General features: G+C 36.6%; 3 protein-coding genes and 2 non-coding genes across 5 annotated transcripts; 1 reads left to right on the forward strand and 4 right to left on the reverse strand.

Annotated features, from left to right (window-relative positions):
• Nucleotides 1-23,432: 23,432 nt before the first annotated feature.
• LOC127126967 (probable protein phosphatase 2C 33) lies at nucleotides 23,433-27,822 on the reverse strand. The gene is made up of 5 exons (XM_051056040.1): nucleotides 26,766-27,822; nucleotides 25,612-26,001; nucleotides 25,233-25,350; nucleotides 24,752-24,975; nucleotides 23,433-24,212 (listed from the first exon to the last, which is right to left on the reverse strand). The coding sequence occupies exons 1-5, from the start codon at nucleotides 27,015-27,017 to the stop codon at nucleotides 23,721-23,723; spliced, it is 1,476 nt and encodes a 491-aa protein (XP_050911997.1). The 5' UTR covers nucleotides 27,018-27,822; the 3' UTR covers nucleotides 23,433-23,720.
• Nucleotides 27,823-45,569: 17,747 nt separating this feature from the next.
• On the reverse strand, nucleotides 45,570-45,676 carry LOC127132916 (small nucleolar RNA R71). The gene has a single exon (XR_007806920.1). It is a non-coding gene; the product is annotated as a small nucleolar RNA R71 (small nucleolar RNA).
• A 785-nt stretch (nucleotides 45,677-46,461) lies between these two features.
• On the forward strand, nucleotides 46,462-51,284 carry LOC127130825 (uncharacterized). Its single transcript, XM_051059787.1, has 2 exons — nucleotides 46,462-46,624; nucleotides 50,890-51,284. The coding sequence occupies exons 1-2, from the start codon at nucleotides 46,462-46,464 to the stop codon at nucleotides 51,282-51,284; spliced, it is 558 nt and encodes a 185-aa protein (XP_050915744.1).
• Nucleotides 51,285-54,353: 3,069 nt separating this feature from the next.
• Nucleotides 54,354-54,460, reverse strand: LOC127133645 (small nucleolar RNA R71). The gene has a single exon (XR_007807597.1). It is a non-coding gene; the product is annotated as a small nucleolar RNA R71 (small nucleolar RNA).
• A 9,142-nt stretch (nucleotides 54,461-63,602) lies between these two features.
• On the reverse strand, nucleotides 63,603-64,181 carry LOC127130826 (proline-rich receptor-like protein kinase PERK8). The gene has a single exon (XM_051059788.1). It carries the CDS (start codon nucleotides 64,179-64,181, stop codon nucleotides 63,603-63,605), a length of 579 nt encoding a protein of 192 aa, XP_050915745.1.
• Between the last annotated feature and the right edge of the window lie 7,908 nt (nucleotides 64,182-72,089).

Below are 72,089 nucleotides of genomic sequence, written 5' to 3' on the forward strand. Positions count from 1 at the left end.
ACCTCCAGTATATCCTGCTTCTGACTCCTCTTCAGTATTTGATACAAAAGCTACGCTTTTGTTCTTCTTTTCAACATTCTCACACAAGCCCATTTCAAAGGTTTGGAGAGAACCAATGAGCTCATCCACCTTCATATTGCAGATCTTCTGAGCCTCTTCTATTGCAGTGACCTTCATGGCAAATCTCTTAGGTAAAGACCTGAGAATCTTTCTTACAAGTTTCTCTTCAGCCATTTTCTCACCTAAGCCACCAGAGGTGTTGGCAATTTCAAGAATATTCATGTGAAAGTCATGAATAGTCTCATCCTCTTTCATCCTCAGATTTTCAAACTTGGTGGTCAGCATCTGAAGTTTAGACATCTTCACCTTGGAGGTACCTTCATGAGTTATCTTGAGGGTATCCCAAACTTCCTTAGCCAGCTCACAGTGGTGCACCAGTCTGAAGATGTTCTTACTGATTCCATTGAACAATGCATTCAAGGCCTTATAATTTCCAAGGGCTAATGCCTCTTGCTCCTTGTCCCACTCTTCTTCAAGAATTTGCATACTGACTCCATCTTCACCTGTCTTCGTTGGATGTTCCCATCCTTTGTTGACAGCTCTCCAGACTTTGCTATCTAGAGACCTTAAGAAGGTTATCATATGAGGCTTCCAGTCATAATAGTTAGAACCATCCAGCATGGATGGTCTATTTGAGTGTCCTACGGGTTGGGTGCCTGCTCTGATGCCAATTGAAATTCTAGTTATCAGACTTTCGATGTCACACGGGTTGTTATGACATCCAATTCTGCGCAGACAAGAATTATGCAGAACTTAAAAGTAAGTGCAGTAAATAACACAAGTAATTGTTTACCCAGTTCGGTCCAACATGACCTACGTCTGGGGGCTACCAAGCCAGGGAGGAAATCCACTATTAGTAGTATTAATTCAGACCTTAAACCAACTGTTTAACCCTATCACTTAATACCTACCCAATGCAATTTCAATCTTACATTAAGATCAGAGTTCCTACTCACTCCCCCTCAATCACCTCAGTGATTACAACCTTTAATTAAGATTAAAGACAATTGTGAAGTCACATTTCAAACAACTCTTGATTGTGCTTAACAGCTTTAATCAAGATACACAACACTCACGCTTAAAAGCTTAGAGTGACACAACACTTACAACTCAATGAACACCTTATACCAATGCAATCATCTCAGTGATAATAGCTTGGCTTACAAATTACGTCTAATACAGCAGTGAAGTATGATGGACACACAAAATCTTCACGCCTAAAATCCCCGAGTTCTGAAAGAAGGATTGTCATCCTTTTATATTGCAGCACTTGGGCCTTGTACTTGTATTTCCTGAATTTAAGGTCAAGCGAGTTAACCTAAATTCCACAACTAGGTTACTAACAAATAGGCTATTTGTTAGGTTCATTTATTGTAGCTTAGTTGTTGGTTTCCTGGATTTTAGCTCAGCTCTTGACTTCCTGAAGAATAGCCTGAGAAAAATGTTGAAACAGAAAAACTAAACAACCTACAATTTAGCATATGCTGTCTGGAGTGAATGTCACAACATTTAGTTTGACATCCAAAGCATAGACCATATGCTAAGTCTGTTATCTTCCTGAAAACAGACTGTACAAATTTAATGTACTGTACAGAACCAATCTGTTCATACTTCAGTATCAGCGTACATTAATAAATGTCAAAGCATCCAATTTGACATTCACACATAGAGCCTTACATCAGGTCTGTTATCCTCTTGATAAGCAGACTGAGCTGCATACTAAAATGTAGCAGAAAACCAATCTGCCTATTGTTCAGTATATGCTGTCAATGATGAATGTCATAACATCCAGTTTGACATTCAGACAGTAGGCCTTATGCCAGGTCTGTTATTTCCTTGATAAACAGACTGAAAATAAATACTGAGTTATAGCAGAACACCAACTGTTCTATTCCTCAGTATCTGCTGACAGGGATGAATGTCCTAACATCCAGTTTGACATTCAATAAATCCTGTATTAGCTAAACCTGCAGTATACTACTCAGAATGTCATGACATCAGCCAAGACATCAGAGTACAGCTAGATATTCTAACATACAATGCAGTCAAGCAAACATCTCCACAGCATGTCATGACATCAGTCAACACATTAGAATCCAGCTAGTGTTTTACCATACAATTCAGCCAATTAAACATCTACACTTATCCTTTCAGGTTTTTGAATCTTAGGACCCTTGCCCTATCACTTCTCCTCAACTCCAATTTTCTTGCAACTTTTGGTTTGTATGTCTTCTTTTTCTGTAAAATATAGAATATTAGAGGTGTAAGACATCAATATAATAATCATTATGAAATGGTATATTAAACTCAATTGGTTTAAGAACTCTTGGGATGGCAGAAACAGGTGCAGCAGGTACATCATCAGTTGTTGGAATAGGTGCACTCAAAATATAGTCAGGTACATTATCAATTTGTGAAGATGTAACAATTTCACCATGAGCTGATGTAACTGGTGCACTATGATTTGGTTGACTTGGTGAAGATGAAACTGGTCCATTAATAACAAGATTTGGTTGAGCTTGAGTTGTCGTAAATGGTGCTGCAAGATTTGCAGCAAGCATTTCAAACTCAGGGTCAACATCAATTTTAGTTTCATTAGGTTCTGGTTGTTCATGTGTTGTAGTTTGAGCTTCAGTAGGTTGAGTTTGTTCTTGTGTTAGTTTGAGCTTTAGTAGGTTGAGTTTGTTCCTCTGTTGCAGTTTGAGTTTGTCCTTGTCCTTTTGTTGTTTTCTTTGGCTTTCTCTGGACAAACAAGTCAGAACATTAGTAACATATCAATGGCATTAATAACATATGTAAAGTTACAAGGAGTTTAGTACCTTTCTTTTTTTAGCTTCAGGGTCAACTACTTGACTTGTACAACTTCTTGCATTATAGCCATGCACACCATAACTTGTTTGTGTTCTTACCTTATTAGGGTCCTCATCAGGTTCCCTCCTCCTCAGCTTCTTTGATTGTCTAGGTACTCTTTTATATGACGGAGGCAATATCTTTTCCATGTCAACCTTCAGCCACATGTCTTGTCCATTAATATGACTTACATTATAACCATAACATTTCTCACAAGTATCTTTGGAATAATAGTCATCAACAAAATCTTCGAGGGATTGGTTCCTAAAACCTAATGCAGCGACTGCATGTCTACAAGGAATGCCCACTAGTTCCCAAAAGTTACTTGTGCATGTTTTCTTTGAAGTGTCCACAATGAAACTATTCCTATTATGGGTATGTTCAACTTGCCATAATGTGTCACTAGACCAATTAGGAATCCAATTCCATGCATGTTTCACTTCCTTATCCAACCTAAGTCTAGATTTAGGCATTATCATATGATTCCATCTATCAATCCTTTCTCTTAAGTTGGCATTCTTATTCATGAGATAGTTTCTTATCCATTCACACATAGTTAATCTTGGTTTATCTCTTGCCACTAATATAGTGATATTAAATACCTCAAATACATTATTCATAAGAACATCACATCTAGGATAAAAATATAATGCAACCTTACATCATGCTTTGGTAGGTATGCATGATAGCCACTCTCAAGATTTCACATTGAGCTCCTTCTTTTATCTTAGCATCCCAGGCTTGGATATATGTGAATTTTGTAGCAACCATCATTAAGTATCTAATATGTGTCCCTCCACCAAATTTCTTTGATGAAATTGGCATATAAATGCTTAAGATAAAGTATGTGTTCTACCCTCTCAAACAATTCTTCAAAGACAAGGATCAAACCCTTCAAAGTTAGCGATGAAAACCAAAAGCAATTAACATAGTTAGGGATGAAAACCAAAACATATTATATAGTTAGGGATGAGGTCCCCAAAACATTACAGTTATGAAAGTACCTTTTATTGGTCAGAGATGAAAATCCACCTCTGTTTTTGACCAATGTCCTCCAAAAGCAAGGTAAGAAACCACATCCATGACTCATTCGTTTCAATTTCACATACACCAAAAGTTATGGGATAATATTTGTCATTTGGATCTCTACCAACTGCAATAAGAAGAGTCCCTCTATACTTAGCCTTGGTATGACATTCATCAATTCCAATGAATGACCTACAAGATGTTGTGAAGCCCTTTTTAAGCCCATCTAAGCAAAAATAAAAGTTGTTAAACCTTGGGTGTATTGTTGGTCCAACCCTTGTCAGATTAATTTTACAAGTGTTCCCAGAATTGACTCTCCTTAACTCTGCAGGGTATATCCACAAAAGGTTGTATTGTTTTACTACATCGTCTCCAATAAGAGCTTTAGACATTTGTTTGGCCTTCCATTTCCTACTCATAGTTATACCAACAAAGAAGAAGAAGAAGAAATCGAAGCATACAAGAATTGAAGGAGGCGAAGCAATTACCTAGTTATTACTCCTTGGATCGTCAACATCTTCTTAGTCATCTTCAAGCTTTCCACCGCTCTGCAAGTAAGTGTGTGTGCTTCCATTTGTCTTCTTTTTGGCTCAACTTCGTTACCAAGATGTAGAGTGAGTAAAGAGGAAGCAAAGCCCTAAATAATTATGCTTTAATTCCTCTCCAAGTTGATTTAATTTAGGTTTAGATTTTTAGGGTTCTTGGCTGAGTTTCGGGAATTTGTTGGATTCGTTGAGAATTAGTGGGAGCCTAGGTCAAGATCAGGACGAGGAAGAAAAGAGGACTCTGGTGGTGGCATTTTCGTGGTGTTTGGCCATACTCCACCGTCTCAGGTGTGGTGGAGCGATTTTTGGCGTAGGCGAATTAGAGAAGGGATAAGGTATTCAGAGGGGAAAATGGAAATGAGGAGAGTTTTTGAACTCCTTCCCCTTTGCTTGCTGAGTTTGGGCATGGCCCACCTTGTCACACGCCCTAAAGCATGTTGCACCCCCTTCTAATTGCAAGCAATACATCAATTTGGGCTTTCCATGCTAAAAGCCCAACAATGCCCATTACTAAGTGTCGCATCCGCGAAAAACAACCGGCGGGCTGAAACAAAAACAACACAAAGCCGCCACTGCGCGTTATTTATCCCAAAATAGGGAAAGGAAACACTCAGAGAAACCTGGACAAAGCATGGTCTCGCGACCAAAGAGAAAGGGTAAGGGAGTCGGTTACGCAAGGGGAAGGTATTAGCACCCCTCACGTCCGTCGTACTCGACGGGATCCACGCTCTAAGAAAAGAAAAGGTTGCTAAAACACCACACACACACACGCACCGAAGACAACACAGGTGGGGTTAAGAGGAAGGGAGCTCGATAGGACGTCGCATCCTATGCCTACGTATCTCGTCTGGAACGAGAATCAGAGCTGCCGTAGTTCGGCTCACGCACGCCAAACAAGCAAACACAAACACAGGCAAACAAAGAGCCTGAATGCCAATCACTGGACTTACATCAGCATCCGAACCAAACAAGCACAATCAGGATACGTACAGCCAATCGCTGGGCTTACGTCCATATCCTGACACACAAGAAGATAACAAGCAAACGCACACAAAAAGAAAAAAAGTGCCCGGAGAGACCTCGCACGGTCTCCTGCCTACATACCTCGTCTGGAACGAGGATCAGGGCGATGTAGTTCCCCTGAAAGGGAAAGAAATTCTAGCCAGAAACCAAGGGAAGACACACTACCAGGGAGCTGTACTCGAGCCTAGTGTTGTCATGCATCATTGACCTACGTTGAGGTTTCTACCTACTTGCACAACTGCAAGCTAATCCTATCCAGGAAGAAAGCAAGCATACAAGCATACAAGCAAACAGAGCAAACAAATATTCACAAAGCACACACTATAACCAGTCAAGTGAGGCTCAAACAATGGGTTTGACTGCCGAAGCAAGTCATCTGTACATGGGTAGTATTCGCTCTTAACCTTGCCATTGCGAGGCTAAGGTGAAGCAAATGAAAGGTGAGTGAAGATTAGACTTCACAGCTCTTATCCCTGACCAGGGAGAGCTTCAGACAAAGGAGCGTGGGTCCAGAATGGAGGGACCCTTCTACGCTCAAGACTCTGACCCGATTGTGCAACAGCACAAGATCTTGGGTTTGTGTCCCAATGCATCAACACAGTAGTGTGAGCAGGGGGACGACTCAACAGAATAGCGGGGGATAGATTGCATATCCCTTGGGTTCCGCCAATTGCCTCATAGAGGTCTTCACCTGCTTGGCACAAAATTAAACAATCAAAGACATCGCCTCTTAAAGAGAACTTCAGACAGTTGCCTGGCTAAATAACAAGCCAGGTCTTCCAGACTACATGAAGACAAGAGAGTCTACCTCAACTGGTTTAAAAACCAAGCAGCAGCAAGCAAGTTCTTAAAGAACTGTAAGCGACTAAATGTACCTGAAATCAATCAAGTATCATCAGTACTCAGACAAACCAACAATAAACAGCAAAAGTCAATCTATACAGACAACACAAGTTAATGCACATAAGTGCAAGCCGTGAGCTCAAGCTCAAGCACCAAACCTACAACACAAAGCCAATGTTAGTTCACAACATCAAACAAAACTCAATTTAATCAACTTGCACTTTTTCCCTTAAGCCTTTTGCATTTCAACCTGAAAATCCAAACCAAATGTGAGAAACTAGACCACTAGGCCAAGCCTAGGGTCCAAAAGGGATAAAAAATTCTAAACAGCAAGTGCAATTCAACCAAAATCATATTCAAACAAATTAAAAGCAAATGCAATTGGTCCCATGCTCATATCCATCACCATTATCATTTCATGCACAATTTAACATCAATCATGTAATTTGCAACTTCAAATGACCAAACAGAACTATCTCAATCAAATCCATATCAAAACAATTCAATTAATTCCACAAAAATTCACACCTAAACAGGACCCATTCAATGTACAGCATGTCAATTTTCAGCTCAATTGGACAAAAGAAAGTAGGTCAATGAAAATCAAGAAATCCAGACACATTTATACAAGCCAATTCAAGGCATCAACACAAGCATCAAATTCCCTAAATCATAAAACAGTGACAACAATTAAGAAATGAATGGGATCAAAACAATAATGTCCTATAATGTGTCTACAATGCTCACACCAAATTTCATCTTCATCCAATACACCATGAGGATTTCACAAATGAATTACCAACATGTGTCACACAATGTCACAAAATGAGTACACAGAGAAGCAAATTATCAATCAATTAGAAAACTCCATCAAAAATTCCAGAAAAAATCACATGTAATCTTGACATATCAATGATCATTCATGCAAAAAATTAGAGCAATTCAACATTTTTAGGCCAGGCAAAAAAAATAAGAAAGTTGACCTAGCTAGGTGTGACACAAATTGTCACACCTCTATTCAAAAAATCATATCTACATCACCAAGTATCCAAAAATCACAAACTCTACATGAAAATCACCATCAACATGTCCAGAACAAGCACAAAAATTTTCATTCATTTCTTTAAAGGTATGAGCATTTCATGATGATTTTGGCAAAACATACAAAAATGTACACATGAACAAGATCAATAGGCAAAGTCAAAAAAATCTCCATGCACAACTTGAGTTATCATACCTATAAAATTCTAGACAAAATTATGAATCTAACAAAAAAAATCTCATTAAATTTGGATTAGAAATGAATTTTTTATGATTTTTGTAAATTGGGTTAAATAATGAAATAATTATTAATGAATTAAGTGGATTAATTAAGCTGCAGTGGCATAACCGTAATTCTCGCTGCCAGGCTTAAAACGGTACCGTGTTCATTTATTTGGTGTCGCGCGCTGATTGGCCGGTGTTGGGAGGGAAACACATTTTCGAATTGGCACGCGAAGGCTCAGGATCAAACGCAGAAAATGTCCAGAAAATTGGTTGTTCATCGCGTGTTCTTATGCTCTTCACTTCCAAAATCGGTTTCACTCAAATCTCAACCAAATCTCACAAACGACATATGTATGGAAAGGTCTAAGCACGTACAACACGAATATCACTACGAAATCATCCAGAAGTTCATGTACAACAAGAATCGAACTAAATAAGTTTGCTCATCAAAGTTTCAAATCCAGATTTCTCTCTCAATAATCAACCAAATCAAAAACTAAGCCTAGCATGTTAACCTATGTTCAAAGACCTTTAAAACGCATAGCATAGTTTACGCAATAATGAGTTTCGAATTTTGCACCTTATGATGGAGCAGTGATGAATTTGGATGTTTCTTCAAGCCAAAACCAAAAACAGATGAAGGAGAAGGTTGAGGAAGTTGAATGCCACGCTTAGCTTGATCCAAAACAGCTCCACGTGTGAGAAATCTCAAAACGCCATAGTCGAGCTCATGATGAACAGTTGCGAATCCGAAAGTTTCTTGCACAAATTCCTCAAAACAGTTGGAAAGGAAGATTCAAGGAACACGAATCAACAAGAATTATGCAAATTGATGGAGAATTCGTGGAGTTTTGATCAAAAAAAGTTTGATGAAGATTGATGAATTTTGGAGAAAAATGGAGGGAAAGTTAGTTAGGTTCTTGTAAATTGTGATTGTGATTAACATTCTGTTATGATTAATCATTTATACTCCAACTTAATCACTTTGTTAATCTCAAATTAGCACAAATGAGTGAAATTAGCATAATGTGAAACTTTAAGTGCAAGGGCAAAAATGACTTTCCACATTAGGCCATATGACAGCAAGGTGACAGCTCAAACATCTTCTAAATGCCATTTGGAGTGTGTTGGCTTTGGTCTCATGTCAATTGGCCTTGTATTTCTCATTTTCACTATGCCATGCCAAAAATGCACTTTAAGTGAAAGTTCAAAAATAGCCTAGCCAAATATTGATCCTTGACAGCTCATGACAGTTGGAACAACTTCTATTTAGCCTTTGTGGTGTGTTGCAAAAACTCCCATTCCAAAATTCCAAGTATTTTGCAAGTTGGACCATTTTGCCCTTGGATTTTAATTAGTGCACTTGAAAATTGACCTTTTGCATTGACCATTTTTGATGAATTTTAATTATGCACCATGAAAGTACATGTGAAATGGAGTTTGCTCATAAAAAGATCACTCATTTTGGACACTCCATGTGAAAGTTATGCCACTTTGATTATAGGCATTTTTTGAAAATGAATGGACCATAACTTGTCAACCATACATGAGAATTTCAAGTTCTTGGACTTTTTTGGAAAGGTAAGACCAAGATCTACAACTTTCATGTTGAACAAATTTTCATTTGAAGCTTTTTTGGACATGTAATTTTGTGGTGAAAAACTTTCCATTTTTGGAAACTTCCATTACAAGTCACTTTCCATTTTTGGCAATTTTTTGTCTGACTTTATTTTCTTCATTCTTGAGCTTTGCAATGTCAAATAACACTTGTTCCCACATGAATGAAGTGTATCCAACTCTCTCCCACCTCCAAATCCATAAAATCAAGCACAGTTGACCACAGTTGACTTTTTCAACTGATAGATGAATTTGGCCATGCACTGATCAATCTGAGCCCCAATCCTCGGATGAAATGGCTCAAGGGTGAAACCCTAGCCTTAATAATCTCAATAAAATCATGGAATGATCCTCATATCCAACATAGACCCCATCTCCTAGCCATGCCCTGATTGGCCCAATGCAATTGATTAGGGTTGACCAGTGGTCAAAACCCTAATCTCAAGGTATCTGATCAATCTTCTGAATCCTCTAGATGATATCAAGACCATGATGATGATGATGTATCCTTGCAAACAAGATCAAGACCAATCCCCTTGAGAAATCAAAAAACCCTAATTTATAGCCCAATCCTCAGATGGCTAATGATCAGTCAATAAAACCCTAGGCTTGCATCTCCACCTCTTATCTGCTGACCAAGACTTAGGAGGATAACTTGCACAATGTAACCACATGATATGCAATATGCAATGCCTAATGACCTAAAAATGATATGCAATATGTTATGCTAGTCCCAAGAGAGGAGGGCAAATTTTGAGGTGTTACAGCTGCCCCTATTCAATCCACTGTGAACCTGTCGATATGAATAGCCTCGGTTTTCAGATGATCAGGATAAAGAGTGATTGAATACCAAGAACAGACGAACAATTTGCACTCTGATGGGAAAATAATTAACAACGCCTGTCAGAATCGGCGAAGAACACAATCTTGAAACAAAAATCCGTCCGGAACGGAGAAAGTCGGCCTGATCACCGAAAAACGTCGACCTGGATACCAAAATAAATGGTAACACAGGGATAACCATGGCCTGAACACCACTCATCCGCTCGGGATTATTATTTTTTTGCTTTTTCTTGAACCCCGAAACTTTCTTTCGCGCAAATGATCCCGGATCACTGCATTTGAACCCCGACATCTTGTTTCCTTGTGATAATTCCGCTGGCAACGTCGGAAATAACACTAATCACCACTCTAAGGGCGACATGTCAGAGGGTACACCTTCCACCAGACACTGAATGATGACTGGGAAGAAACTCGACGTTTACGTGACATCGAACGATGATGTTTACAGGCACCAAAGAAAACTCGACCAGACACTAACTGATGACTGGGAAATAACTCGACGTTTACTGGACATCGAATGATGATGTTTACAGGAATCCAAACAATGATGTTGACAGGCATCAAACAATGATGTTGACAGGCATCAAACAATGATGTTGACAGGACATCGAACAATGATGTTGACAGGACATCGAACAATGATGTTGACAGGCATCAAACAATGATGTTGACAGGCATCAAACAATGATGTTTACAGGCATCAAACAATGATGTTTACAGGCATCAAACAATGATGTTTACAGGCATCAAACAATGATGTTGACAGGCATCAAACAAGGATGTTGACATGACATCAAACAAGGATGTTGACAGGACATCGAACAATGATGTTTACAGGCATCAAACAAGGATGTTTACAGGCATCAAACAATGATGTTTACAGGCATCAAACAATGATGTTGACAGGACATCGAACAATGATGTTTACAGGCATCAAACAATGATGTTGACAGGACATCGAACAATGATGTTGACAGGACATCAAACAAGGATGTTGACATGACATCAAACAAAGATGTTGACAGGACATCAAACAATGATCGACCAGACATTAAACAATGACTGGGAAATAACTCGACGTTTACTGGACATCGAATGATGATGTTTACTGACACCAAAGAAAACTCGACCAGACACTTACTGATGACTGGGAAAAAACTCGACGTTTACTGGACATCGAATGATGATGTTTACTGACACCAAACAAAACTCGACCAGACACTTACTGATGACTGGGAAATACTGTTGCTCCAAACTCACAATGCTGAACTCCTCGGAGTATCGTCTTCACTGTCCGGCAAAACCAAATCTCAAGCGGTAACCACGGCTCGAGTCGCGCTGATCGCGTAACATTTCTATCTCTGTCCGACGGAAAAGTTTCCTCCAGCATCGCACTACTGGGGAATATTGCTGGTCCGACGTCGTGATGCTACACCCATCAAAGTAACGTCCTCACCGACTGGCAAAACCCATTTTCAGATGGTAACCAACCCAAGTCGCGCTGATCGCGTAACATTTCCATCTCTGTCCGACGGAAAAGCTTCCTCCAGTATCGCACTACTGGGGTACATATCTGATTCAATCATGAGGCTAAACTCTTCGGAGTAACATCTTCACCTCTGGGCAAAACCACTTCTCAAACAATAACCACGGCTTGAGACTAGCTTTATGCTTGCAATATGATGCATGACTTTTTCTGCGTAATGCTCCATAATTATGGAAATGCTACGCGATTTATTTTTTCTATGCAATATGCTATGCTTACTCTATATGATGCATGCATAAAAAGCATCCCTCTCAAGGGACTCTGCTGAGGAGCTCGAGACACTCTGCCGAAAGGAACTCGTCAATACTCCGATCTCCACCCCGCTGGGGAATAACACTGCTGCTGTTGGGAAAAGGTAACCCTTGCTGGGGAAGAACCTCCTTTGCACCCAATCCGCTCGGGAAATTGTTGGGGATAAGAACCACCAACACTCTGTGGGGATACAACAATCTTCGACTTGCTGAGGATATCAATCCCAACTCTGCTTGGAGAACCCTCACAGATACCTGACGACTTCATTGGGAAAATGCTCACAGATACTATGTCGGGAAACAGCCACCTTCAGGCCTGGCGCCTGGGGAAGCATCGATCTGAAACCTGCTGGGGATAACCATCCTGACCCTGCTAGGGAAGCGAATGCCACTCCGCTGGGGACAATCCCATGCAATCCATAGGTAGAATCAACCCAGCTGGGGATGCAGATATCGGTCTGCTACGGAAACTCATCCAATCCACTGGTAGGATGAACACTGCTGGAGATATATTTCATTGAAACCCGCTCCACTCGGGGAATAGCAACCTTCGGGCCTGGCTGCTAAGGAAACACCGTTTTCAACCTGTCGGGGATAACCATCCTGACTCAGCTAGGGGAACCATAGACCTTGGATCTGCTGGGGAGTTAGTCCTCACAACTCTGCTTGGGGACCTAGCTGGGGAAATAAGAACAGTTGGTACAGAACACCCGTCGACTCGTCGAACCATGGTATCCACCTCCCAATCTCGTATCGGCTTTCCACTTTTGAGAACTCCCAGACTCGTCTGGACCTTTTCTGCTCCATCATCTTGTATTCCCAACCGCTCCGTGCTCGACGGAGAGCGAACTCCTGGGGACTATACAGACTTTTCAATTTTCCGACTTTGAAGAGTCTTCTTGATTAATTCCAAGGGTCGTCAGACGTCTCAACGTCTCTTCGTCGCTTCTCTACCCATCATTCATTCCTGATCGGACTCCATGGGAATTTCTACAGACTTTCCAATCTTCCGATTTTGAAGAGTCTTCTTGATTAAAATCAAAGGATCGTCGTACGCCTCAACATCTCTTCGTCATCCCTTCATATTCATTCGTCCCTGGTTGGACTCCCTGGGGATTTGTTTTTTGTCGACAAGCTTCCACATCACAACCTGCAAGTGAGTGAAAATAACTAACAGCACCTGCAAAACAGATCGTTAGATAAAACCGTGCCCCAGGCGTGTCAAGATTTCAACACTTGGGTCACCCAACCTTCCGAATAAGATTTCAAGCTTTCAATCTTATAAACATGCATTGGAAGGGACCTGTATGTCTTAAAATGCAAGATTCTTTATCAAAAATATTTGGATGTTTTTGCAATCAAAGCGGTAATGAAAAACAAAAACCAAATTATTTGACTGAATATGCATTTTATTGATTGAAAAAAAGTGTGGCTCAAATGAGCAATACAAAGGAAGCAATTCCTGAAAAGAGGTAATTGCGCACAAAAGGAAAAATCTATCCTAATGGCAATGTGAAACCCGTGATCTCATCGAGTTCCAACTCGGTTACACCCCATATGTCCTCAGACTCTCCGTGCTTTCTGCCTTCTGAACAAGACAATTCCAACTGATCCCTACCGGGGATTATCCATGATGCTTAACCAAAGCACAAACGATCATGTCAGACGCAGTTGTTCGTTTCAATCCCTCTTTTGCCTGGACCGCCCTTTCGGGTTTTCAGTCCACCGGGATACCCTTTTTTGCCCAAGTCGCCTTTTCAGGTTTTCGACTTGCCGGGTGTACATTTTTCCTTTTATCCCTAATTTCTGCCCGAACCTTTCTTTCTGTTTTTTGGTTCGCCGGGATGCCCATTTTTGCCTGGACTATTTTATTCTTTTCGTCCAGCGGGTCTCTTTACACGAAGTATTTTTTAACTGCGTCCGCATTCACAGGGGATGGAAAATCCTCGCCGTCCATGGTCGTCAACAACAAGGCTCCGCCAGAGAAAACCTTCTTGACCACGAACGGACCTTCATAATTCGGTGTCCATTTGCCCCTTCGATCGTTTTGAGGAGGAAGGATCCTTTTCAGCACCATATCACCTACGTGATATACCCGAGGTCGCACCTTCTTGTCAAAAGCACGCTTCATCCTTTGCTGGTATAGCTGCCCACGACAGATGGCCGCTAGCCTTTGTTCCTCTATCAGGCTCAACTCTTCATACCGGGTCCTTACCCATTCAGCCTCTTGCAACTTCACGTCCATCAGGACTCTCAAAGAGGGAATCTGAACCTCAACCGGTAGCACGGCTTCCATCCCATACCAATGAGAAAGGAGTTGCCCCAGTAGGCGCACCGAGGTACAATACCCAGGATACAAGCTTCGTATTCAGCCACCCTTGCTGGTGCATTCAAATGCTAACCTGGAAACGAAGGGAACATGGGATCCCTTCGGCGTAACCAAAGCACTAACTTGTCCACATTAACCCCATCAGACATCAGAATCCGTTCGGATTCAGGGTCAGGCCCCTCCTCCGGGATCGGCTACTCTCAATCCTTCGATTAGAGCACCTCGAGATGTCCTCATCAGGGAATTCAAACCTCATCGGTTGATAATCCTCAACGGGTTGCGGAGCGATGTAATCAGACAATACACCCCTTTTGATTGCTTTCTGAGAGTATCCCAAATCAGTCAACATTCTTTTGCTCTTTCGCAACCCGTCCGGTTAATGTTGGCTTCTCAGATATGTACTTAATCAGATCCATATTGAAATCCACAAAGTGATATGAACCAGCACATACTGTCTTAGTCGGCGAGCAGCCTATGCCAAAGTACATCAAGTTTTCTCGAACAGTGAATGTACTGTTTCACAGTCAGTAAACTTTTTGCTTAGGTAAATTGCATGCTCTTTTCAACAAGACTAGTCATGCTGCCCCAATACACCTCACAGACCCCTCGAAGGCTGTCAAGTACAGATTAACAGTCTCTCTCCATAGGGAGGCATCCGAATCGGAGGTTCCTGCAACTTTTTCTTTTATTCTTTCAATGCCCCTTGGCAATCATTATTTCACCTGACCGTTTGATTTTTTTTCCACAGCTTGAACATTGGTTCACACGTGGCTGTTTAGAGGAGATGTGAACCATGACATGGGGTTCAACCTACCTAATAGACCACGAACCTCTTTTTTGTTCTCGGTCGCATCCGCGAAAAACAATCGGCGGGCTGAAACAAAAACAACACAGAGCCGCCACTGCGCGTTATTTATCCCAAAATAGGGAAAGGAAACACTCAGAGAAACCTGGACAAAGCATGGTCTCGCGACCAAAGAGAAAGGGTAAGGGAGTCGGTTACGCAAGGGGAAGGTATTAGCACCCCTCACGTCCGTCGTACTCGACGGGATCCACGCTCTAAGAAAAGAAAAGGTTGCTAAAACACCACACACACACACGCACCGAAGACAACACAGGTGGGGTTAAGAGGAAGGGAGCTCGATAGGACGTCGCATCCTATGCCTACGTATCTCGTCTGGAACGAGAATCAGAGCTGCCGTAGTTCGGCTCACGCACGCCAAACAAGCAAACACAAACACAGGCAAACATGGAGCCTGAATGCCAATCACTGGACTTACATCAGCATCCGAACCAAACAAGCACAATCAGGATACGTACAGCCAATCGCTGGGCTTACGTCCATATCCTGACACACAAGAAGATAACAAGCAAACGCACACAAAAAGAAAAAAAGTGCCCGGAGAGACCTCGCACGGTCTCCTGCCTACATACCTCGTCTGGAACGAGGATCAGGGCGATGTAGTTCCCCTGAAAGGGAAAGAAATTCTAGCCAGAAACCAAGGGAAGACACACTACCAGGGAGCTGTACTCGAGCCTAGTGTTGTCATGCATCATTGCCCTACGTTGAGGTTTTTACCTACTTGCACAACTGCAAGCTAATCCTATCCAGGAAGAAAGCAAGCATACAAGCATACAAGCAAACAGAGCAAACAAATATTCACAAAGCACACACTATAACCAGTCAAGTGAGGCTCAAACAATGGGTTTGACTGCCGAAGCAAGTCATCTGTACATGGGTAGTATTCGCTCTTAACCTTGCCATTGCGAGGCTAAGGTGAAGCAAATGAAAGGTGAGTGAAGATTAGACTTCACAGCTCTTATCCCTGACCAGGGAGAGCTTCAGACAAAGGAGCGTGGGTCCAGAATGGAGGGACCCTTCTACGCTCAAGACTCTGACCCGATTGTGCAACAGCACAAGATCTTGGGTTTGTGTCCCAATGCATCAACACAGTAGTGTGAGCAGGGGGACGACTCAACAGAATAGCGGGGGATAGATTGCATATCCCTTGGGTTCCGCCAATTGCCTCATAGAGGTCTTCACCTGCTTGGCACAAAAGTAAACAATCACAGACATCGCCTCTTAAGGAGGACTTCAGACAGTTGCCTGGCTAAATAACAAGCCAGGTCTTCCAGACTACATGAAGACAAGAGAGTCTACCTCAACTGGTTTAAAAACCAAGCAGCAGCAAGCAAGTTCTTAAAGAACTGTAAGCGACTAAATGTACCTGAAATCAATCAAGTATCATCAGTACTCAGACAAACCAACAATAAACAGCAAAAGTCAATCTATACAGACAACACAAGTTAATGCACATAAGTGCAAGCCGTGAGCTCAAGCTCAAGCACCAAACCTACAACACAAAGCCAATGTTAGTTCACAACATCAAACAAAACTCAATTTAATCAACTTGCACTTTTTCCCTTAAGCCTTTTGCATTTCAACCTGAAAATCCAAACCAAATGTGAGAAACTAGACCACTAGGCCAAGCCTAGGGTCCAAAAGGGATAAAAAATTCTAAACAGCAAGTGCAATTCAACCAAAATCATATTCAAACAAATTAAAAGCAAATGCAATTGGTCCCATGCTCATATCCATCACCATTATCATTTCATGCACAATTTAACATCAATCATGTAATTTGCAACTTCAAATGACCAAACAGAACTATCTCAATCAAATCCATATCAAAACAATTCAATTAATTCCACAAAAATTCACACCTAAACAGGACCCATTCAATGTACAGCATGTCAATTTTCAGCTCAATTGGACAAAAGAAAGTAGGTCAATGAAAATCAAGAAATCCAGACACATTTATACAAGCCAATTCAAGGCATCAACACAAGCATCAAATTCCCTAAATCATAAAACAGTGACAACAATTAAGAAATGAATGGGATCAAAACAATAATGTCCTATAATGTGTCTACAATGCTCACACCAAATTTCATCTTCATCCAATACACCATGAGGATTTCACAAATGAATTACCAACATGTGTCACACAATGTCACAAAATGAGTACACAGAGAAGCAAATTATCAATCAATTAGAAAACTCCATCAAAAATTCCAGAAAAAATCACATGTAATCTTGACATATCAATGATCATTCATGCAAAAAATTAGAGCAATTCAACATTTTTAGGCCAGGCAAAAAAAATAAGAAAGTTGACCTAGCTAGGTGTGACACAAATTGTCACACCTCTATTCAAAAAATCATATCTACATCACCAAGTATCCAAAAATCACAAACTCTACATGAAAATCACCATCAACATGTCCAGAACAAGCACAAAAATTTTCATTCATTTCTTTAAAGGTATGAGCATTTCATGATGATTTTGGCAAAACATACAAAAATGTACACATGAACAAGATCAATAGGCAAAGTCAAAAAAATCTCCATGCACAACTTGAGTTATCATACCTATAAAATTCTAGACAAAATTATGAATCTAACAAAAAAAATCTCATTAAATTTGGATTAGAAATGAATTTTTTATGATTTTTGTAAATTGGGTTAAATAATGAAATAATTATTAATGAATTAAGTGGATTAATTAAGCTGCAGTGGCATAACCGTAATTCTCGCTGCCAGGCTTAAAACGGTACCGTGTTCATTTATTTGGTGTCGCGCGCTGATTGGCCGGTGTTGGGAGGGAAACACATTTTCGAATTGGCACGCGAAGGCTCAGGATCAAACGCAGAAAATGTCCAGAAAATTGGTTGTTCATCGCGTGTTCTTATGCTCTTCACTTCCAAAATCGGTTTCACTCAAATCTCAACCAAATCTCACAAACGACATATGTATGGAAAGGTCTAAGCACGTACAACACGAATATCACTACGAAATCATCCAGAAGTTCATGTACAACAAGAATCGAACTAAATAAGTTTGCTCATCAAAGTTTCAAATCCAGATTTCTCTCTCAATAATCAACCAAATCAAAAACTAAGCCTAGCATGTTAACCTATGTTCAAAGACCTTTAAAACGCATAGCATAGTTTACGCAATAATGAGTTTCGAATTTTGCACCTTATGATGGAGCAGTGATGAATTTGGATGTTTCTTCAAGCCAAAACCAAAAACAGATGAAGGAGAAGGTTGAGGAAGTTGAATGCCACGCTTAGCTTGATCCAAAACAGCTCCACGTGTGAGAAATCTCAAAACGCCATAGTCGAGCTCATGATGAACAGTTGCGAATCCGAAAGTTTCTTGCACAAATTCCTCAAAACAGTTGGAAAGGAAGATTCAAGGAACACGAATCAACAAGAATTATGCAAATTGATGGAGAATTCGTGGAGTTTTGATCAAAAAAAGTTTGATGAAGATTGATGAATTTTGGAGAAAAATGGAGGGAAAGTTAGTTAGGTTCTTGTGAATTGTGATTGTGATTAACATTCTGTTATGATTAATCATTTATACTCCAACTTAATCACTTTGTTAATCTCAAATTAGCACAAATGAGTGAAATTAGCATAATGTGAAACTTTAAGTGCAAGGGCAAAAATGACTTTCCACATTAGGCCATATGACAGCAAGGTGACAGCTCAAACATCTTCTAAATGCCATTTGGAGTGTGTTGGCTTTGGTCTCATGTCAATTGGCCTTGTATTTCTCATTTTCACTATGCCATGCCAAAAATGCACTTTAAGTGAAAGTTCAAAAATAGCCTAGCCAAATATTGATCCTTGACAGCTCATGACAGTTGGAACAACTTCTATTTAGCCTTTGTGGTGTGTTGCAAAAACTCCCATTCCAAAATTCCAAGTATTTTGCAAGTTGGACCATTTTGCCCTTGGATTTTAATTAGTGCACTTGAAAATTGACCTTTTGCATTGACCATTTTTGATGAATTTTAATTATGCACCATGAAAGTACATGTGAAATGGAGTTTGCTCATAAAAAGATCACTCATTTTGGACACTCCATGTGAAAGTTATGCCACTTTGATTATAGGCATTTTTTGAAAATGAATGGACCATAACTTGTCAACCATACATGAGAATTTCAAGTTCTTGGACTTTTTTGGAAAGGTAAGACCAATATCTACAACTTTCATGTTGAACAAATTTTCATTTGAAGCTTTTTTGGACATGTAATTTTGTGGTGAAAAACTTTCCATTTTTGGAAACTTCCATTACAAGTCACTTTCCATTTTTGGCAATTTTTTGTCTGACTTTATTTTCTTCATTCTTGAGCTTTGCAATGTCAAATAACACTTGTTCCAACATGAATGAAGTGTATCCAACTCTCTCCCACCTCCAAATCCATAAAATCAAGCACAGTTGACCACAGTTGACTTTTTCAACTGATAGATGAATTTGGCCATGCACTGATCAATCTGAGCCCCAATCCTCGGATGAAATGGCTCAAGGGTGAAACCCTAGCCTTAATAATCTCAATAAAATCATGGAATGATCCTCATATCCAACATAGACCCCATCTCCTAGCCATGCCCTGATTGGCCCAATGCAATTGATTAGGGTTGACCAGTGGTCAAAACCCTAATCTCAAGGTATCTGATCAATCTTCTGAATCCTCTGGATGATATCAAGACCATGATGATGATGATGTATCCTTGCAAACAAGATCAAGACCAATCCCCTTGAGAAATCAAAAAACCCTAATTTATAGCCCAATCCTCAGATGGCTAATGATCAGTCAATAAAACCCTAGGCTTGCATCTCCACCTCTTATTTGCTGACCAAGACTTAGGAGGATAACTTGCACAATGTAACCACATGATATGCAATATGCAATGCCTAATGACCTAAAAATGATATGCAATATGTTATGCTAGTCCCAAGAGAGGAGGGCAAATTTTGAGGTGTTACACTAAGCCATACACACCTATAATCAGCATACACCCCCATGGCTCTCTTTTATTTATTTTTCATGATTTCTTCTTTTTTTCTTTTATTTTCCTTTAATGGTTTTAATTCCATTTGTTAATTACAATTTTTAGATGCTTTGTAATGCATTTTTAATGAGAAATACTAGAAAAGGATAAATATGATATCATTGATTTAGTTGGTTTTAATTCATAGTTTGGTAAAAATAATCGAATTAATGCATTGTTTAGATTTTAATCACTAAATTTTAGGATTAATTTTCTAAGTATGTTTCAGAAAACATTAACCGTATCCCTCTTAGTTCTAGGTTATTTTAGAATTATAGGCATATCACTTTGATTCTTCATGTTTTAGGCTTAGAAATCTTTGTGCCTGATTTACAATTGAAATTTTATCCTAATTGATTAAGTTGATCAAAGTCTTATTTGATCAAGTAAATCCTTTGACATGTGTTTGTCCTCTCTATCTATTCAAGTGATCAAAAGTCTCTTGATCATTTGATAACATCAGTCCCCTATATTGGAGCTACATTGGATCCTTCAAGATAAACAAGTCGAGACTTCACATTCAAGTCAATACAAGTCAGATAAAACATTGCAGACAAATTGGACCTAAGATCACTGTTCAAGCACAACAAATGTTCTTCTTCAACACTTATCAGTTCTGACGTGAATTGTGCGCCACGAGCCTTAAGCAACAAAGAATGATGAAATGGATCATTCATATCCTTATCTGGAGTACCTTTGAGTACGGGGCATAGGCCCTAGCTATTCAAAGTATTCACATTCGTTCCTAGACTTTAGTGCAATTCAACTTCAATAATTGATAAGTCTTCTTCCACATAGACATTACATACAGACTGGATATCAAGGCATTGACAATTGTTGGATCCTTTGGGACTTCTTCCTTATCTTTTCTTTTCTACTAAGACTAAAACCACTTTTGTAAATAAACTCGAAAATACTTAAAAATGCGATTTGAATTGTGCACCACGAGTCTTAAGCAATGGAGAATGATGAGATGAATTATTCATATCCTTGTCTAGAGTACCTTTGAGTACGGGGAGTAGATCCTAGTTGCTCAAAGTATTCGCCTTTTATCATAGACTTTAGTGCAATTCAAATCAAGACAATCTTTTTCCAATCTAAAATCAATCTCAACTCATCAAATTCAAGTTTTCGCCTTAGGGCATTTCAAAACCTTTTCACAAAGGACATGTTACTCTCGTTCTACCGCAATACAAACAACGCTTAAGTCTCATATGCGTGAGCATACAAGCAACACTTAACTGCTAGAATGCGATCCAAATGCATATATTCTACTGCAAATAAATAAACACTTAAGTTTCTCACGCGCGAGCATATAAGCAACGTTTAACTGCTAGAACGCGAACGTTAACATCTTCAATAAAAAAAATCAACACATACGTATTTTCTACCAAGAACTACAGAGCTCTGATTTCCTCATTGCACTATGAGGATACGTAGGCACGAGGACCCCAATCCTCAGCGAGCGTACTAATTATAAAACTTTTTTTCCCTTTTGCAAGTAATCTTTAGATAGTAACACTAATTCACGCAAAGAACAATCAAAATGGTTCCCTTTGAATACAACAAATGTAAGGGATGTTAATACATTTCCCTTGCATAATCAACTTCCTTACTCATTTTCTCTTCCCCTGGATTTTATCGATATTTTCTCTTTTCTTTTGGAATAAATAAAATTCGGTGGCGAACTCTGTTGTATCTTCGAGTGTGCAATATGTTCGAATATTTTTCGCTGATATCGAATTGAGGATTTTGTCGATCCTTTCATGATATTGGGGTCTACAACTCCATTTAACATTATTTAGACAGATCAAATGGAACTCAACTATGTAAACTTCTTCTCTCTCTCTCTCCCTCCCTCCCTCTCTCTCAACCAATCAGAGACGTGCATCTCGTCAAATCACGTTAATTTTAAAATACTAGTATGACATGACAGAACGTTATAATTCTATTTAATGATGGTGTAAAAATAGTTTACACTGATAGTACACTACTTTTAATCTATGCATAAACTATATATATATATATATATATATATATATATATATATATATATAGAGAGAGAGAGAGAGAGAGAGAGAGAGAGACTTAATTGAAATACACTAACAGTGTAATGGAATTTTACAGCGTCAGTTAATCCTAAACGTTGGATATTGAAATATGTTTGACTTTTATTTTGAAAATATATAAAGTAATGGAAACGGATGATAGTGATTCATTGATAATGTAAATCTTTTTACACTGACAGTGCATATATATATATATATATATATATATATATATATATATATATATATATATATATATATATATATATATATATATATATATATATATATATATATATATTAAATACAAATTGTTACATTTATTTGATAGTACTAATAAAATACCGGATATGGATCACATATAGTGGGTGAATAATCCGGCTCAATACATACCATTATTTTGATCTAGTAAATGCAATCAATTACATTAAATTAATATATAGATGAAGATCGGGACAGCATGAGAAACATGTGAGAGGGATGGCAGAGTAACAGTATCGAAAGACAAAATAAATAAATTCAATAATGGTCTAAAGTATGGAAAGACATAAAATAAATAAATTCAATAATGGTCTAAAGAAGTGGCCACATTTAATTTTGTAGAGTACTATTACATTGAATAAGATTATTCCAGTGTTGCAAACCTCATAGGTTTCTAAAAAAATATCTTTTTTAAGAAAAAGTTGATTTTTTTAGATTCATTCTAATTTATCACTATTCCTAGATAATTATTATAGAGAAAAAAATAATAATAAATAGTTAAAAATATTATAAAAAAAAAAAATATTATTGAAAAAATAACAATAATTATTAACTATCTTCTCGATATTTTTAAAAATTAAAAAGAAATTACACTTAACGGAGGGAATAGTAAATAATATACATAGTTAGTTTGACTGAATGGTGTTCCACACAAACATAAATGTAAAACTGTAAACCTGTCTTTCAACAAAAATTGACCTATCATCCTAACATCACATTATTCATACATTTATCTCCCACTTGATTTGCTGTCACCGGCCACACCACACGAGTTACCCTGGCACCAGCTATAAACCATATCATCACATTAATTTCCATATGAAAAAAGAAAGATGTAAAACTTTGAAAATATATACACCACTTCATTTTTTCAACCTAACCTTTAACCACTACCTATGCCTATCCTTATCATCAACAACAACAACATGCATAACACATTAATAATTAATAACTGTCACACACCAACTCGTGAACCACGCTGGATTTTCTCAATAACAAAAAAATACATCAATACTTTATCCCAAAAAAAAACACTTTATTAATATATCAAGAGTTTAGATTTTACAAAAATTTTGATGCACACAAGAGAGGAAGGACAAATTTCCAGACACTAAAACAGCCTGGACATATTTCTAAGACCAAAACAAAAACCATCAAATTGGTGGGAATGGAATATTAAACAAAAAAAACATATGTGAACAAAAGAAAATGCATGTACCTAAAATAATATTGGAGAAAAAACAAAACAAAAAAGGTAAAGGGCCCTCTTAATATTCATTGCTTGAATGAATCATTGCAATTTTCATTTGAGTTTTCTGGTCCCTGCTGCTGCAGCTGATTTGTCTTCTTTATCAGGAACAAATCTTGGAAGGTTTAATAATGTGTTGACACGCGATACACCTTCGAGAGCAGACCACTCTTTTTCTGCCTCAGCATCTATCTCTATCTCTTCCTCTTCCTCAATGTTGTTATTATTATTGCTTTCTCTGCATGTTCCTGATCTTTCTAGAGCATTAGCTTCAGAAACACCTTCATTATCACCGTTGTCGCTGACTTGAATTCCTGAACTTCGAGGATGCTCTTTGGAATTGTTTGCATGAGAGGCAGTGGAGATTTTTTGTATGCCTGAGTTTAGAAAGAGACAAATCACGGCACAGTCGTCAACTTTTGATGTTGGGTATTTGTATCTCCATGCTCTAACTGCTGACTCAACCAGTGATCTAGCTGCTGTTGCACGCCGTGGTGCAGCTGCTATTATGTCTACCACTTCCTTGTTTGATAGCACATCCCAAATCTGGACATATACAAGCACACATATACTTGAGATGGATATAGGAAAAAAATTAAACGAAATAAGTAGTAACATGTGATGATAACAAAGCTTACGACCTGTTTGGTTAACGTTTTTTTTCTTTCATATTTTCAATTTTAGTTACAACAATGTCACTTTGTTTTAACTCAGTTTAATATTTTCAAAGTTTTAGACACAAAATAATGAGAACATTCTTTTTCTTCTTTCTGTTTTCATTATTTTGTATTCGAATCTTTGAAAAAGTAAAGTAAGTGACATTTTTGTAATTACAATTGACAACAAGAAATGATAACAGAAAACTTTTCTCGAAAGCATGGTTGAGTTCAAGTAGCTATTGAGTTTCAACTTTCAACTCAGAACGAGTATATCGGAATACCCAAGATTTGAATCTTTACTAAAACAATCTTTGGCTAGACTTTGTTTCTCTTGTTAATCAAATGGTTAACACCAAAAAAACTGGTTCTTAATAAAGGCAAGAGCAATTATCATTACTATACTAGAATAGAAGTCAGGTATCATACCCCATCGGTTGCCATGACAACAAACTCATCCTTCTCCGTGAGTCTTCTGTGTGACACCTCTGGAACAGATATTAGTCCAAAATCTTTCAGACAAAAATCTCCAAAAGCCCTTGCCATTGCAAGGCCAGGGGAATCATTGTTCGGCAACCAGACTCGACAAACATCAGGTTCATCACGAAGAGCAAAAACACGTCCTCTACATTTGCGAATTCTCTCTGCTTCAGCTGTAAACGATCAAGAAAAACGTGAGGTAAGACTTATAGACAATACATGCACGCATAGGATTATTGTCCCTTTTATTCTATGTCAGCATCTACATGGGCCATTCATAATTTCCAACAAGTGCATATATTTACACATAATAAAAGCATGCTGACACAAGAATAAACTACGAAAAGTGTACATGACTATTGCTTGGCTTGATTTAAGATGTTTGACAGTCTGATGCCACTATGTTGAACAAAGTAGGCAAGAACTATACCTGGAAGATTGGGTTTTAAATCCACAGTTAACTGGACTGCAGCAAGAGAACCATCTTTCTCCCTTGTACCCAACACAGCTCTAGAGTCCCCAATATTTCCAATAACAAGATCATGACCCTATAGAAAACACAATCTTCTATGGTCAGAAATAATTCCTAGCAAACAATTTTAATAGAACAAATCAATTGCAGATTGCAGAAAATTACAGTTTGTTCAAATTTCGTTACGCCACCAATACTTTGAATTAAATAGTGTATCGCAGATCAACAGTGATTTGTTCAAATAGTTCTACATTATAGAAACCACTGCTATAGACGCTATTTGACAACACTGAATGCGAGAGCATCACTAGTTTTCCATAGATTTACAAGTCAATACCTGCTTAACCAAAGTTACTGCTGTTGTCCCACTACAGAAGCAATCAATAGTTTGGTGCGTCTTCAATTCTCTATCCATAACTTTGAATGCCTTTAAAAAGGACTCTTTAAGTGTTTGAAAGATTTCTGGGAATTTTTCCATTTCCTCTGTATCAATGGATACCCTGGACTCCTCATCAGCAGATATAAATGCTACATCTTCAGAGTTTGTGCTTCCTGTAGCATTATTGCTAATCTCCTTAAGGACTTCCCCACCAGATACATTAAGTTCCCAATGAGTATTCAGTTTTAGAGGAAGAGAATCCCTCACTCTTTTTGCAACCATATGACCATATGGACCGTGACCATCGAAAACTCCACAGAAAATTGTATCTTCTCTAGAACAAAAGTTCTGCAATATATGATAAACAAATGGCAAGTATCAACAATTGTAATTGTCGAAACATAGCTAACAAAGTGTTGCAATATTAAACATCCAAACATTGATCGCTTTTCTTCAAACCCAATTTTTATCAAATCAGTTTTACATAATCAAGTTCTTTCAAGATCACAAAGGGGTGGGGAGTCACAACTAAGATCTTTTAGGACTAGAACCATCCATCTTCTTTCACCGAGGATACAATATTAGACCCTCAATGAAAAGCTAGGTAAGCAAAAAGAAAAGAGTGTCATACTTAGCCAACTAGGAACTGAATTATGGATTATGGATAAGGATCCGTGTCTACCACTATGGAGCTTTCACACAGACACAAATACTGGACACAACACTCACATCACACGTATACACCAGAAATAACTTAAGACAAGGTGATTCAATTTAACTACATATGCGGGTCACATGTCACATGTTGGTCAGCAGACATGCCTTTGGTCGGAAGTACAAGTGCTACAGAGGCTACCACTACCATGTACAAAACTACATATATATTTGCAAAGAAAGCACAGGAACATGAAGAATACAAACATATGTGCAAGTAATGCAAGGTACGAAATCCAAGGTTTGGGAATAAATCTGATTTAATATTTGGATTGAATAAGATCATGAGTTGTGAGAACAATGAGATTAAAAGTGTTGCAAAAGCTAAACAACAAACAAAAGACAAAAAAAAAATGGGGATATTGTTTGGATTATAGAAAATGTGAAAAAGATCTAACCTCCCAAACAACCATGGCATCTTGGTTGGTACCCTTCTTGCCCTGTTGAGTGAACAAGGAAGCAAATTCAGATGAGCCATTCAGGAAGATCCTATCAGGGATCTTATGAAGAGGCTCATTCCTCCAATACTCAAAAGAAGAACCTCTTGATCCATGCTTCTTTTTACCGTTTTTTTTGCTTTTCCTAAAAGATGATGATGAGGGCGAAGTGGGGTGAGGGCTCCTGCTTTCCGCAGAGAAGCAGGACCCCATCTTTAGAGCCCTTAGAATGCTTATTACACAATCCAGACCACCTGAACAAAAGCTTCCTTCTCTTGATGAATCCGTCACAACCCACTTAACAAAAACACAATAAAGTAAAATAAAAACCTTTTAACAAACACTTCACCTGCAACCTCAAAACTCAACAGCCCTTTTCTTTTCTGAAACTTTTATCACAGTTACAGTTGCAATTACACGATTTTCAGATTGAGATTGGTAAATGGAAGTCATTCATTCATTCACAATCATCAAATCATCAAATAAGATAAGCATAAGATGTAAGAAATATATAGAAAATAGATACTAATGGAAAACCCAAAAACTAAAAACAAAAGAGCTTTTTTTTATAAGTTTTGTTTATTATAGAGTAACATATTATAGACACATGTACATAAAGTGCAGATCTATGTTAATCCACTTGAATTTCCCACAAAGACACAATTTTTTTAACAAATTGAAAGAACAAAAGAAACCCAAATGGTAGATAGAGAGTGAGTGTATTTTTGGATCAAAGGTTGAGGATGAGAATGGAATTGAAGAGAAGCTAGAAATGAGGATGAAAGAGAGGCTGAAATGGGTTCAGAAACGAGAAGAGTGGAATGTGAAGAGAGAGAAATGGATAGGGAAAGAGTGGGATGCGGAGAAGATGAAAATGGAGAAACAATCGGAGAAAAGCACGGAGATCGCAGTGAACCAGAGACTCGTTCTTGTGTTGAGTTTGTAAAATCTCAATTTTAGAGAGAGAAGGTGAAGAAAAATTTATGTGAGAGAGAGAGTTTATAGACTTTGAAGAAACGGGGAAAGTCTCTTTAGACTTTTATTTAATATTAAACAATTCATTATTATTATTTTTTGGATAGGGTTCTATCATGAAAAAGAATAGAGTTCTAGATATTTTTAAAAAAAAACATTTAGAAAAGTGTTACTAGTTAATTAATACTAGCACTAGTACATAGTTAAGGAGGCTACCTAAAAAAATGTATTATCTCTATCTGAAATAATAAATTGCTTAAAACTTTCGCTATTATCTTCTAATAATAGTACACAAAATTAGTTAATAAAATAAAATAATCTTTTTAGAGAAGATAGAATATGCATCGTTAGAAATAATTAACTATTGGCCTATGTTTCGTCAAATCATCTAAAATTTCAAAATTATTTTAATGACATGAAAATTGGTTTTTTTATTAGATTGCATGTAAAAATATTTTATATTGTGTTGGTGTAATGCATCTTTATTAAACTCATCTTTTTTATATTAAAGTAAAATAATGTGTAAAAGTTTTTTTTATAAAGACAAAATCCAATAAAAGAAAAGATAGACTACAAAAAGGAGCGGTCATACCAAACTCTCAATCAAAAATGTGATCTTAAAATTAGGTCTTCCTAACTTATTGAAAACAAGATTTGGCAAGAGCTTATGAGACATAACAATGAAGGAATACTATGAAAGTAAATCAAGCTTTTCATTTGTCAACAAGCCGACACGAGAATTGACCTCTCTATACATATGAGTAATCGAAAAATTTATCTTCCGAGTGTAAACTTGACAGTTGAGCCATATGTTTCTTATATTCGAAGGGATAGTTGTTTACTTGTTAAAAGCTTTGACCACTAAAGAGGAATTTGTCTCCAACCATAAGTTTCGCTAATGTTTGGACTGAGCAAATTCAATGGCCCTTAATACGCCTGCAATCTCTGTATAAAAAGCATTGTGAATCCCGAGATTCTCAGAGAAACCTACAAGGAAGTCTCCATTGTTGCTTTTGAAAAGTCCACCACGAGCAACAATGACATTGTTGTTTGTACCATTTGTGTTGGCCTTCACCCAATTAGCAATATATAGTGCCCAAAAGACCTAATTGATTGGAGATGGTCGTGGAGGATGGGCATGCACATCAAAAATCTTCAAAATTCTGAAGTTTGACATGGAGTCCTGAATGTGTGCTTGGTTGTTGAAACTGACAAACCTTGATGTCTATGATAACATTCCTCCAAGTCATCAGGTTGTCTTGGAATGTTACCAAAATTTTGCAGTTCCAGATGGTGTATATTGTAACACCCCGATAAAAATAGGATAATTATTTAAAATAAGTTAATAATATATTTATTAATTTAATTAAATAATTGGATTATTATTATTGGAATTATTATTATTGGAATATAATGTTGGAATCAGTAAAAAGAGTCCCATTTGGCAAAAAGAGGTTTTCACGTGAAAACAGAGAAACGACTCTAAAGTGGAAAAAGGGCAAAGAGCCAGAGAACAAGGGTTGAAGAGAGGAAGAGCTCGAAGCCTAAGGATTTGCAGGATTAACTCAGGTAAGGGGGTTTATCGTCGTTTAATGGGTATTATGGGTTAACATGTAATGGGTAGTGATAAACCATTGATTTGACTCTAATTAGATGATGAATGTTGAAATTGTGAAATTTTGGATGAATGAGATATGAGTATGGTTGAGGAAATTCGTAGGAATTAGAGGTAATAAGGTTAGAAATTGTGAGATTGAATGTGTATGATCTGTGTTAGACAATATGAATGAATGTTGTGTAAAAATTGGAATGTGGAAGGTGGGATCTGAGAATCTCGTAGCAGAGAAAACCATAGCAGATCTGGAATTCTGGTTTCTGGTCATACGCGTATGGCACTAGGCAATACGCGTATGAGATGGTCTGGTACGCGTAGGGCACTAGGCAATACGCGTATGGATGAGGAAGATGATGTTTTGAACGTGGTTTTGTCTCTGTTGGTACGCGTATGAGGAAGTGGTACGCGTAGCATACGCGTATGAGGCAGACAATACGCGTATGGGATTGGCTGAGAAATGGGCCATACGCGTATGGGACTAGGCAATACGCGTATGGGCAGAATTGTGATTTTTCTGAGCTGTTGTTGTGCAGTTTTGGTCATTGCAGCTGGGTGATGTAATTTAGCTAATGTATGATATAGTAGGGATCATTTCCCGTTGTTTGAGCAGTGTAGGTATTAGTAGAGTGTGCTAATACTGTGATTTATTATTTAGCATGATATGATATGATTTTGTGATAAACATGCTGATGACGTATGATGGTATGCATAATACTGTGAATGTATCTGTTATGTATGCAATTGTGAATGGACTGTTTATGGCTTAGAGTGTGAGCATATGTCTATTTTGAATTTTGTTGATGTTTGCATGCTAGGTGATTTAGCATGTATATTATGGCCTTTATGGTGGTAGCTAATTCCCATGGTGAGGAATTAGTGAGTGAGTATTGTGGATTGTTGTTGATGTTTGCATGCTAGGTGATTAGCGTGCATATCATAGCCCTTGGGGTGGTAGCTAATTCCCATGGTGAGGAATTAGTGAGTGAGTCACTAGGTCTCAAATGAGTGGGACTAGTGAGCTTGGTAGCCGTATCTGGATTTGATCGGTGAGGTTGAACTATATGTTCACGAATAGTCGGTACCGCATGCATGGAGTCTCATTGCATAATGTATGTATGGCGTATAATATGAATGGATGTATTCCAATATTATACGTGTGTTTTGTGTTGAGTTGAGTATGATGATGATTATGAGTTGATGTTACCGTTGTTGAATGTGTGATATGATTAGGGTGATGAAATGTGTTAATTTACTTAGCATTACATGATATTTTATAATGCTTATTATATCGATTGAGGAACTCACCCTTACAACTATGTTTCAGGTAACGAGCAGTGATTGAGTAGAAGCTAGTCCTTGGAGTCTAGTGTAGTTCCTTAGTGGGTCATGCTCTGGTAGATGTAACATCGGGACGGGATGTTTTACTTGTTTTTCATTGTTGATTGTTGAACAAGTTTACATGTAATATGTTACATGTTTTGCATTGTTGTTAGATTTTATCCGCTGCAAATTATGCAAATGTTTTATTTTGATTAAATAAATGAGCATGACAGGATATTTTGATGATTGGTGTGAAGTGTCAAGTGTGACACCCTTAATTGCATATCTACTCTGATTTATGTTTTGTTGATTTAATTAAATATTGAGGTATTTTAGAAGGGTGTTACATTAGTGATATCAGAGCATAGTCGGTCGAGTCGAGTCGTAATTATTCTGTTCCCCTGTACGTGATAGGTGTTGTGTAACCCTATCAGTACTTATTGTTTTAGCTTGTTGGGTTTTCAGAATAGAGATGGTTGGAAGAGGTAGAGATGATGCTGCGATTGCTGAGGCTCTGGGTATGCTAGCTGGAGTACTTGGAGGAAATCCGAATGTTGTGGGACTGGGAGCTGCTCGTCAACTGAGTGAGTTCCAGAAGAACAATCCTCCAATGTTTAAGGGAGCATACGATCCAGATGGTGCTCAGAAGTGGTTGAAGGAGATCGAGAGGATCTTCCGAGTGACTGAGTGTGCCGATAACCAGAAGGTCAGGTTCGGTACGCATATGCTGTCAGAGGAAGCAGATGATTGGTGGGTTGCTACCCGCACTGAGTTGGAAGCTGCTGGGAGTGCTGAGATCACTTGGGCGGTGTTCAGAGAGAGATTCCTGAGGAAGTACTTTCCAGAGGATGTCAGAGGAAAGAAAGAGATAGAGTTCTTAGGATTGAAGCAGGGCAACCGGTCTGTTACTGAGTATGCTGCTAAGTTCACAGAGCTGTCGAAGTATTACACTCCCTATAATGAGGCTACTGGGGAATTTTCAAAATGTGTGAAGTTTGAGAACGGGTTACGTCCCGAGATCAAGCAGGCTATTGGGTATCAGCGGATTAGAGTGTTTTCTGACCTGGTGGACTGTTGCAGGATTTTTGAACAGGATACCAAGGCCAGAGCGGAGAGCTATCAGCAAAGGGTTGATAGGAAAGGCAAGAATCAGAATGCTCGTGGGAAACCGTATGCAGCTGGCAAAGGTTTCCAGAGACAGAGTGGGATGAAGAGGCCTAGTGGGGGAGACTCCTGTGCCCCTGCTAAGTGTTACAGATGTGGTCAGGCGGGACATCGTATCCATGAGTGTACCAGTAATGAGAAGAAGTGTTTTAAGTGTGGAAAAGGTGGTCACTTGGCTGCAGAGTGCCGGTTGAAGACTGTGACTTGTTTCAACTGTGGAGAAGTGGGTCATATCAGTCCACAGTGTCCTAAGCCGAAGAGAGAGAACCAGTCGGGAGGCAAGGTCTTTGCTTTATCGGGTTCTGAGACTTCTGCAGATGATCGTTTGATCCGAGGTACGTGTTATATTAATGGCTTTCCTCTTGTAGCTATTATTTACACAGGTGCGACTCATTCCTTTATATCTTTGGATTGTGCTGTGAAACTTAAATTAGAGATATCTGAGATGCATGGGAGTATGGTGATTGATACTCCTGCGAAGGGTTCAGTGACTACTACTTCAGTTTGTTTAAATTGCCCTTTGAGTATTTTTGGTAGAGACTTTGGGATGGACCTAGTGTGTCTTCCACTAGTGCAGATTGATGTTATCCTGGGTATGAACTGGTTGGTGTCTAACCGAGTTTATATCAACTGTTTTGATAAGACTGTGATCTTTCCTGAGATTGAGGAAGAAAAGAGTTTGTTTCTATCAGCAAGACAGGTGAATGAGGCAGTAGCAGATGGGGCGGAGTTGTTTATGTTGTTAGCGACTTTGGAGGCGAAAGATAAACTGGTGATTTGCGATCTAGCCGTGGTGTGTGATTTTCCTGATGTGTTTCCTGAAGAAGTGAATGAATTACCGCCAGAGCGTGAAGTTGAGTTCTCGATTGATTTGGTACCTGGTACTAGGCCGATATCGATGGCTCCGTACCGTATGTCTGCTGTTGAGTTAACTGAATTGAAAAGTCAGTTGGAAGATCTGTTGGATAAGAAATTTATTCGTCCGAGTGTGTCACCGTGGGGTGCACCAGTGTTGTTGGTTAAGAAGAAAGAAGGTACTATGAGGTTGTGTGTGGACTACAGGCAACTGAATAAAGTGACGATCAAGAATCGGTATCCTTTGCCGAGGATTGATGATTTGATGGATCAGTTGGTTGGTGCGAGTGTGTTCAGCAAAATAGATTTGAGATCGGGGTATCATCAGATACGTGTGAAAACTGAGGATATTCAGAAGACTGCTTTCAGAACAAGGTATGGACATTATGAGTATTCTGTGATGCCTTTTGGTGTGACTAATGCGCCTGGAGTATTTATGGAGTATATGAATAGGATTTTCCATCCGTACCTAGACAAGTTTGTTGTGGTGTTTATTGACGATATTTTGGTGTATTCGAAATCTGAAGAAGAGCATGCTGAACATTTGAGAGTGGTTTTAGGAGTTCTACGAGAAAAGAAGTTATTTGCTAAACTGTCTAAGTGTGAATTTTGGTTAGAAGAGGTTAGTTTTCTTGGTCATGTGATTTCAAGAGGTGGTGTTGCTGTTGATCCTTCTAAGATAGAAGCGGTATCTAAGTGGGAAGCTCCGAAGTCAGTTTCTGAGATAAGGAGTTTTCTTGGACTTGCAGGTTATTATAGGAAATTTATTGAGGGATTTTCTAAGTTGGCGTTACCATTGACGATGTTGACTAGAAAGGGGCAAGCGTTTGTTTGGGACTCAAAATGTGAAGAAGGTTTTCAAGAGTTAAAGAGAAGGTTAACTACTGCTCCTATTCTGATATTACCGAGTCCGTCAGAACCATTTGAGGTTTACTGTGATGCTTCATTGTTGGGTTTAGGTGGTGTTTTGGTGCAGAATAAGCAGGTTGTAGCTTATGCTTCGAGACAACTGAAGGTTCATGAGAGGAACTATCCGACACACGATTTAGAGTTGGCAGCAGTGGTATTTGTTCTGAAGTTATGGAGGCATTACTTGTACGGGTCAAGATTTGAGGTTTTCAGTGACCATAAAAGTTTAAAGTATTTGTTTGATCAGAAAGAGCTGAATATGAGACAGAGGAGATGGTTAGAGTTTCTGAAGGATTATGACTTTGGTTTGAATTACCATCCGGGTAAAGCAAACGTAGTGGCTGATGCATTGAGTCGGAAATCATTGCATATGTCTATGTTAATGGTTAAGGAATTGGATTTAATTGAGCAGTTTAGAGACTTGAGTTTGGTGTGTGAGAGTACTCACAATAGTGTTAAATTGGGAATGTTGAAGTTAACGAGTGGTATTCTGGATGAGATTAGAGAGGGTCAGAAATCCGATATGCTTTTGGTTGATAAGTTGACTCTAGTGAATCAAGGTCAAGGTGGTGAATTCAGAGTTGATGAGAATGGTGTTTTGAAATTTGGTAATCGGGTGTGTATTCCGGATGTTACCGAACTGAAGAAGAGTATTCTTGAGGAAGGACACCGTAGTGACCTGAGTATTCATCCTGGAGCTACGAAGATGTATCATGATTTGAAAAAGTTATTTTGGTGGCCGGGAATGAAAAGAGAAATTGCGAGTTTTGTTTATTCTTGTTTGACTTGTCAGAAGTCAAAGATTGAGCATCAGAAGCCGTCTGGGCTAATGCAACTGTTGGTTATTCTAGAGTGGAAGTGGGATAGTATCAGTATGGATTTTGTTTCTGGTTTACCGAGGACAGTTAAGAATTTTGAAGCTATTTGGGTGATTGTTGACAGATTGACAAAATCGGCTCATTTCATTCCGATCAGAATGGATTATTCGTTAGAGAGATTAGCTGAATTGTATATTGAGAAAATTGTAAGTTTGCATGGTATTCCGTCGAGTATTGTTTCGGACAGAGATCCTAGATTTACATCGAAGTTCTGGGAAGGTTTGCAGAGGGCTTTGGGAACTAAGCTGAGATTGAGTTCTGCATATCATCCGCAAACTGATGGTCAGACTGAGAGGACGATTCAGTCACTAGAGGATCTTTTGAGGGCTTGTGTTTTGGAAAAGGGAGGTGCTTGGGATTGTTATTTACCTTTGATTGAGTTTACCTACAACAATAGTTTTCATTCGAGCATTGGTATGGCACCGTTTGAAGCTTTGTATGGTAGGAGATGTCTGACACCTTTATGTTGGTATGAGTCCGGTGAGAGTGTTGTGGTTGGACCGGAGATTGTTCGACAAACTACGGAAAAGATTAAGATGATTCAGGAGAAGATGAGGATTGCTCAGAGTCGTCAGAAGAGTTATCACGACAAGAGGAGGAAGTCACTTGAGTTTCAAGAGGGAGATCATGTGTTTCTTCGTGTTACTCCGATAACTGGGGTTGGTCGAGCTTTGAAGTCGAAGAAGTTGACACCTCGATTTATTGGTCCTTATCAGATTTTGGAGAGGATAGGGGAGGTAGCCTATCGTATCGCTTTACCGCCGTCACTTGCGAATTTGCATGAGGTTTTTCATGTGTCTCAGTTGAGGAGGTACATTCCTGATCCGTCGCATGTGGTCCAAGTAGATGATGTACAGGTGAGAGATAACCTGACTGTTGAAACATCACCTATGAGGATCGAGGATCGAGAGTTGAAGCAGTTGCGGGGTAAAGAGATTGTTTTAGTAAAGGTAGCTTGGGGAGGACCAGCAGGTGGCAATGTGACTTGGGAACTTGAGAGTCAGATGAAGGAGTCTTATCCTGAGTTATTCACTTGAGGTATGTTTTCGAGGACGAAAACTCTTTTAGTGGGGGAGAGTTGTAACACCCCGATAAAAATAAGATAATTATTTAAAATAAGTTAATAATATATTTATTAATTTAATTAAATAATTGGATTATTATTATTGGAATTATTATTATTGGAATATAATGTTGGAATCAGTAAAAAGAGTCCCATTTGGCAAAAAGAGGTTTTCACGTGAAAACAGAGAAACGACTCTAAAGTGGAAAAAGGGCAAAGAGCCAGAGAACAAGGGTTGAAGAGAGGAAGAGCTCGAAGCCTAAGGATTTGCAGGATTAACTCAGGTAAGGGGGGTTTATCGTCGTTTAATGGGTATTATGGGTTAACATGTAATGGGTAGTGATAAACCATTGATTTGACTCTAATTAGATGATGAATGTTGAAATTGTGAAATTTTGGATGAATGAGATATGAGTATGGTTGAGGAAATTCGTAGGAATTAGAGGTAATAAGGTTAGAAATTGTGAGATTGAATGTGTATGATCTGTGTTAGACAATATGAATGAATGTTGTGTAAAAATTGGAATGTGGAAGGTGGGATCTGAGAATCTCGTAGCAGAGAAAACCATAGCAGATTTGGAATTCTGGTTTCTGGTCATACGCGTATGGCACTAGGCAATACGCGTATGAGATGGTCTGGTACGCGTAGGGCACTAGGCAATACGCGTATGGATGAGGAAGATGATGTTTTGAACGTGGTTTTGTCTCTGTTGGTACGCGTATGAGGAAGTGGTACGCGTAGCATACGCGTATGAGGCAGACAATACGCGTATGGGATTGGCTGAGAAATGGGCCATACGCGTATGGGACTAGGCAATACGCGTATGGGCAGAATTGTGATTTTTCCGAGCTGTTGTTGTGCAGTTTTGGTCATTGCAGCTGGGTGATGTAATTTAGCTAATGTATGATATAGTAGGGATCATTTCCCGTTGTTTGAGCAGTGTAGGTATTAGTAGAGTGTGCTAATACGGTGATTTATTATTTAGCATGATATGATATGATTCTGTGATAAACATGCTGATGACGTATGATGGTATGCATAATACTGTGAATGTATCTGTTATGTATGCAATTGTGAATGGACTGTTTATGGCTTAGAGTGTGAGCATATGTCTATTTTGAATTTTGTTGATGTTTGCATGCTAGGTGATTTAGCATGTATATTATGGCCTTTATGGTGGTAGCTAATTCCCATGGTGAGGAATTAGTGAGTGAGTATTGTGGATTGTTGTTGATGTTTGCATGCTAGGTGATTAGCGTGCATATCATAGCCCTTGGGGTGGTAGCTAATTCCCATGGTGAGGAATTAGTGAGTGAGTCACTAGGTCTCAAATGAGTGGGACTAGTGAGCTTGGTAGCCGTATCTGGATTTGATCGGTGAGGTTGAACTATATGTTCACGAATAGTCGGTACCGCATGCATGGAGTCTCATTGCATAATGTATGTATGGCGTATAATATGAATGGATGTATTCCAATATTATACGTGTGTTTTGTGTTGAGTTGAGTATGATGATGATTATGAGTTGATGTTACCGTTGTTGAATGTGTGATATGATTAGGGTGATGAAATGTGTTAATTTACTTAGCATTATATGATATTTTATAATGCTTATTATATCGATTGAGGAACTCACCCTTACAACTATGTTTCAGGTAACGAGCAGTGATTGAGTAGAAGCTAGTCCTTGGAGTCTAGTGTAGTTCCTTAGTGGGTCATGCTCTGGTAGATGTAACATCGGGACGGGATGTTTTACTTGTTTTTCATTGTTGATTGTTGAACAAGTTTACATGTAATATGTTACATGTTTTGCATTGTTGTTAGATTTTATCCGCTGCAAATTATGCAAATGTTTTATTTTGATTAAATAAATGAGCATGACAGGATATTTTGATGATTGGTGTGAAGTGTCAAGTGTGACACCCTTAATTGCATATCTACTCTGATTTATGTTTTGTTGATTTAATTAAATATTGAGGTATTTTAGAAGGGTGTTACATATATAATGTTGACAATGGTTGCATGTATTACCACCCTACATTTAGGAGTCCAGACATTGTCACAAATCTTCCAAATATCTTCATGGCAAGCAAGATGCAACCTTGTGTTAAGAACCTCGGAAAACCATGTCTAAATGTTAATGGAAAAATTACGTTCAAAGAATATATAGAATGTGGTTTCTTCCCTAAGCTTCCAAAGACTACAAACAGAGGGCAAAAAGCAACCTCTCAACTTGAGATTATCATCAGATGGAATCTTGTTTTGCATAAGCCTTCAGGCAACAAAGGATCTAACATGGAGAACATCCTTGCTCCATAAAAACTTAGGCATCATGAAGTTAATTATACATTGTTAAGATAATCTAAGTAATGTGTTTTTAAATCACTTCATTTGCAAGTGGCTTTGTATGTCGTTTAAACGACTTGAGCTAGAAATGATTCTTTCTATAAGTTCTCTAATGTACCATTTCATGCAACTTGATTCATTAAGATGCTTACAAGTTCTCGTCTTTGTATTTTGCTTTCGCACTTTCTAAAATCTTTGATTTCATTTTATGGGACCTAAAAGTTTTTAAATTGGTATCAAAGTTCGGCTTTTAACCAAAGTCTAGCGACTCCAAAAGTTGAGGATATGGTTCCTACGATCCCATACGAGTTTTCTTAAACATTATGGAAGCTTGTACAATTCAATGAATCCCCCATGAAATTATATTGAATTACTTATGATTAATCATTCTCTTACAATGCATTACATAGATTATTTCAAAGTAAAGTCTTACTAGATTTGTCTTCAAAGCATTAATTATATTTAAGATATTCTTTAAGTGTTGATTCATCCAGGATTAAACTAACAAGTTTTCTGAGATATGTGCAGCTTGTTTGTGGCATTGTTTCTTAAAGGTTGTCCAAGATTGATCCTAATTCTTGTGTCATGCATTCACTATAATATGCTGAAAAGTATTATGAAAAAAGAAATTATAAACAAAAGCATTTTCATGTGACCTAATTTTCCAAGGTCAGTGTGCAAAAGAAGATGGAGGCAATTTTGTGACTATTGGCAATGATTCTCCAAAGTTTCAACTATCTACAAAAGATTCAAGGAATTTACTTGACGTGCTTATCAATTGTCCAAGAGTTGAATCAATGATTCGGGATTGACAAGTTATATTAATCAATAATGATCATAGTATTGTCGTTTCAAGTTTATCTGAGCCTTATGAAGGAGAGTCTGATAATGTCCTTCATACGTTCAAGAGGATTTCTATCCAATTTATATTTGAATGTTCGTGTTTAGATCTTATGATTATTCTTTTTGTTGATTTCCATTTGGTACTGTTATGAGCAAATTAAGCTTAGATCGTCAAAATTGGTATGATTGTTCCAACTCCCATTTAATTCTTTTGTGTATGCATTGGAGTATTTATTGTGTTACATATGTGTGTTGTTTGATTTGTATATGTTTATGTTTGTGCTATTTTTGTACATTCACTCATTAATTGTTGAATCATTCAACACATTTGTTTATCATTTATGTCGTTTGTTCATTGCCTTCATATGCATCACTTATACACTCATGCATTTTCATTTTTTATTTCTTTCATACATTAAAAGGAATTTGTAAATTTACATTAAAACCGATTTGGATTAAAAATTCATTTTGGCATCTTCACTATAAAATGGCTCATATTTTTTTCATAACATAACATGTTTTTCTCATCCATATAAAAGTTATTTTTAAAAGGGTATTTTGGTGAGTGAAACGGTCTCACTTTCCTTAAAAAAAATTGGTCTTTGGATTCAAATAATTGGTTTTGAACTAAATTATGATCTGAATCAAATTCTTGTGAATTGAGACGTTTGATTTTGATTCGAATCAAAATCTTTACACTTAGCCCATGATTCAAATCACTTTTTTTGGGTTTCAAATCAGCTCAATTTGATCTGAATCATATTGCAGACTTGAAAGGCCTGATCCAAATCAAAATTGAAGGGCCGCGTATTTCATTTTACTCTTACCTCTTTTCAGTTTTCTTTCAAACTTCATTTCATCATATTTTCTTTTATCATTAAACCCTAAATTTGAGCCAACACTAAATTTTTTTCACTCATCATCTATAATCTCATTACATCACTCATCACCTATTATCATCTATCATCTCGTTACATCCCCCATCACCAATATCATATATCATCATTATCATGAGTCATGGCCATGGTAATTGTGTGAGTACTGACAAGTAAATGGGAAAGCAACAAGTTGTTGAATCTGAATCACCTCCACCCATTCCAAAAAGGTCCAGAACCAAAGTACAAGCAAGCAAAGATTCTATAAATGATGTCTTGAGTAAGAAAGCCAAGCGGTCATCTGATGCAAGTCCATCTTCTCTAGCCAAGCTATGTGGTAAAGATGTTAATCTCTTACTTGAGGATAGTTTGCAAAAGTACATTGATGATTTCCTTTACAAACTGGTAGACCCTGAGTATTATGTGAATAACTCTGTTGAGAATGAGTTAAAAACTAAAATTTTGAAACCATTCGCTGACAACAATTTATTGATATTCATTGGTATGAATCGGAAGTACAACCCTGATTATGTCAAGGCCTTTTACTATAATTTAGAACTCACCACTCCTGGTTTGCAAAGTAAATTTAAGGATAAAATTATGAAGTTTGGCTACTATGACTTCATCAATTATTTTGGTATGAGAAGTGAAGGAACAAATGTGTCTAACTCAAAAGGAAAACATTATGAAAAAGTTGTTTTTGTTTTGTATATTTCTAAATATGTATGTGAACACATGGAAATGTCTAACTTGAGGGTAAGCCAAATCAAGTTTGGTATGAGGTTGATTCACTGGGTTATTGTGAAGATTTTGGCTAGGAAACCAGGCAATTCTAATAGGGCTGATGACAACGGCTTGTTCTTGATGTGGTGTCTCATCTATAACATCAAGACATACAAGAATGACTGGGTTAAATTCATCTTTGACAGGATGATTTACTGCAGAGATAACCCTAAGAAACCTATATTTTCTCTTCTTTTATTATGATGATCTTGCAAATTAGTGGCATTGAGTGCAAGAAGGAAGATCTCACTGAATATCCAAAATTATAGATTATGGTGTTGTGTAAAAAATAAGGTATTACAGGGATTCGAATGGTGACTATTACTATATGGAGATTTCTGGTAGAAGGATCTGTGATGATAAGATTGTTGAGAAGGAAGCTCCTGAGGATATTGGTCCATCCACTGATGGTGGAAATGTTGTTGCTTCCACATCTATTTATGTGAAGGAACTGTTGGATGATATGCTCATAAGCTACTTGCAGATAATCATATAAGAGAGTATCTTATCATGGCACACATTGATGCGCTTCCAAATGTTGGAGAGGACAATCAGCTGAAGATGAAGGAAGAGATTCTTGCATTAGAAGGACTCTTGGCAAGTCAAATTGAATCGGGGAAGAACTCAGTTGATTATCTAGATGGTAACAACTACTCTTTCATCACGACACTTCTGGAGCAACTATTCCTGTTCCGGAAGATCCTATTGCTGCTACTGCACCTCCTCCACCATCCTCTGATTTTGTTTCTACTGATTTTGTATGATACTTCATAACATTTCATGTCATGACATTTAGCATGTTTAGTCTTTATATATTATGTTTGTTTATGTTTGAACTATATTGATGTTGTGACCTTTTGATCCTTTATTAGAACAACTTTTGTGTACCATGTGAATCATATAATTTGAATTCACGTTGTTTTGGTATTTGTTATATTCGCTCTATTGCTACTTTATATTGTTATCTTTTTCACGTTGTGTATTTGTGAGTATTTACTGTATGCGATATGTACGGTTGTGTTCATGATTCACTAAGTGTGGCATTTTGTTTTGGATTTTATGTTAGCCTGGATTCTTTGTGTGTTTTTCTTCTTTTTTTGTTTGATTTTCTCATTTTTGATATTTGACCAAGGGGAAGAGGTAGCTGAGATATTGTCGATATTTACGCGCATTAAGTGTTTAATACAGGGGGAGATTTACTACTTTTACGACTTAAAGAAATTACTATCTGACAGTCATCAGTATGATTAATGTTTCATCAAATTCCAAACTTCACACTGGATTATTTCATCAACAATAATCTCACAATCTTGCCAAACATCAAAAAGGGGGAGACTGGAAGCACATAGTATCATTTGGTATATTTTACGTGCTTTAAGTATCTATTGAGTTTTGATGTTTTACAATTAAACTATTATTTCATTGTGTATTTTTAATTTGTATACTACTTCAATTCATTCGTGTGATTGAAATATTTCTTTCCAATTTTTGTAATCGTTTGGTTAAGTAATTGTACCACTAAGACCCCATTTGTATTTCGTATTATATTAGTTGATCATTGTTAGCTATTTCCTTTTTGAGCCTATGAAAGTGACTGTTTTCTCACTTCCACATGAGTAACTTGAATTACAAGTTAGAACATTTGGATTTTGATGTTTCTGGTAATTGATTCGGGTCATGTGTAATATCTTATTCGAATCATTCACCTGTTAAAAATTGGGATTACATTCTGGATCATTTGATTCAGATCAAATTTTGAACATGATTCGAATCAGAATCCCATTTGATTCGAAACAACTACAAATAATGATTTGAATCACGTGCCTGAAAAAGAAACTCTTTTTGGTTATGTTTAGATTGATTCAAATCAATTTTCCTTCTTAATTCGAATCAAACCATAAAAACCCAAATTTTCATCACTCATTTAAATGCTTGTTTATTTTGATTACAGTAACAAGTGTAAAAATATATGATTTTTCATAGAGACAAAAATAGTGATTTTTGTCATCTTATCTTTAGTGTGTTCATCTTTACACCATTCTTCTCTCTTCTTTACCAAACATTAATCTTTGATATTGAACCCATGTTAATTTCTTTATCAATTTTTATTGCATCTTGATTGTGCTATTTGGGTTGTTGTTTTGTGTGTTTTTTAGAATGGGTTGTTCAGATCTTATTGAGGATTTGATTAAGCTCTTGATGACTTTCATGAACCAAGACCCACTTATCTAGAAACTTGTTTGAACCTTATGCGTGTGTTCATCTTTCATCAAAACTACGTTGCTTGACTAATCGCTTGTAATGATAGTTTTTTAGATGATTTGGTATTACTCACCATCTTCATCCTTAGTCTCTTTCCTTGTTTAAGGACCATCCTCTAAATATTGAGTGAAAGGAAGACTAGTGGTATATTAGGGTATCTAATGGGTTTGTGTGTAGCTCATTTTTTATTTGTAACAAATGCACGTATCATTTCTTGGGAAGTTATCTACCAGGATAGGAATTTCCACTATACTCCAAGAAAGACTTTAGCATAATCAAGTATCAACAATCTGTAAGGCGTAGTTAGAAGTTGTCCTTCTTTGGTGGCATTGGAGAAATATTTCTAGCATATAAAGTTGGGAATTGTCCAATATATGCTCAGTTAAGGGCAATCGGTCATACAATAAATCAGTGGGATCAGGCAGATTGCCATATACGAATACTTGGAGTTAGTTATTGTGGATAACGGGGTTATTAGATCAAGATCTTGTGGGATATTGTATTGTGTTAGAAATTTAGTGTCTACTTCATCAGATGGAATTATCGTGTGATAGTTCCTTGTAATCAAAATGCTATAATCATATTTTCATCATAGTGTAAGGTCGTGATTATGTTCTGATGGCATCATTCATCGAAGAGTGCATGCAGGAAAAGCGGGAGCGAATGTCAAAACACTATATATCTTAGTGTATCTTTCTCTTTCTCTATCCTTTTACTTTTCAAGCATTCATCCATCTCATATTTGCTACTGCATGTTTGCATTTACATAGATTGTATATCATATAAACTAGATTTTGCTTATAGTGTTTCAATGTATAAGCTTAGGTTTGTGGTGTATCAATTATAAGGAATCATCATGAAGTTAATTATGCATTATTAAGATCATCCAAGTAATTTGTTTTAAATCACTTTATTTACAAGTGGCTTTGTATGTCATGTAAATGACTTGTTTTAGAAATGATTATTTCTAAAAGTTCTCTTATATAACATTTCATGCAACTTGATTCATTGAGATGCTTCCAAGTTCTCATCTTTGTGTTTTTCTTCCGCGCTTTCTAAAATCTCTGATTTCATTTTATGGGACCTAAAAGTTTTTAAATTGTCTTAAAGGATTGTGTCTATTCACCCCCACCCCCACCCATACCCCTTATAGACATTGTTTTTTCCATATTCTCACCCAACATGAAACAGCTATAAAAGAAACTCTTAGAGAAGTGAAAAGGGTTCAACCTTTGATAAAGAAAATCACTTAAAAGAAACCAGTGAAGAAAGTGAGTTAAGTGAAAATGGAGATTCTTCTTCTCATCATCTCATGTGCCTATTGTTGATACCTGGCGTGACAAAAGATGTCTCTTGGTGATTAACCATTGCAAGAGGACGAAGAAGTTGCACTTAGGTTGTTATTTCTTTCTCACCATGTGTTTGAGAATGATTAGCTTAGGAACCAATATTATTGTATGTACTCAGCTCATTATGAGTTAAACCTATTATGTTAAGCAATGAGAAGCTAATATAATATAGTATTTATGTTAAATGTTGTGTTTTTAATTATTTTTTTATCGTGCATTTAGGTGTCATACATTTGTTTCTTTGATTGATCAACTTGGAAAAAGATACAAGCTTGTTGTTGTGAAAGATCCAACAACAAGCGGATTTCATGATAAAAGCGATTGAAAATAGTAGAATAGAGATACTCACTAGATTAGTTACTTAGAGATAAATAGCTAGAATCATAAAGGACTTTTAAAATAAAAACTAGACATGTTTTAGGGTTACAAGTGAGGCTTAGAGGTTTTTTCCCTTGCCCTAAAATATATGTTTTTGATGATGTAGAGATACATCCTTAGATCTTTTTCCGACCTTTCCTGGCATGACACAACACATCATGCACACATAAATGATAATTTTATATTAATTATTGCCCATCATGTTCTCTCTTATTGAACTTATTTACTTCCTTACATTGCTTTAATTTTTTATTGCTATTAAACTGAACATGTGACAATCATAAACTATTTTTATCTTGCTCGTGCATATTTACAAAAGGTAGTTCTTTGCAAAATTAATCTAAGTTACTTTCCACTCCTTGTGGGTTCGAAATCCTTAATTCTTTATCACTTGCTACTTAAAAACATACATGTATACTTACACGTGACATCACATGCTTTCAAGCAACAAGTTTTAAGCGCAGTTGTTGGAGAATGTGTAAAAGATAACATTTTGATTTTGTATTAAACCCTATTTTTTTTAAATAATAATTTGAGTTTCTAAAATTCTTTGTACTTGGGTAACACGCCATGTGTTTAGCTTTTGCACGCATAGGTTGTTTAATCCAATCTATAGAGGTGATCCTGAACCTGAATGTACCTTCAGATTGTTGCGAAGATCTCCAGCTATTATAAATTTTCCAAGAAGCCCTCCTCCTTTTCTTGTTTTAGACATGGAGGATGAACCAACTCCGACAAATATTTCATGGCAGATAACGACATCATTGGTATTGCCAATGACAGGTCACACAACATTAGAGGCAATGCAATATTTAATCCAAACGCTATGAACATTGGTATCATTATACCAGAAATTACAGTTGCCCAGTTTGAATTCAAACCAATGATGTTTCAGATGATGCAAGCCATTGGTTAGTACTCAAGTGCTGCAAATGAAGACCTTCATCTACATTGAAGACAATTCCTGGAAGTGGCAAGTAACTTCAAGATTCTTGGCATATCAGATGACGCCTTCAGGTTGAGGTTGTTCCCCTACTCATTGAGAGGTCAAGATAAGAGTTGGTTGAACTCTCTTGAGCAAAATTCTATAGCCACATGGAATGTTTTAGTTATTTTTTTGGCTAAATACTTTCCTCTTGTCAAGAACGCCAAGATGAGGAATGAGATTACTTCATTTAGACAAAGAGATGATGAATCCTTATTTGACGCTTGGGAAAGATTCAAATAGGTGCTTAGACAATATCCCCATCATGAAATACCTATATGCATGCAACTAGAAACATTCTACAATGAGTTGGTACCCTCATCCAAAAACATGCTTGATGCATCTAGTAGTGGAGCCTTGTGGTCAAAATCATATGAGGATGGTTATAAGTTGATTTAAAGCATCACTGTAAACACTTATTAATGGCATGTCACAAAAGTTGTTGTTGTCTTTTCTCAAAAGAAACCACATGAGGTTCATGAAATCACTGACACTACAACCCTAGCTGCTCTTGTGGCTCAAATTAACCAAATGATGAAGAACATGATGATAAGCTATGGTGTGCCTACAAATGAACCTGTTAAGTTAGTGACTTACGCGTTATAGGTTTCCTGTGTTTACTATAGGGGTGTGCACTTGTTTGAAGGCTGTTATGTGAATATTGTTTCTGTTAACTATGTTGGTAATAACAAGTATAACAACCCTTACAGTAACACCTACAACTCTGGTTGGCGAAACCATCTAAATTTTCCATGGAGCAACAATCAAAACCAGCTTAAACCTCAAGCAACCCAAGCACCACAAGTCCCACCTGGTTTTTCTGTACCAAACTATACCGTGGCTAATCAAGGGAACAAACAACCTGAAAATATACTTAAATACTTCATTCAAGAGACTAAAAATCAATTTCAAGCTCAACAGGTGAACATAAATAACTTGTAGAATCAAGTGAGGCAGATAACTTATGCACTTAGTTCAAGTACTATGTGAGCACTTACTAGCTCCACTGAAACTCCAACATATACATCTGGAACCAAAAGTATTGAAACTTTTAAAAATGGAAAAGAATGTGAAGGACCAACATCTACAAGAGAGGAATGACAAAAAGGAGAATCTGATTATTCTTGACATTTCAGAAAAAGAAGTGTCTGAAGATATACAAGTATTGGAACCTAATGAGGAACTAACAACACAAAAGAAAAGAATGTTAAAGACTACTGGCAATACATCTAATCCAGAGAATCATTCAATGGCATGCCAGAGGTCGATAATGTACCCAAATTTGTCCAAGAGAGACCCCCACCCCTTATTCAAAGATGCACATGAACTGATCAAAGCATGTGATATATGCCAAAAAGTTAGGAATATCTCCATGAGGCAAGAAATGTCACTCACCAACATCTTTGAAAATGAGTTTTTTGATGTGTGAGGCATAGATTTCATAAAGCCATTCCCACAATCTTTGGGAAATTTGTACATTTTAGTTGTTGTTGACTATGTCTCTAAATGGATAAAAACGATAACAACTCCCGCCAATTATGTTAAGGTTGTGGCCAAATTTGTAATAAAAAAATATTTTTTTTTAGACATGGCACGCCTAAAGCTATCATCAGTGATGAAGGAACTCATTTTTGCAACAAGTTATTTGAAATTCTTATGGCAAAATATGGGGCCAAACGCAGTTGCCACAACATATCATCCTCAAAGTAGTGGGCAAGTCGAGTTGTCAAATAGCGAGATTAAGAGAATCTTAGAAAAGATGGTTAATCCTTCAAGAAATGATTGATCCAAACATCTTGACGATGATTTATGGGCCTACAAAACACCCTTGGGCATGTCTCTCTATAGAATTTGTGTATGTAAAAGCTTGTACCTACCTACTGAGTCGGGACATAAAGCATTTGGGTTATAAAGAAATCATAATTTTAATTTGACATCTATTGCTCAAGTTAGAATGCTTCAACTCAATGAGTTAGAGGAATACAAATTGTTCTCCTATGAGAATGATGGGCTATATAAGGAAAAAACTAAGAAATGATACGACAAGAAATTCCAGAAAAGAGAATTGGTGGAAGGCCAAAGAGTCCTTTTTGTTTAACTCAATACTAAATTTATTCCCTGGAAAGCTTAAGGCAAGATAAGATGGTCCGACTCATTTAAGTTGTTGAAAATTTATCCACATGGGATTGTAGACCTCTTAAATGAGAAAACAGAAGAGGAGTTTAAAGTTAATGGGCAAAGAGTTAACACATATTTTGATGATCCCTCACACAACACAAGGGTCACCTTAAACTTGAATTAGGGGTCTACTAGATAATCATTTAATGTGATCCAACTCATTTTCATGGTTATGGTTTATAAACCAAACCACTTGTCACAAAAACCAGTTTATAAACCAAAACAATTTTTAAAAAAAAATCCCAAAAATAGAAAAAACTTGAAACTAAAAATTTTATTCCGAAATATAAAAAAGTAGAAAATAAAAATAAAATCTGAAGAAAAAAAATTATTTCAAAATATAAAAAAACTGGAAAAAAAATGATTCCGAAAAACAAAATAGAAATCAAAAAATGAAAAAAAAATTGATTAAGAAAATTTTTAAAAAACGAAAATAAAAAAAATATTCTAAAAATTAGGAAAAAAGAATTTTTCCAAATAAAAAATCTGAACAAAATAATTATTTAAAAAATAAAAAGATAAAAAGGTTTCAAAAAAAAAGTTCTAGATATTTTTTCAAAAAGATTTTTTTTACTAAAAATAAAATCAAAACATTTTCTGAAAAAATAATTTTTTTATTAAAAATAATAATTTTTACGAAAAAACATAATTTTCCGAATGTAATTTTTTTGGTAAATAAAAAAACAAAATTGCAATTTCTTTTTAATTTTGAATTTTAATTTTATTTTTTTAATGAAATTTTAAAAATATATTTTAAAAGAGTTGAAAATATAAAATTGATTTATAATATGTATATGATAAAACATGAAAAGAGATAAACAAATAAATTTTTAACACATAATTAAATTTGGGTCCCAATAACTAAATCACATTATTATCATTATCGGTACCGGTTTATATTTGTATAACAAAATGAATACTCATATTTATATTTTAGCATTTGGATTAGATTCTTAAAAGTGGAATAATTTGGATACCAATTTGGTTAAAAATAATTGTTTTTTTGCACACTCCTAACTTGAATGATGAATCTTGTTTGTGTTGAAAGTCATGATATAAGATTTTAAAATAGCGCTACGGGAAGACAACCCAACTTTAAAAAGTTTAGTTTTGTTTATTTTGTTTCAAATGATTATGGTAATTGAATTTTGGTTAATGGAGATCCATGCCAAGTTGTGTCACGATTGTGATGGGTCATGGAGAAAATGGGAATCATTTATTGCTTTAGAGAGAAAGAAAGAGATACGGGAATTAATGAGCTAAGAAGAAATTATTAAATGTGATGGAAAATGGAAAGCTGAGAGAGAGAGAAAAGCAACGTGCACAACCACTCCTAGAGCCTTGTGTGTGACGTCAGCAATATTATTTGGACAAAGGTATTTATTGCATGTCTTCCACACCTCACATTTTGTTAACTACAACAAGCAACCTCAATAACCCTGTATGGTTACTTTCCTCCTTTTGCTTTTTGAATTTTCCTCTCCTATTCTCTCTTTATTAACCACGTAACCTCTACCAACTTCGTCATCGCTCCTCATACTTTCCATAAAACCTGAAACATCTCTCTCTCTCTCTCCTCAAAACCGCTTGATATCACTTAACTTCTTACAAAGTTCCTTCATCTTGCCTTCATAACACATCATCCATTTACTTTCACCTAACCTCTCAAACCCTAAAACACACAATGGAACCAACATTTTCTGGGAAACAATACAAGATGCATGTAAGAAATAATGTTACGCCATTCATTGACTATTCAGACTCTGACGACTCAAATGTTGAAACCTTTATCAGTGGTGACGCTCATCAGCGCTTCATTGATTACCTTGCTAGGATGAGTGTCCACTCAGAGAAGGGATTCATCTATAATATGGATTGGGTTAACATGGGTGTTCATGGAGACATAAGGCGAATCATTAAGACATTGAAATTGACCAAATTTTACAGGCACCCTAACTCGTATAATGTCCAAATGGTCAAGGAGTTTTATACTAATCTAGTGGACACTTCGAATAAAATAAATGAGGTGATGGTAAGAGGAACTAAGGTGGTCTACTCCGAGGCAACCATTAACATGGCTATGGGTTTGCACAATGTTGGTGACACTTACCGATATTTATTGGAAACCGCTGATGACTAAGACCTAGACGTCTTGATGGAATCTTTATGCAACCCAGGTACAAAATAGATTGACTCAAGTTCAGAGAAAACAGTGAGAATGATGGTTCTTCGCCTTGACCCCAAAGCTTGGTACCAGTTCATCAAGCACTCACTTTGTCCTACTGTCCATAATGAGACTATAAAAAGAGCATCACACGTGCTTCTTCATTGCATTACTTCTTTTAGTGCAATGAATGTTGCCAAAATTATCTTGCAAGAGATTCAAGCCTGCTCCAAAAATAAGGATGACATGATTTGTTTCCCTTGCTTGATCTCAACTCTGTGTAAAAGGTAAGGAGTCCAAGAACACTAAACTACTGAGACTTGTCACCCCAAGCATGATTTGACAGAGCTAAAATTCAAGCATTCCTTAAAGCCCGGGGGAATAAAGAGGCAGCCAGAGACAAGACAGAAGACGATAGATGGAAAGTCCTCTTTTGAGACTGACAAAGTCTTGTGGGAAGTCCTCCTTCAGATGCAGAAGGATCAGAAAGAATTTTACAAAATTACAAGAGACCAACAAGCATGGAAAGAGATGATATATTCCCTCAACAATGGAGAAACCTTAAAGAATCCATCAATCTTCTTGGAGAATATCTTAGGAGAACTAATTCATGAGGAATACCTAGATGACCAGAATGGAAATTCTAAAGGAAATTAAAATGAGTTGAAGAGAAAGAAAAAATACAATAAAAAAAGTAAGAAGAATATATCCTTTAAGTCACAACAAAAGTCCAGCTCTGGCGTGCCAAAAGGAGACACTACTAAAAAACCCAAGAAAAGGCTGATAAAAAATAAAAATCCAAAGAAGGTTAAGACTACTGAGTAGCCAAGGCTAGAAAGCCCAGTCAAAGAATTTGACATAAATCAGCCAGTTGAAGAAGAGGACTCAGATGAAGATGAAATGATGTTAAATGATTGACTCAAACATGTTAGCAAAGATAATGCAGAATTGAATAAGAGTGAAGTTGTTGAAGAATAAGAGGTTGAAAATGAAAAACAAAATGATGAGGATAAGGATGGGCCAGTAAATGATGAAGACTATAAGGAGGATGAAAAGGTGGATGAAACTGAAATGTAATGGATGAAGAAAACAAAGAGATGGAAGTAGATAAAACTAATGAATAAGAAAAGTATGTTGCTGAAGTTGAGGAGGATGACACTGCTGAGGACTCAGAAGAGTCTGAAACTGAATCTGATTATGATGAGGACAAGGAGAGGAGTTTTAATGTGCCACAAGTAATTATCCTAACAAAGGAGATGACATCTAAGAATACCAATAACCATGTTCCAAAGAAGACACACACCAACAAGAACAATCAAGTAAAAGCTAAGACCCCTATGAAAAAGAGCCCTGAGAAAGAAAATAAGCCAACTGCAGCTATCAAGACAAAAGTTGTCAGGACAAAAGTTGTCAGTGAGGTCCCCAAGGCAGGAAAAGCTAAAGCAACACCCCAGGGAGAAGCTGAAAATAAGAAAGAGGAACGTAAGAAGAAGAAGGGGGACAAAGTCATAAGGAAGAGCAACAAACTCCGAGCCTAGCTAGTATTTCTTTCTTACCTTGTAGGTTGACGAGTCATGGCATGCCAATACTCACCAAATGATAGTGAGAACCATGTCACTACTATATGTTTGGGCATGTGGCAACTCCTGTCATGACATATTTCTACCAAACCAATCTACCCATAATAATTTGCTAAGATTTGGATTTCATTTTACAAGTTTAGATTTCTATCATCTCAACTCCGTCATTCCAATTTCCAAACAATGAATGAATTTTTGTTTTATATTTTGTGTTTTCATTTTATTTAGTAGTCTTTATGTTAAAAAAATATAAATAATTTATTGCATCCCCAAAATAATAGAAACTTTAAAGACTTGGAACAATTCTGATTGGACTGTGACAATATTGGAAACAAGGTCTTGATAACTAATCAATGCACCTTTTTGTGATTTTCTTATAGCATCTGTTACGCCACTAGTAGTCAGGAAAATAGTTAGCCTCTTAAAAAATTGTAATTATTTTAAAATATGGAATAAGGTTCATTATAGGATTTAGTCTATAGTAGGATAGTATTGTTGCTTAAGGCTGGCATAAAAGGTACACTACATGTATTAATAAACACACAAAAGTGTGTAAAAAAAATGAAAAATGCCAATGTACATGAAAAATACGTTCATGTGCCTGAAACTGGAGGAACGGTGGATGTCTTCACAATTACTAATAGGTTGGACTCATTACAAGTGAGACACTGTCAGGTGAAAATGTGGAGCATATAGCAAAACTTATCAATAATAAAAATGCATGTGTAAGCCTCGAGTTTAAAATGACCCAGAAGTCTAAAAAAGAACAAGTAATCCCCCTTCTGAAACTGAAAGAATGAATTCTAGGATTTAGGATAACTATCTTAACTGAAGAGTACTGCCATGATATTAGGAAAAGCACACACACACACACACACACACACACACACACACACCAATAGGTGTTATCTTTTGTAGTTTTTATGTGTTTGTTGCTTGTGAAAGGTTAGATTCTAATAAGCTCAGGCATAACATCCTGGGACAATAATTGGTACCCAAAGGAAAGTAGAAAGTTGGAAGTAGCTGAGAGAAAATGAGAAACATCAATTGCATTCCTAGGGCTCATGTGGCAACAATAGTTGTTGGAAGGAGAGATAATTTGAAAAGATAAGATCAAGGTGATAAAAGATAAAAGTCACTACAAAGTACAGACAATAGTGCACCAAGCAACAAAAGGGACAACACCGTCTGCTTATCTGCTCTAGCAGACTACTATGTTACACTGTGTCCCCCACTACTGTCTGTACATGATTCCATTGTTGTACGAATGGGAAGAAATGAATGGAATATTAGTGATTCTTTTTTGGTCTTGATTTTATTTATTCTCAAGCCCATGATCCAACATAAGGTGTAAAGCTAAAGCTGAAGCAACCATAAAAGAAACTTTTGAATAAGTGAAAAGGGTTCAACCTTTGTTAGAGAAAATCACTTAGAAGAAACAAGTGAAGAAAGTAAGTTGAATGAAAATGGAGATTCTTCTTCTCACCATTTCATGTGCCTACTGCTGATACCGGCGTGATAGAAATTGTATCTTAGTGATTAACCATTGAGAGGACAAAGAAATTGCACTTAGGTTGCTATTTCTTTTTTACCATGTGTTTGAGAATGGTTAGCTTAGGAACTAGTATTGTTGTAAGTACTCAGCTCATTATGAGCTAAACCTTTTATGTTGAGCAACGAGAAGTTAATATAATGTAGTCTTTATGTTAAATGGTATATTTTTAATTCTTTGTTTTATCATGCGTTTACGTGTCATACGCCTATTTCTTTGATTGATCAACTTGGAAAAAGATACAAGCTTGTTGTTGTGAGAGATCCAACAACAAGCAAATTTGATGATAAAAGTTATAAAAAAAGCAGTAGAATAGAGATATTCACTAGATTAGTTACTTAGAGATAAGTAGCTACAAACATAAATGGTTTCAGAATAAAAACTAGACATACTTTATGTTTACAAGTGACGCTTAGAGATTTGTCCCCTTGCCCTAAAATATACGTTTTTGATGATATAGAGATTCACCCTTAGATCATTTTATGACCTTTCCTGGTACGATACAACACATTATACACACATAAATGACAAGGTTATATTAATTGATCATTGCCCACCATGTTCTATATTATTGAACTCATTTACTTCCTTACATTGCTTTAATTTTTTATTGCTATTAAACTGAACATGTGACAACCATAAACTATTTTTTATCTTGCTCATGTTTATTTACTAAAGGTAGTTTTTTGCAAATTTAATCTAAGTTACTTTCCACTCCCTGTTGGTTCGACATCTTTCACATGTATATTTGCATGTGACATCACACATTTTTAAGCAAGTTTTTTGCCCCATTGTCGGGGAGTGTGTCAAATAAAACATTTTGATTTTGTATTAAACCATATTTTAAAATAAGCATTTGAGCTTCTAAATTTTTTTGTACTCTAGTGACACGACACATGTTTAGCTTTTGTATGTGGAGGTTGTTAAATCCAGTCTATAGAGGCAATCATGAATCTGAATGGACCTTCAGATTGTTAAGAAGATTTTAAGATACTGAACATTTACCAAAAATCCCTCATCCTTTTTCTTGTTTTAGACATAGAGGAGGAACCAGCTCGGGCAAATATTGTCATGGCAGATAACGACATCATTAGCATTGCCAATGACAAGGCATATAACATTAGTGATTATGCAATATTTGATCTTAATGCTATGAACGATGGCATCATTAGACCAAAAATTTATGTTGTCTAGTTCTAATTCAAACGAATCATGTTTCAGATGCTGCAAGGCATTGGCTAGTATCCAGGTGTTATAAATAAAGACCATCATCTTCATTTAATACAATTCATGTAAGTGGCAAGTAACTTTGAGATTCATCGCATATCAAGTGACACATTCAGGTTGAGGTTACTCCCCTACTTATTGAGAGATCGAGCCAAGAGTTGGTTGAACTCTCTTGAGCCAAATTTCATTGCCACGTGGAATGTTTTAGCTATTTTTTGGCTAAATACTTTCCTCATATCAAGAACGCCAAGATAAGGAATGATATTACTTCGTTTATACAAGGAGATGATGAATCCTTATTTGACTCTTGGGAAATATTCAAAGAGCTGCTTAGATAATGTCCCCATCACGGAATACCAATTTGCATACAACAAGGAACATTCTATAATGGGTTTATACCATCATCCAGAAACATTTTTTATGCATATAGTGGTGGAGATTTGTTGTCAAAGTCATATAGGGATGGTTATAAGTTAATTGAAAGTATCACTGCAAACACTTACCAATGGTCTGTCACAAGAGATCTTGTTGTCTCTACTCAAAAGAAACCACCCAGGGTTCATGAAATCACTGAGACTATAACGCTAGCTGCTTTGGTGGCTCAAATTCACCAAATGACTAGAACATGATGACGAGCTCTAACATGTTTGTAATTGAACCTGTTAAGGTAATGAATTACACGTCAGAGGTTTCATGTGTTAACTGTGAGGGTGCCCACTTGTTTGAAGAATGTTATACAAATCTTGTTTCTGCTAATTATGGTGGTAACAACAAGTATAACAACCCTTATAGTAATACCTACAACCCTGGTTGGCGAAACCATTCAATTTTTTCATGGAGAAACAATAAGAACCAACTTAAACCTCCAACAACCCAAGCACTACAAGCCCCACCTATTTTTTCTGTACCAAACTATGTCATGGCTAATCAAGGGAACAACCAAATGGAAAACATACTTAAATCTTTCATTCAAGAGACCAAAAATCAGTTTCAAGCTCAAGGAGTAAGCATAAAGAAATTGGAGAATCAAGTGAATAGTATTATTAAGACTATTGGTAAGACATCTAATCCAGAGAAGCAGCCAATGTTGCAGTCACTGTACCTGAAAGCACATAGATACACATTATTCCTCCTTTTGATAATTATAATACATCTCTCAGAGATGTGGAGTAACAAAAAAACAAAGATAAAAGAATGGAATGGTCGAGCCATAATTTCTGAATCGAGGAGCAAGTTACCTTAACCTGCTCTGATGCTAATTATTAGTATAAAATTTTAATCTAAGAGGGGGGTGAATTAGATTTTAATATTTTTTTGATTATTTTAGAGATGTTCTCATGCTCTTATTTTTCCGAAAGTATGTTGATGAACTTATGAAGTAAAATACATAATTTAAATGCCAAAAAAATAACATAAGGATAAATACTAGTTCCTTTTTCAATCGAGGGTACTTCTAGCCCCCTCACACCCCGTGAGAGATTTTTACTATGGTTAGATCTTTGTACAAGCCTCACACCAAGATTTCACATACAATCTTATAGCAACAACAAAAAAGCACATGACTTCCTTGATTTCAGAAAAATACCAACAACTATGGTGGATTTGAATCACCCTAATTCAAAGCACTTCTTTCAACAAATGTAAAGACAACCCTTACTATTTGCAAACACCTGTAGAAAGCACAACCACTTTCCTTACATATAAAATCATCACACTCTTGGTGAATAAAATACAACAGAAAAAAAAAGAATATAAATAGATTTGAATGCTTTCTAATATCTTGAAAAATGAATCTTCTCTTTCAATGAACAATTCAAGAATATATAAACATTAAGTGTTCAATAGTTTATAAAACTTTTTCTCAATGTATGAAAATTATGCAGTGAAAAATTCTAAGTTATTTTTGTATGAACACTTGAAAAATTAGTAAGAATTGTTTAAAATATTTGATGAAAGAGGTCATTTTGATTCATATTTTTTTTTGATTTTATAGTGCTCATGATATCTTTAGAAACTATGACAATGCTTAGAAAACATTCATGATCAATTGGCATTGATTTGGAAAATGTCTGATGAATATGTGCAAGGAAAATGTATGACAATAGTTCAGAAATTTTCCACAAGTTGTAGAGGTAAACAAATTTACCAAAATAGGGAAAAAGATTAACCTTCCTTGTAACATACAAAAATTTATCTTTATGCACTTTAAAATTTTGCATTTAATCATTTTCTTAAGTACCTATTGTCATCCCCCAATTTTGTTCGGGTATTTTAAATTCATCTAATACATATCCATTTGTCGAGTTTTGCATTTTTAGTCATTTGCATTTTTATCATAAAAAAGTGATAATAATCATGCTTATATGCATTATAGTAAAATAGTCAATATAAAGTCAACATTTTACATGTTGAAGAAATTAACTAAAATTGCATTTTTTTATTATGAATTTTTAAAAATAAATTCATGATCATTTGATTTATCATCAAAATATCCATTTGAATTTTATTAATCATTTTCATGCATCATAAAACAAAAATTAATATTTTTAGAAGGTCCAAAATATCTCTCATTTATTGCATATCATTATTTATTATTTAATTAAATAAGTGTTTAGAAGGCACTCACACTCTTTGTGTAATTTCTAAACTATCCTTTTTAGAGCTCATAAATAAAACCAATCAGTCATTCACAAAAACTAAGCCAAAACTCTCTTCATTTTTCGTCAAGTCATTTCTTTATTTCTTTGTTGAATTTTATTTTAGGTATGCTATTATAATTGTCATTTATTCAATTATATTTCATTTTTATTCTTGCTTCATTTATTTAGTATCTTAATCATCATCATTTTGCATGGAAACTCCATTGATTTAAAATCAAGAGTTTAAAGTATTCTTGAACCTCCATAAAGAAAAGTGATTCAATATGGTTTAATTTTTGTTTATTTAATTTTATTTGCATTATTATTCTTGTTGCACTTAATTAATTACCACTATTTTGTATGGGAACTCCATTGATTCAAAATCAAGAGTTTAAAATGTTCTTGAACCTCAATGAACAAAAATGGTAAAATGTAAATTGATACTTGTTTTACATGAATAATGTACCCAATAGCTTCCCAATATCACCCCGAGCATGAATCCATTGTTCGTTTGTCATGAGGGTGGATAAGATGACTGAATCAAACAAATATATATTGCTGCATTTTTATTGATTTTCGATTTATTTTGTTATTTATTTGCTTATTTTAAATATATCATTATATTCGTGAGATCGAGTAGATAAAATTTCATTATTTAGTTGCTTAATTCCGTGAAAAATTGAGAAAGTTATGGTATTTTTACGTTTTGGTTGGAACCTTTTTTCTTTCATTTTTGTTGCTACGGGAATAGTAACCAAATATGAAGTTAAGGAAGATGAAGTCTCATCCACACCCCCTAATTGCTTAGTACACCCCTTCGAGTCTCTCTTCTTTGGACTTGTAGCATTTTCCTAGCTACACCCTTAAATTTTAGTCTGTTTTTGTTTTTTGTATATTTTTTATTTATTGTTTTCTTATTATTACTTTATTTATTTATTTATATTTCATTTTCTTTAGTTTTTTAATTATTTTACCTCTTGTATTGATAGTGTGTCATCTCCCTTTTATTATTTCTTTTATCTTTTTTTACTATTTGCTTTATATTTTTGTTTAGTTTATTGCATTTTTAGTTAATGCATAATTGTTAAATCAAAAAGATAAAATTACTATTAAAATTAACCTTTCAAAATATAGAAAAAATCAAAGGTGTTTGATCAACATCAAGTACATTTTTCAAAATGACTTCAAAACCTTTCTAAACCAAAATCAATCGCTTAACATCCATTAACCTTCACAAATAAAATCAATCCTTTGAAAGATTTAACTTGGTCAATATCAAGCCCTTTTCTTTAATAAGCAGCTCAAGCATTTCTCAAACCATTTCATTTCCGTATCACAAACAAAATGTTTCATCCAACATCAAGTTCATTTCCCCTACCCTTATTCTAATCATCTTGAACACAAGACGCTTGACTTGGTTGTTTGAGGTATTCGTCTCCACTCATAGTCTTTAGTGCGATTCCAATCAAAAATAACTTTCTTTCTAAAACCTAAAAGATAATATCAACTCATAAAACTCTTTTCTCGTTGTCGTGCGTTTGATTCTCAAACCATTTTCTCAAATGAAAGGTATTTTGTTTCAAGATGATGCAAAAACAATGTTTCGTCCACTTGAACATATGAGCAAGCTTGCGACGTTGCCCATGAATGTTGATTTGTAAATCCATTCGCTTGTGATGCAAACATCCCCTTCTCCATTTGTTTTGGGTAACAATGTTTTCATCGATTGATATAAAGTAGCTTTTGCTAAAATCGACCAACAAACAAAGATTTTTTACCCATAACTACGTATGCCTTGAGTTCTCTATTGCATCCGGAGATACGTATGAGCAAGATTTGTAAATCTTGCCAGATACATTAATAAATAATCCAAAAATATTTTCTCTTTTCTTTTGATCATATTCCTCTTTCCCTTTTAAAAACTCAAAAAGCCTCACATTTCTAAGCTAACATTAATGTGCATAACTAACTTAACAGTTCTCGTTGAGTACAATGTATGTGAGGGGTGCTAATATTTTCCCCTTGTGTTATCAACTCCTGAACCCTGATTTGGTTGCGATGACCAATATCATTATCGTTCTTTCTTGAATTTTATCCATATTTTCCCTTTCCTTTTTATGAATAAATAAAGTTCAGTGGTGACTCTGTTTAATCCATAATTGCAGCGTGCGATTGCGCTTCCTTAAGTCGTGTTCTCATTTTTTCAGGGTGCGAAACCTATCTTATAATTGCTTCCCATAAAATAACAAGTTAACAAAGTTGCACGAAAAAATAAATCAGCAATCTTTTAAGGTAGAGAAAAACAAGAAAGGGGGTTTGAATTGTTTTGGAAAATGAAACCTTTTAAGAATATAGACACACTCAGAATAAAAGGAATTTGACACAGAATTTTATACTGGTTTGCTTGAAATTCAAAGCTACTCCAGTCCACCCGACCAAGGTGATTTCGCCTTCAAAAAGGACTTAATCCACTAATCTTGAAAGATTACATAAACAACCGTCTAAGAGAATAATCCCTTAGCCCTCTCAAGTATTCGAAATGCACAGAGTCACTTGAGGAAGTATCTTAGTAATGAGATGATTGGTAATACACAGTGCTTCTAACAATAAGTAAATATTATAGAAATATAAGAACAACAAATTTTCATGTAAGAGCAGCAACTCGTGAAATAGTGAAAGAGGATGATTGAGAGATTTTTATTCTTGTGTGTCTCAAGTGTATTTTCTTGTGAGGCATTCCATCCTTTATATAGGAGTTTGAGAGGATCGTTGGTTGATGACGAAATCTTGGTCATTGAAGAATGATTAATGTCATTACTCTCCTTGTTTCTTTCCAAAACAGTTTTGGGTGCATTATAATTTCCTTCTAGAAATAGTTTCTTTCTAAATGCAGATTTCTTCATGGTTACACATTTTGAGTCAGCGAATCCTGTATTTAGAGTCTTTCTATGCATTGTTCTTCTTCATAGGGAACTTGTATATGACTTTATCAAAGTTTCTCTTTAATCTTGACTTCTTCAGATCGTGCGTCTTCAAAGTCTGGATTTATTCTTCTCTTTCAGAGTTTCTGACTTCTTTCGTTTTGCTAGCGCTTATGTTGGAGTCAGAACCTTCTGGTTATGTAGCCTCTGAGTAGCATCTAACGCTGGATTCTGTATCTGATGATTTATCTATCTGATTGTTTGATCAGAGTCCTACATACTTAAGAAAAATTCCGTTAGGGTACCATATTTGTTTCATCCTTTGTTATCATCAAAATCTTAGAGATACATTGTAGAACCAAATTTGTTCTTACAATCTCCCCCTTTTTGATGATGACAAAACACGACAGAGTAGAGGTGAAACATTACAAAAAAATCTTAGATCAGATAAGGAAGGGGACTCCCCCTGAGTTAGATCCTTAGGTTAATCATAAGTTCTTACTGAACCTTCCTTGTTTTAGCTATTTTCCTACATATCCTTAAGTCGTGTTCTCATTTTTTCAGGGTGCGAAACCTATCTTATAATTGCTTCCCATAAAATAACAAGTTAACAAAGTTGCACGAAAAAATAAATCAGCAATCTTTTAAGGTAGAGAAAAACAAGAAAGGGGGTTTGAATTGTTTTGGAAAATGAAACCTTTTAAGAATATAGACACACTCAGAATAAAAGGAATTTGACACAGAATTTTATACTGGTTTGCTTGAAATTCAAAGCTACTCCAGTCCACCCGGCCAAGGTGATTTCGCCTTCAAAAAGGACTTAATCCACTAATCTTGAAAGATTACATAAACAACCGTCTAAGAGAATAATCCCTTAGCCCTCTCAAGTATTCGAAATGCACAGAGTCACTTGAGGAAGTATCTTAGTAATGAGATGATTGGTAATACACAGTGCTTCTAACAATAAGTAAATATTATAGAAATATAAGAACAACAAATTTTCACGTAAGAGCAGCAACTCGTGAAATAGTGAAAGAGGATGATTGAGAGATTTTTATTCTTGTGTGTCTCAAGTGTATTTTCTTGTGAGGCATTCCATCCTTTATATAGGAGTTTGAGAGGATCGTTGGTTGATGACGAAATCTTGGTCATTGAAGAATGATTAATGTCATTACTCTCCTTGTTTCTTTCCAAAACAGTTTTGGGTGCATTATAATTTCCTTCTAGAAATAGTTTCTTTCTAAATGCAGATTTCTTCATGGTTACACATTTTGAGTCAGCGAATCCTGTATTCAGAGTCTTTCTATGCATTGTTCTTCTTCATAGGGAACTTGTATATGACTTTATCAAAGTTTCTCTTTAATCTTGACTTCTTCAGATCGTGCGTCTTCAGAGTCTGGATTTATTCTTCTCTTTCAGAGTTTCTGACTTCTTTCGTTTTGCTAGCGCTTATGTTGGAGTCAGAACCTTCTGGTTATGTAGCCTCTGAGTAGCATCTAACACTGGATTCTGTATCTGATGATTTATCTATCTGATTGTTTGATCAGAGTCCTACATACTTAAGAAAAATTCCGTTAGGGTACCATTTTTGTTTCATCCTTTGTTATCATCAAAATCTTAGAGATACATTGTAGAACCAATTTTGTTCTTACAATCTCCCCCTTTTTGATGATGACAAAACACGACAGAGTAGAGGTGAAACATTACAAAAAAATCTTAGATCAGATAAGGAAGGGGACTCCCCCTGAGTTAGATCCTTAGGTTAATCATAAGTTCTTACTGAACCTTCCTTGTTTTAGCTATTTTCCTGCATATCCTTAAGTCGTGTTCTCATTTTTTCAGGGTGCGAAACCTATCTTATAATTGCTTCCCATAAAATAACAAGTTAACAAAGTTGCACGAAAAAATAAATCAGCAATCTTTTAAGGTAGAGAAAAACAAGAAAGGGGGTTTGAATTGTTTTGGAAAATGAAACCTTTTAAGAATATAGACACACTCAGAATAAAAGGAATTTGACACAGAATTTTATACTGGTTTGCTTGAAATTCAAAGCTACTCCAGTCCACCCGACCAAGGTGATTTCGCCTTCAAAAAGGACTTAATCCACTAATCTTGAAAGATTACATAAACAACCGTCTAAGAGAATAATCCCTTAGCCCTCTCAAGTATTCGAAATGCACAGAGTCACTTGAGGAAGTATCTTAGTAATGAGATGATTGGTAATACACAGTGCTTCTAACAATAAGTAAATATTATAGAAATATAAGAACAACAAATTTTCACGTAAGAGCAGTAACTCGTGAAATAGTGAAAGAGGATGATTGAGAGATTTTTATTCTTGTGTGTCTCAAGTGTATTTTCTTGTGAGGCATTCCATCCTTTATATAGGAGTTTGAGAGGATCGTTGGTTGATGACGAAATCTTGGTCATTGAAGAATGATTAATGTCATTACTCTCCTTGTTTCTTTCCAAAACAGTTTTGGGTGCATTATAATTTCCTTCTAGAAATAGTTTCTTTCTAAATGCAGATTTCTTCATGGTTACACATTTTGAGTCAGCGAATCCTGTATTCAGAGTCTTTCTATGCATTGTTCTTCTTCATAGGGAACTTGTATATGACTTTATCAAAGTTTCTCTTTAATCTTGACTTCTTCAGATCGTGCGTCTTCAGAGTCTGGATTTATTCTTCTCTTTCAGAGTTTCTGACTTCTTTCGTTTTGCTAGCGCTTATGTTGGAGTCAGAACCTTCTGGTTATGTAGCCTCTGAGTAGCATCTAACGCTGGATTCTGTATCTGATGATTTATCTATCTGATTGTTTGATCAGAGTCCTACATACTTAAGAAAAATTCCGTTAGGGTACCATTTTTGTTTCATCCTTTGTTATCATCAAAATCTTAGAGATACATTGTAGAACCAATTTTGTTCTTACAATCTCCCCCTTTTTGATGATGACAAAACACGACAGAGTAGAGGTGAAACATTACAAAAAAATCTTAGATCAGATAAGGAAGGGGACTCCCCCTGAGTTAGATCCTTAGGTTAATCATAAGTTCTTACTGAACCTTCCTTGTTTTAGCTATTTTCCTGCATATCTTTAGTCATTAGTTTAATAATTTAATATTTGCAGTGCCTTGAGAGGTTTTAGTTATGTTTCCATTAGAGCTGTTTTAGTTCTCCCCCTTTTTGTCAGACTCAAAAAGACATAGCAAAAACACACACACACACACACACACACACATATATATATATATATATATATATATATATATATATATATATATATATATATATATATATATATATATATATATATATATATATATATATATATATATATATATATATCAAAGGGAAACAAGTACAGATAAGCAGCACAGAAGGCATAAATCAGAAAGCAAAAAAAAAACATCGGAAGGAAAAGCAACAAACAAGTAGGCTAGGTGCCTAAGGGTTTGGGGGCGGAGGCATCCTTTGTAGAAGCTGAGACAACATGTTCTGAATGTTGATGTTGATCGAGTTCTATTGATCTAGCCTAGCTCGAACCACTTGTTATTCTTTTTGTAGCTCCTTCAGAGTCTTCAAGACTAGAGGGGAAAACCCAAAGTTGGAGTGCTCCCACTGAGTTTGAGCATCAACTTTGGCCCTGACAACTTCCTCTGCCGCAACACATGATTCTTCTTCAGCTTCGGCTTTAGCTTTAGCCTCAGCCTCAGCAGCAGCAGCTTTAGCAGCAACTTTTTCTTCAGCTTCTCTGATTCGTTGTTCTTCTTCCAGACGCGCTTTCTCTTTTGCTTCCTTCCTAGCCCATTCCTCAACTTCTCTGGTCAGGTGATCTTGGAGCCTTATACCAATATCTCTGATGAAGTCGTTGCAGACTTGTTTAGAGAGGCCTTTCAGTTTGAAGGCTTCAGAGGTCATCCAACTGATCACTCTGTTCTAGTGGATCCTTACTTTAGAGGGATCATCATTGATGCCAGAATTGATAGTCAGAGACTTGATCTTCTCTACTGAAGACTCTACAAAAACTTTTATTGCTTCTTCTAGGGTAGGGAATGTTGTTTCTGGTTTAGTGGAAGAGGCTGGGGAGGATGGAGAAGGTGGATTGGTGTCACCAAGATTGAGAGTGGGAGTGATGGGAGTAACAGAAGTTGGTGGTGTGGGAATGGTAGAGGGGGACGATGTTGTTTGTTCAGGTTGTGAATTTGGTTCAGATGGTGAGTGGATTGGTTGAGGTTCAAAGTTGATTGGTTGTTCAGGAGGTGGATTTTGTTGTTGTGCAGGTGGTGGTGTTTGAGGTTGTTCAGATGTAGTTGGATTTGGATGTTCAGGGGGTGGGGAAGTGACTTCTGGTTCAGGTTCAGAGTGTGATGGATGTTGAGAGGCTAGAGCACGAGCTTGTAGCTGAGCCAGAGTGGGGGATTGGGGGTCAGATGGTTCATTGTCAGAGGAGAGAACATGGTATGGTGGGGATTTGGGTGAGGATGATGATGATGGTGAGGTAGTTTCATTCAGCATTTCTACTTCAGAATTGGGTAGTGTGGTGGTAGCAAGGTTGAATTTAAGTGAGGGTGGGTTAGAGGTTCTGGTGGTTGAGGGAGGTGTTTCAGAGGATGTGTATATTAGAGTGGTTTGGGGAAGAGAAGAAGAAATAGTTCTTATTTTAACAGAGCGGGAGAGGGGTATAGACTTACTTGGAGAGACATCTAGAGGGGTTGAAGGTATTGATCCAGAGGATTTTCCCAGTCTTGCTTTCTTTTCCTTCTTGGACTTCTCAGAGGGCTCTCGCATCCTCTTCATGAATTATGGTGGATGCTCAGGTAGCCAGTCCACTGAGAAATTAGAGATGTCCACCCCTTTATTTGCAAGATCCTGTAGATAGTAAGTTACTACTTCTGGAGGGTCAATCTTGGAGAACAGATAGAGTCCGTTGGGAATCTTCCTCTGATCCCTGAGTGCTTCCCAGGAGGTGTATAGTGTTGGTTTAGCTCTGACTTGATCAATGATCCCCATGCTCTTCAGATTCCGAGTGTTCAGAGGCCTCCCAATGTCAATAGTGACATCTTCCATTAGTCTGAGATGGATCAGGTGATCCACTAAGCCACTTTCGATAAGAACATCTGAGATAAGTCTTCCCAGAGGGATGTAGTTCCTGGTCTTCATGTTGTTTCTGGTATCCTTGACAAAGTCTCTGAGATACTTGAAGAGCAATGCTGGCAGACACAGTTTCAGCCCCTTGTGAATGCAGTATAAAATACACTTCTGATCTGTGTTGATGCAGTCAGAAGAGTTTGATGCAGGGCGATGACGAATGGTGCCTAAGATGATCTTCAACCAGACACGGAGGTTCTGATGGAGCTCCTTGTTCTTTGAGTGTTTGCCTTCAGCATTCTGTTGAAAGATAATAAGGTTGATTTCTTGGGACAAGTATTTTGCCCTAGAGTTGATGTTGTAGATGCGTCTTCCTCCTGTCTTCTCCATGTTCAGAAGAGAGGCGATAGATTTCTCAGTGATGACTATCTTGACTCCCAGAATGTAAGAGACAATGTAGTGATCATCTGAGTCTGCGAAACGCCAGAACTCCTTCACCGGGTTTGTGTACACATGACCATAGAGTCTTTGAAAATAGGTTTCCCACCCTTGCAACCTTAACTCTTCAGTTAGGTCTACGTCATTCTTCTCACGTTTTCAAAATCCACTAGCGACTCACACAGTACTTCAAGCTTTTCAAACGGTGTTACTAGGTGGATGTGGGGTTCACGATCAAGGATATGGGGTTCCTTATAGATGGGGGTTGAGACGACGCTGATGGTTGCTATTGTTTGTTGAGTAGAAATGGGTGTTTGCTCCGTTGAGTTCATTTATTGAGAGAAGTTGTAGACGGATTGTTGTTACGCGTCCATGAAGAACAATGTTGATGATGAAGGTTGAATGAAGAACTTGATGAAGGGACTGCGGAAATCTTAAAGATGATGAAGAACTGAGAGGGAGAGGGTTTAGTGTAGACGTGAGTGTAAAGTGTGAGATTGTAAGAAGTGAATAGACTATATACCCATAAAGATGCATGCAAAACGACAACATTAAGAGAGTTTAACAGTTAAAACATTAAATGCAGCACGTTAACCAAGTTAGCACGTTTGGAGGAGAATGATTATAGCCAATGATGGAGGTCAAATCCCCAAATTAGCACACTGCTCGAGGAGATTTCAAGAGTCTATCTCTTGATTTCTGTTAGACAGTTGTCTAGAAGTTCCAAGGTCAGACGCATGAGGTACCACGTGTTACTTTATCTGATATTCAGGAATACCGAAGGGTTGGATCCTAAGGATTTATGATTCAGATAGCTTCTAACTGATATTATCATCAGAGTCAGATCCAGATACCAGATGTTTAATTCAAAGTCTTATTCTGCTAATTCAGAGAAGTACATTTATTCTGGACAAATTTGAATGTTTAAAATTTTCAAAATAAAAGAGAATCTGTCTTTAGTGAGAGGTTTAGTAAAGATATCAACCCATTGATGGTATGTATCAATAAATTTGGATGAAATTACCTTTTTCTGAACATAGTCTTTAAGGAAGTGATGTTTTATTTCTATGTGCTTGGCTCTAGAATGCAGAACAAGATTCTTACTTAAATAAATGGCAGCAGTATTATCACAGAAAATAGGAATATTACTCTCAAAGATTAGAAGGTCTTCAAGTTGATTTTTCATCTAGAGCATCTGAGTAGTGTAGAGTGATGCTGATATATATTCTGCTTCTACAGTGGACAGAGCTATGGTTGATTGGCTTTTGCTGGCCCAAGATATAAGATTATTTCCCAAGAACTGACAGTTCCCAGATGTACTTTTATGTTCCATTCTTTCCCCTGCATAATATGCATCACAATAACCAGAGAGCCTAGACTCTGATGTTTTCTCTTACATCAAGCCAAGGTTAGGGGTTCCTTTCAGATACCTGAGGATTCTTTTAACAACTGTTAAATGAGATTCTTTGGGATCTGATTGGAATCTGGCACAAAGACATACACTAAACAAAATATCAGGGCGAGTAGCCGTCAGATAGAGAAGGGAGCCTATCATACCACGATAGAGCTTCTGACAAACCTTCTGGCTAATTTCGTCTTTCTCCAGAATGCAGGTTGGATGCATTGGTGTCTTAGCAGGTTTACATTCAGCCATTTCGAATTTCTTCAGAATATCTTTTATGTACTTACTTTGATAAACATAGGTAGCTTCTGAAGCTTGATTGATTTGAATTCCTAGAAAGAACTTTAGTTCTTGCATCAAGCTCATTTCAAATTCTGTCTGCATTAGCTCAGAGAATTCTTGACATACAGAGGGGTTAGCTGAACCAAAAATAATGTCATCAACATATATCTGGCATATCATGAGATCATTTATAATGTTTTTACAGAAGAGTTTAGTTTCAACCTTTCCTCTAATAAAATCGTGTTCCAGAAGAAAGTTACTTAATCGTTCATACCAAGCTCTATGAGCTTGTTTTAAGCCATACAGTGATTTCTTAAGTTTAAAAACGTGTTCTGGACATTTAGAGTTTTCAAACCTGGAGGTTGATTGACATAAACTTCTTCTGATATATGACCATTAAAAGAAATGCACTCTTGACATCCAATCGATATAGTTTGATTGAATGATTCACAACAAATGAAACAAGTAAGCGAATAGATTCTAACCTGGCGACTCGGGAAAAGGTTTTGTTGTAGTCAATACCTTCTTGTTGACTGTACCCCTGTTCCACCAGTCGTGCTTTGTTTCTGACTACTTCTCCCTTTTCGTTCAGTTTGTTTCTGAAAACCCATCTGGTTCCAATAATGTGAGTTCCTCTAGGCTTTGGAAAAAGATCCCATACGTCATTCTTTGAGAATTGATCTATCTCTTATTTCATAGCTAGAACCCAGTCGTTGTCTTGAAGTGCCTCATCACAAGAAGTAGGCTCAATCAGAGATACTAGTCCTAGAGGAGTTTCTTCAGATACTTTGAATGTTGACCTAGTTCTGACAGGTTTATCCTTGTTTCCTAGAATCAAATATTCAAAGATGTTGGGACGAATTCTTGATCTTTTCTGGATAGTTGAGGCTTCAATTTCATCTGGACTTTGTTTATCAGATACTTCTGGTGCTATAGTCTTTTCATCAGAACCTGCAAGAGTGATCTCCAAATCTGCAAGTTTCTCAACTAGCTTTAACTTTTTAGGGTCAAGCTTATCATCAAATCTGACATGTATTGATTCTTCCACAATTTTAGTTTCTGTGTTGTATACTCTGTAGCCTTTAGAGCATTCTGTGTATCCTAACATAATACCTTTTTGTGCTTTTAAATCAAACTTGTTCAGATGTTCTTTAGTATTGAGAATAAAACAATAGCATCCAAAAGGATGGAAATAAGAAATGTTGGGTTTTCTTCCCTTACACAGTTCATAGGGAGTCTTCTCAAAATAGGTCTTATAGAGATTCTATTCTGAATATAACATGTTGTATTTACTGCTTCAGCCCAAAAGTGCTTAGCCATATTTGTTTCATTGATCATGGTTCTGGCCATCTCTTGGAGTGTCCTATTCTTCCTTTCTACAAATCCATTTTGTTGTGGAGTTCTAGGACAGGAGAAATCATGGGATATTCCATTATAATCAAATAGTTCCTCAAAAAGTTTATTCTCGAATTCGCCACCATGATCACTTCTGACTCTGATGATTTTAGAGTCAAATTCGTTTTGCACTTTGGAACAGAAGCTAGTGAATACAGAATGAGACTCACTCTTGTGCTTTAGGAATTTTACCCATGTCCAGTGACTAAAATCATCAATAATAACTAGTCCATACTTCTTTCCATTGACTGACGTTGTCTTAACAGGCCCAAACAGGTCAATGTGAAGAAGTTCCAGAGGCTTAGAGGTAGAAACGATATTTTTCTTTTTGAAAGATGTTTTTGAAAATTTACCTTTCTGACATGCCTCACATAGAGCTTCTGAAGAATACTTCAGTTTAGGTAGGCCTCTGACTAACTCGAGTTTATTTAGCTGAGAGAGTTTTCTCATGCTAATGTGGCCCAAGCGTCTATGCCATACCCATTGCTCTTCATGAACAAACATCGGACATTTTACATTTTGTTCTTTTAGGTCTGAAAGATTTATCTTGTAAAAAATGGTTTTCCTCTTGCTAGTGAATAAGACTGTTCCATTGTTCTGATTAATTGCTTTACATGTTTTTTGATTGAAGATTACATCATAACCGTTATCACTTAATTGACTTATTGATAGCAGGTTATGCATTAATCCTTCTACATAGAGAACATCAGATATAGAGGGAAGAGTTCCATTACCAATAGTTCCGGAGCCTCTGATTCTTCCTTTCTGATTCCCTCTGAAACCTACGAAGCCAACATCTTTAAGTTCTGGGCTTTGGAACATATACTTTCTTCCCGTCATGTGTCGCGAGCATCCAGAGTCCAAGTACCATGGTTGGTGTCTTAACTCTGTTTCATAAGATATCTACAACATAAACAATCTTATCCTTTGGTACCCAGAATCTTTTGGGTCCTTTGTGATTAGTTTTCCCAGAGTTTCTTAGAACTTTGGGTTTTCTAGCATTATCAAAACATTGTGCTTGTGTATGTTTGTAGTGATAAGAAAATGGAGATTTAGGTTTGTCATCTGTAGAAGATTTATCTTCAATGGGGACATACCCTATTCCTCTTTTATTATTCCGACTTGCTCCATAAATCATGGATGCCATTCTGCTCCTCTCTATCCAATTTTTCAGAAACTTTTGAAAAGATTTTTCATATTCATATATCATTGAGTTAGAAGTTTGTGGGGCTTGAGATAGTGCTTCTTGAAGTTTTAAACATTGTTTATTTATGGAGTCTCTTTCTTTTATCAATATTTGGTTTTCATCTTTTAGTTCTGAAACAGTTATCTCAAGCTTATCACATTCTTCGATGGTTCCTTCAAGAACTTATTTTAAGGCTTTAAATTTTTATTTAAGTTTCTGATATGAGTTTAGAGTTTTAGAAAGGCATGATTCAACGTTAGAGCGAGAAAGATCAGAAAATACCTCTTCAGAATCAGATTCTCCATCTGATGTATTTTTGGAGGTGGTAGCCATGAGTGCAACATTTGCTTGTTCTTCAAAGTCCGATTCGGAGGAATCAGATCCATTGTCGTCCCAGGTGGCCATCAGTCCCTTTTTGGTTCTGAATGAGCTTTTCTTGAAACCTTCTCTTCCGGAGCTTTCTTTCTTCAGCTTGGGACATTCGTTTCTGTAATGACTTGTTTCCTTGCATTCATAGCATGTTATTTCTTTTTTTGACTTACCTCTGGAAGTCAATTCTGAGCGATCTCCCTTGGGTCTTGGTCTTCTGAAGTTATTGTTCCTTTTTCTCTAGAGTTGTTTTACTCCTCTGGTCAAAAGGGATAACTCTTCTTCTTCGTCAGAGTCTTCCTTTTCAGAGTCGCCATTATCTTCCTCTTCAGCTTGGAAGGCTTTGTTTCTTTCTGGTTTGCGTCTTTCAGATCTGGACTTTAGTGCTACTGACTTGATCTTCTTTTGAAGCTCATCTTCCTCAAGTTCTATCTTGTGGCTTCTGAGTGAACTTACGAGTTCCTCCAGGCTGATATTGTTCAGATCTTTTGATAACTTTAAAGCTGTGACCATGGGTCTCCATTTCTTTGGCAAGCTTCTGACTATATTTTTAACATGATCTGCAGTTGTATAGCCCTTGTCCAGAACTTTGAGTCCTGCAATTAAAGTTTGAAATCTAGAAAACATTACCTCTACCGCTTCATCGTCCTCCATTTTAAAGGCTTCATATTTCTGAATTAGAGCCAGAGCCTTTGTCTCTTTGACTTGAGAATTTCCTTCATGAGTCATCCTCAGGGAGTCAAGTATCTCTTTAGCTGTTTCCCTGTTGGTGATCTTTTCATATTCATTGTAGTAAATGGAATTTAGTAGTATCGTTCTGGATTTGTGATGGTTTTTGAATTCACGCTTATGATCATCTGTCATTCTTCTTCTGGGAATGGCAATGCCAGCGTCAGTCATAGGTGGTGTGTATCCGATTGTGACTATATCCCATAGATCAGCATCATAGCCCAGAAAGAAACTTTCAATTCTATCTTTCCCATAATCAAATTTTTCTCCATCAAAGATTGGAGATTTGGCATTGTAACTATCTCTTTCATTGGTGTTGACCATAGTGTTTTTCTCATGCTGGATCTCTCTACACTGTTAAGTGTTTGATTAGAAAATCAATAACAGAGCCGAAGCTCTGATACTAATTGAAGGTAGAGAAAAACAAGAAAGGGGGGTTTGAATTGTTTTGGAAAATGAAACTTTTTAAGAATATAGACACGCTCAGAATAAAAGCAATCTGACACAGAATTTTATACTAGTTCGCATGAAATTCAAAGCTACTCCAGTCCACCCGACCAAGGTGATTTCGCCTTCAAAAAGGACTTAATCCACTAATCTTGAAATATTACACAAACAACCGTCTAAGAGAATAATCCCTTAGCCCTCTCAAGTATTCAGACTACACAGAGTCACTTGAGGAAGTATCTTAGTAATGAGATGATTGGTAATACACAATGCTTCTATCAATAAGAAAATATTACAGAAGTATAAGAACAACAACTTTTCAAGTAAGAGCGGCAACTCATGAAATAGTGAAAGAGGACGATTGAGAGATTTTTATTCTTGTGTGTCTCAGGTATATTTTCTTGTGAGGCATTCCATCCTTTATATAAGAGTTTGAGAGGACCTTTGGTTGATGACAAAATCTTGATCATTGAAGAATGATTAATGTCATTACTCCCATTGTTTCTTTCTAAAACAGTTTTGGGTGCGTCATAATTTCCTTCTAGAAATAGTTTCTTTCTAAATGCAGATTTCTTCATGGTTACACATTCTGAGTCAACTAATCCTGTATTCAGAGTCTTTCTATGCAATGTTCTTCTTCAGAGGGAACTTGTATATGACTTTATTATAGTTTCTCTTTAATCTTGACTTCTTCAGATCGTGCGTCTTTAGAGTCTGGATTTATTCTTCTCTTTCAGAGTTTCTGACTTCTTTCGTTTTGCTAGCGCTTGTGTTGGAGTCAGAACCTTCTGGTTATGTAGCCTCTGAGTAGCATCTAACGCTGGATTCTGTATCTGATGATTTATCTATCTGATTGTTTGATCAGAGTCCTGCATACTTAAGAAAAATTTCATTAGGGTACCATTTTATTTCATCCTTTGTTATCATCAAAATCTTAGAGATAGATTGTAGAACCAACTTTGTTCTTACAATCTTAATTCAACCCCTCTTAGATTACATCTCATAGTTAGAATAGTCTCTGATATAAAATTATAAAACCAAAATAATGTTGTTCTCTTAAACTGTTGTAATATAAAAGTTGGAAGCT

This window comes from Lathyrus oleraceus, chromosome 3, assembly GCF_024323335.1.
Source record: "Lathyrus oleraceus cultivar Zhongwan6 chromosome 3, CAAS_Psat_ZW6_1.0, whole genome shotgun sequence".
Classification (NCBI taxonomy): Eukaryota; Viridiplantae; Streptophyta; class Magnoliopsida; order Fabales; family Fabaceae; genus Lathyrus; species Lathyrus oleraceus.

Coding starts and splice junctions, on each gene's coding strand:
- LOC127126967 (XM_051056040.1), bottom strand. CDS start 27,017: ATGGGGTCCTGCTTCTCTGCGGAAAGCAGGAGCCCTCACCCCACTTCG. Junction 24,976..25,232: donor TTTAAAACCCAATCTTCCAG/GTATAGTTCTTG, acceptor GATCGTTTACAG/CTGAAGCAGAGAGAATTCGC. Junction 24,213..24,751: donor TTGTCATGGCAACCGATGGG/GTATGATACCTG, acceptor GTATATGTCCAG/ATTTGGGATGTGCTATCAAA.
- LOC127130825 (XM_051059787.1), top strand. CDS start 46,462: ATGGAAAAGAATGTGAAGGACCAACATCTACAAGAGAGGAATGACAAA. Junction 46,625..50,889: donor AAGAATGTTAAAGACTACTG/GCAATACATCTA, acceptor ATGTTGCTGAAG/TTGAGGAGGATGACACTGCT.
- LOC127130826 (XM_051059788.1), bottom strand. CDS start 64,181: ATGCTGAATGAAACTACCTCACCATCATCATCATCCTCACCCAAATCC.